The following is a 69850-nucleotide window of genomic DNA, read 5'->3' on the forward strand; positions in this document are numbered from 1 at the left end:
TACTGAACGTTTCCTCATTCGCGTGCACGGCGTATGGCAGGTGCCAATCAGGTCCCTAGAAGAAGAGGTCCTGTGGGCCCCGCTGTAACACATAACTGGTGATATTGTCTCCCATGCGTGGCAACCGAAGCGCTACAGTGCTTTAAAGGTTCTTTACTTTAGGGGGTTCTCCATTCACACCCCAAAACGGCCGGTCTCGGCGTATCGAGTCCAAGTGTCACTGCGAATTCCTCCGAGTGGGATGTGGCCAGGTGGCATCCCGGTGCCTCACCCTGAGGCCTTGGCTCACTCTCCCTTCCTGGGGACCTTGACCCGGGCACCCTGCCTTATCTGGGGAGTCACCTCTTTGCGGCTCCTGGGCTTAGGCACCCCGATTGGGGAGCCCGGGCAAGCCCAGCAAAGGACAAAGAGCCACTGTGCATCTCAAAGGGGACACGGGACGGGGGCACGTGGAGTGACTCAGCCTGAGCCCAACCTCAGACCAGCAGCCCTGGTGAGGCCGCGCGGGGCGAGGCTGCAGCTGTCACACCTGGAGCCTCGGTCACCTGGCCACGGGTCAGACCCGATCGGCAAGCACCTACGGAGCACCTGCTGCAGGTGCTGACACGGCACCGAGGGGAGTCGCGTCCAGGACTTTGCTCTCAGGGCTGTGCCTCGTCCGCGGGGCTGGGGACCGAGGGCCTGCTGTGCCCGTGCAAGGACAAGGGATCCCGGGCACCTCAGGGACTGGCTTCAGGGCATAATGTCTGTGGCACCGTGGGGACGAGGCTTTTCAAGGTCACCTCAAGCCCCCACCTCGTGCAAACCACCCAGAGACAGCGTGGTTTCCCCCGTGACCTGCGAGCGGGACCCGCGCCCTCCCGCGCACCTGCCGCACTTGTCCACCAGCCCGCCGACCATGAGCGAGCCCAGCAGGCCGCCCAGGGGGAACATGGCCACGGTGCCGGACCACAGGAGCAGCGTGCGCTTCTCGTCCATGGGCGTCCCGTGCCGCGCGAAGTAGGTGTCGTTATAAAATGACTTCAAGACCTGGAAGACATGGCCCCACTGTAGCCCCGAAGATTGGGCAGCTCGTGAGCGAACCCGGAGCGGGCGGCAGCCCCGGTGCCCGGCGCCCACCTCGTGCGGCGTGTTGACCACGGCGATGTTGTAGCCGTACTGGAAGGCCGAGCCGAAGGCCGCGCTCAGGGTGGCCAGCACCAGCGTGGGCTGCAGCCTCTGCGGAGAAGAGGCGGAGATGAGGCCCCTGCTCAGAGGCTCGGGGGTGGGTCCTTGGACCTCAAGAAGTGGGCTCCCACCAGCTGGGCCAGATGTCGGGGACCCCAGGACCCGCCCAGGGAAGGTGGGGCGGTGGCTGGCTGGGGGGAGGGTTCTCAGGGCTCTGAGACGTGGGGGGCACCGTGGAGGGCATGGTTTCCTGTTCCTGGCATGCAGTCATCCCTCCTTAAAGATATAACTGAGCCTCCACTGCGTGCTGGTGCGGGATGGAGTGGGGGAGGCTCCGGGAAAAGGGGCAGTGCCCGCTGGCCTCCTGGAGTTTGCATTCTAGGGAGGGGAGGCCAAATAGGAAAAGGACGCACAGACACCACATACCAATGATGCTATGAGGACCAACAGGGTAACAGGGGAGAAGCCGGGGGGCGGGGGAGGGGGGGGGCTGTGTTCTGCAGGGTGCAGGGCAGGCCTCTGAGGAGGGCCTCGGAGCTGAGCCTCGAGTGGCTGAGCCCTGGGCCTGGGGGAGGAGTGTCCAGGTGGAGGGAGCCAGGGACAGAGGGCTGGAGAGCCCTGAGGCTTGTCCCTCACTCCAGGCCACCACATCCCACTTCCCTGGCCACCTCAGAACCCAGGGCAGCTGCAGGGGGTGGGGGCGGGGAGAAGAGGGGGGGGGACGGGGAGACTGCCTCAGAGCCCAGGGGGCAGCAGACTTGGGGCAGGTCTGCGGCTGCCTGAGGCGGTGCTTCCCCGGACTCCAGAAACCAGCTGGTCCAGAGCCACCGCCCTGGGCCACGCTCCACCCTCTGCTTGCCTGCTAACTGCACCCCTAACTCCACCCCACCATCAGCTGTGTGACGCCCGCAGACCTCAGCCCTGCTGGCCTGGGATCCAGCCTGCAGAGAAGGGTGGGGTGCAGGGTTCCGGCACCTCCAGAGGCTGGGGAATGGGACTAGGACGGGGCCGGGGCTGCGAGAAGGGTGGCATCTCCAACGTCCTCCAGCCTCCATCACCTCGTTAGAGGGGGGGCTCAGCCTCCCTGTCTGCGTCTGAGATGGGATGTCGGAGGAAGCAGCTGTCCCCACACTGACTGATCCCCGGTGCTGTCCTCGTCCCTGTAGGCATTTCAGGAGCCGTCCCCTCCCTCCACGGGTCCCCTCTTCCGGTGGGAAAGGGACAGTGACAGGGGCCTTTCCTAGCCTGGCACTTACCCCCTCCCGGGGTGGGCTGGGCACCTCCATGCTGCTCAGGTGAGAAGCAGGTGCGCTCTGCCTTGGAGCGACACCCGGTCTGTTCTGCGCCCGCCGTTTCGCCCCGGGGCCTGGGTGGCCTGCTTGCCTTTGGCCTCTGGACCCTGCCCGCTTTCCCCAGAGCTCACGCTCCTTGGACGTCTGATAAGATAAGTTTCACACAAGCATGAATTTTGTCTTTGCCTCCACCAAGCCCCAGGCCAGACGCTCCCCAGTGTACCACGGAGGTGCCTGCCACTGGCCGGCCCCTGGCCGTGAGCGGGACTGGGAGTTCGCCTGGGTCTCAGCCGCTTCTGCCTGTCAGTTCTTGGTGCTTCCTCTCAGCAACGTGGACTAATTGTCCGTTTGGAGGGAAGAGCAAACAAAATACTTTTACAGGCAGACAACGTGATTATTCCTAAGGACACCTACCGGCATTCAACAAGTCAGTAGCACAGTCAGCAAAGGTGTTCATTCCACAATTACCTCTACTAAGAAAAAACGAAGTAGGGAACCACTGAATAACGATGACAGGCTAATTAGGAAATTATGATCAAAGGATATGAATAATGATCAAAGGATCATCATGAAAATCACGTAAGAACGTTACGCAAAGTCACCGACCAGGGCCCTGGGCGCAATGTGTTGGCATGTGGGTGGTAGCCCGAGGGCGCAGCACACGCGAAGAACACGAGGTCCTTATTGCTCCTACCCACCTGCTCCCGACAGTTAGGGATTCTCTAAAGCAGGGGCTTCCACCCTCCTCACTGCCTGGCACACAGAAACCAAGTACTCACGTTCGGCAGCACACCGTACATTTGCTCTGACGTCTTTTGGGGCGTAACCTTGATTCACCCCACTGGATGGCTCTTGTGGTGTTGGCTGTTGGCATTTTGCTATTTGACATCGAAGGGAGAAGAGGCCCGCGCCCCTGACTAAATGGTCAGCTACCGCACGTCTGAAGAGTTCTCGGGGCGCACGGGTTTACGTCGCTGCTCTAAAGTGCTGTGTGTCTCTGCGGTCCCCCTCGTTGCTTCTGGGGCCTGGCCAGCCGAGCGGTCAACTGTTAGGAAAGAAAGGCATGTGTCCCTCGCCCTGCTGGCTCTGTCCCATAAGAATGGGCCCTGGGCTGGGACAGTGTGTGCTCCTGGGCTCTGCTTAGAGCAAGTGAGGCAAGGGCCCTCAGGCGCACCCAGCCTTCTGCGTTTCAGACCCCCCGGGGAGGGGTCAGGGTCCTTTCACAGCGCGTGCAGCCACGCCGCCCACCCCAGCCGCACAGTGGGGGACCCACACACTGCAAGGGACTGGATCTGTGCAGGCCCTCTTTCCTTTTAAAAAATATGTTCTTATTGATTTCAGAGAGAGGAAGGGAGAGGGAGAGATAGAAACATCAATGAGGAGAGAGAATCACTCACCAGCTGCCTCCTGTACGCCTTCTACTGGGGATGGAGCCCGCAAATTGGGCATGTGCCCTGACTGGGGATCGAACCGGCAGCCTTTCAGTGCACAGGACACGGCTCCAACCAGCTGAGCCACAGGCCAGGGCCCTCGCTCCTCTTCTGCTGGAAGTCCATGCTGCACTAGAGCCAGGTGTGTGAACTGTCTGTTCTCGGTGACCTTGAATCATACACTGGTCTCTCCCCGAGGTGGCACTCTGCTGCCCTTTAACTTGGCAGCACAGCCTGGCCACCCAGTGAACAGTGAACTATCACATCTCTATTAATAGTCTGTTCAGGGCAATCTAGGCGTTTGCTGTCACGCTCCTCCAAATTCTCCCAGCCTCTTCCCCCGCGCCCAGTGCCACAGCCATTCCATATATTTAGGTATTTGTGCGCGCTCCCCCCCCTGCCCAGTACCAAGGTCTGTATGAGTTTCCTGTGGCTGCTGTAACAAACTACCACAAGCTTAGTGGCTTAGAACAACACACGCTTATTACCTTATAATTCTGGAGGTCGTGACTGTGACCCGGTCTCACGGGGCTACGATCGGGTGTCAGCAACGCCGCGGTCCCTCCTGGAGGCTGCTGGGAGAATCCGTTTGCTTGCCTTTGCAGCTCCGGGAGGCCGCCCGCCTTCCTTGCTCGCGGCCCCTTCCCCGTCTTCAAAGCCGGCACCGGAGACTGAGTCTTTCTTGTGCTGCTGTCTGCCTGCTCCTCCTTCTTCAACGAGGTTGCTCGGATAATCCAGCGTAATCCCCCGTCTCCGAGTTACGTGATTAGAACCTGAACACCATCTGCAATTTCCATCCCCCTTTGCCACGTGACATAACACAGTCGCAGGTTCTGGGGATTCCCCTTCCCTTGTCTCCTGCTCTTCACTGGTCCCTGAACAGGCCGCTGTCCTCACCTGGTCCAGCCCGTCATTTCCCAGACCTGGTGGCATTCACGGACTAGCACGTGTGACTACTCAACCCCAACCCCATCCTATCTAATAAAAGGGTAATATGCAAATTAACCATCACTCTGTAAGGCCTTGAAGACCCCCGGTGGGTCCTTTGGCAGAGCGACGACCCCAAATCAAACGCTGAACTCGAGTCTCGATGCAAAAGCAAGAGGTTTCTTTATTCAAGCGCGGCGCAGGGACTCACAGGCAACAATTCTCACAAGAGACTGCTGACTGGAGCCCTGAACCAGGGTTGGCTACAGGCTTTTAAAGGCAAAAAACCACACGCAGGTTGGGGGCAAGATAGAATGTTGACTTATTCTCACGGGAATGGTATGTTTTATCTCACAGAAAACTTTGTGAAAACAAAAACTTTAACAGAAACCAGAAGCTAGGACGTTTACTGATAAGCGCTGAGGGGGAGGTCAGCATGCTCTTCTCTGGGAACAGAGCTGTGCCTGCTTTATTTTAACTATTCCTGCGCCTGCTCTGAGAGTGCATTCTTTCAACTCCATCACAAAAGATGGCAGCACCCATAGCCACAAGATGGCAGTGCCCAGTCCTCTCAGCCCCTCCGGAGTCCCCCAGTCCTGGGGGCTGGGGGGGGGGGGGGACGGCTGCTGAGAGTGGGCAGCGTGAGCGACCTGGTGGAATGCTTGCTTCGTCGCCGTGGTGATGAGGCAAGCGTTCCATGCCCGGCTGCGGATAAGCCGCGGAGAGCCTCTGGGCAGTGGGCGTGGAGCAGCCAGGCCCCGCAGAGACCTACTGGTGCACGAATTCGTGCACAGGGCTACTAGTGACTATATAATTTGTCGGCATTTGCCAAGCAGCATGGGAAGTTATTTCATGTTGCAGCCACCCAGCACATGCCTCGGATGTGAGTTCCCCTTAATAGACCCTATTAATGACCAGACTGGAGTGGCCGGCTCCCGTCCTCCGCTTATGGGAGTGGCTTTTCAGTCTCAGGGCCTTACCATCATGGTACAAACATCCTCCCTGCAACCACCCTTTTTAAAGTAAACCCACTCTCACCTGACATTCTCTAACACTTTACCCCGAGTACTATCTGAAATGATCTTAAGTATTTGTTTAATTGTCTTTTTGACTGTTAGATCCATTGTATCCACTGCCAGGCACATAGTAGGTGCTCAAAAATATTGGTTGAATGAATGACATCTCACCTGTGCTGGCCTAGTGGTCACTACATCCTACTGAGTTTCTCTCTGAATCCCCCCTCCCTGCTGGGCCTGACCACTGCTGGCTTCACAGGGCCGTCATTATTTCTTATCAACCTGTCGCCCTACCCAAGTTCCACCCCGTCCTCATTACTGCCACACCACACTCTGCAACTCAGAGATCAGGAAAACACCAGCATTATCTAGAGGTCAAAGTTCTGACTCAATTTGGCTCCTAAGGACCCACAGATTCCAGGTCAGCTTCCCACATCTTTCTGGCTTTACTTTCAGACCAACCCAGAGTTCCCCTAAACACCTCCATGTCTCACCTGGAAGAGCCATCCTACACTTTTCAACTGCATCTTCTCCAGCTGGAGAAATCCTTTTTGCCTTTCCTAATTCCACATCTTCCTTCAGTGCAACCATAGCACCAGGCCCATCCCTTTCTCTTCTGGTTAGATTTTACGGGCCCGGGTAAATGCACCCATCTATAAATACTCCTATATGTAGCCACCTGAGTCTATAGGAAGCTGAACATGAGCTCATACCAATATCTCCAGCTCTACTCTAATACTACGTGGATCATTCTAGACTCCCTCTCATGGTTTATCTGTAACCTACCACTGCAACAATCCATTTACTTGATTGTTAGATCTCAGTATCCATGGATAGTACAGGTTTCTCACTGTATTTTACCTGTGAATTTATTTGCCCTCAAGATCCAAGCTCATTCCCAAGCACTTAAAAATAACTAAGTGCTTCATGATCTCACTCATATGTGGAATCTAATGAACAAGATAAACTGATAAACAAAAATAGATCCAAAGACATAGAAGCATAGAATAGACTGTGGCTCCTCAGAGGGAAGGTGGGGGAGGGTGGGTGGGTGAGAAGAGATCAAAGAACTTAAATGCGTATATGCATTACCCATAGACATAGACGATAGGGTGGTGAAGGCCTGGGGAGGGCAGTGGGGGTGGGCTAAAAGGGGTCAATGGAGGAAAAAGGAGGGCATATGTAATACTTTCAACAACAATTAAATTAAATTAATTAAAAAATAACTAAGTGTTTAATATACCCCAGGCACTGATCTAAACACTACAAACACATCATTGAATTCTCATAACCAGCCATGTGAGACATTTATTATTACTCCCATTTAACAGAAGAGGACACTGAGGTACAGAAAAGCCAGAAGGTACAGAAAAGTTCAAGCCAAGATATGCAGTTACTGAGTGGCAGAACCAAGGCTGACCTGAGGGAGTAGACCTCCAGAGTCACGGACTCCACAGCTTTACTGTGTGTGAGACGTTGCCGGTAACCTGAACTGAATTAATAACACCACAGTTCCTTGACTTTTCACATGCCAGCCTTACTGCTCCTCAGTTGAGAGCTTCCATCTTTGGCTGTTTTTGTGGCCCCTCCACACTGCAGATCCCTGCTGCAGAAGGTCAAGGATGGTTCAACCCCAGCATTTTGCTTTTTACTTTGTCTGTGTCTTCAACACTCTTATAAGTTATTTATCATTTTACCCCCACAAAAGCTGTTCCCAATCCCACTTCTGTCCCACCTGGTCCTGAGCTTTTGGCCTCCCCTCCCAATACCAGATTTTCTATTCAGTAGGTGTTCTCTCCACTTTCCTTTCCCATGAGACTCAAAGTTTTCTCCATCTTCTTGCACATGCCCTCTTTGAGCTCTGCTGCATCTGTGGAGGGCACACCCACTTCCCTCCTTCCTTTCCACCCTCCCTCCCTCTCTCCCTCCCTCCTTCCCCATCTCACCTTTAGGACCTCTTGGTGTTCCCTATGTACCTGAAGACATGCAGAGGCTTCCCCAATCTCAAATTTAAAAGCTCACAACGCTGCAACCACCTCATCTCTCATTGCTCCCCCTCTTTCAGGAGATATTGCCTGAGCGCCTCCTTCATGCCTGCTCCAGGCAGTGGGGATTCTGGGATAAGCAAAACAGGACAAACCCGTGTCCTCAATGGGCTTACACTCCAGTGCAGTCAAACTGCTTGAAGCAGCCGGGAATACCCGCCTCCTCCCACCTGCTCATAGAAAAGAAGCACATCTTGGTGAAAAATGATCACATTTGTTTTATTGCGTATACAGAGGCAATTCCATTGTCCTCTAACAATGTAATTTAGGATTAAGAATCCCTGACTTGGTTAAAGTCTCCATAGGGACCTGTCCTCCAACTTCCTGGACATCGTTACGTGTGATCTCACACTTTCCGAGAGTGGTGATTCTGGAGATGGATCCGACAAGAGGATGAATTCTGCTCTGAACACAGGCCCGGGGCCCCCAGAAGACCCATGGGACTGGAGAAAGGATTGCTTCTCTGGCCAAATTTGATTCCTTCGATCCCACCACCATACGAATGCGTGTTGTCCTAAAAGCTGGTGTTACAGCAGCCACACAATGGCTGACCCAGCCATGGCGGGAGGACGGCTGCTCACTGTGACCTGGGCCTGGGGATGGGTCAGTCTGGCTTTAATAACGGCACAGAAGCCCTTCGGGCATCCCAGCTGGACTGTCCTAGTTCGGGATATTTATAGACAACGACGACTCAGACAAAAGCCCAAGAAGGGGGCTCCACGCGGACCACTCAGCAGGCTCCCCCTCCCGGTTACAGCTTCACGGTGGAGGGCGGAAGCTGCTTGGGTTCCTCTGGCAGGCCCTCCGACACGGCCTTCAGCGCCTCTGAAACCGCCTTCAGCTCCTCCGACACGGACTTCAGCTTCTCCGGGAGCTCCTTCAGTCCCTCCGACACGGCCTTGAGTTCCTCTGACACGGACTTGAGTTTGTCCGGAAGCTCCTTTTGTTCCTCCGCAACCTTTGGTTCCCCCGGAAGTTCAGCCTCCTCCGGAAGTTCTATTTCCTCCGGAAGTTTCTTCCGTTCCTCCGGAATTTCCCTTAGTTCCTCATTTTCTGGGTACACCTCGGACACGTTGTTCATCTTGGCGAAGGTCTGGTTGATCTCCATGAATGTCTTGGACTTGGTCTCGGGGATCACCAGGAATATGAAGGTGGCGGTGAGGAAACACACCCCAGCGAAGATGATGAAGCTGTAGGGCCCGAGGCCCTCCTGTGGGAAGGGCAGCCAGGCTCACCTTCCGGAAAAGGCGTCCCCGTTCCCGCGGGGGGATTCCGTGGGCCCAGGGCCCCAGGCCGCCCTCACCTGAATGAAGGGGAAGAGCAAGCCCACGCTGAAGTTGCAGAGCCAGTGGACGCTGCCCCCCACCATGAAGGCGGAGGAGCGGGAGGACTGCAGGAAGATCTCGGTGATAATCAGCGCGGGGATGGGACCTGCGGGGGGGGGGGGGGGGGGGGAGGGAGAGCGGCACCCGCTGAAGGCAGAGCAAGCCCACCGAGGGTCCTGTGCCCCTGCTGGGTGCCAGGGGCCTTGGGGTGTGGTGCGGGGCGGGCGTGGCGAGCCCCCAGGACCCCAGGTGCAGCAGCAGGGGGAGAAGGCCAGAAGCCAGAATTCAGCACAACATCCTACGAAGTCCCTCAAGGGCTGACCATCTGTGAGGCTCTCAACCCCAACCCCACGGGGCGGCGTGTTTCAGCCTCCACGGCCGCTTTACCGTTTCCGCTCTCAGTAGGCTCTGCCCAACCCCCCCTGCAGCAGGAACAGGGGCCCCAGAGCCCCTCCCGGGAGCTCAAGCCGGGAGCTCCTACGGCCGATGGTGCGGGAGAGGGCAGTGGAGGCAGAACCAGCTCTGGGTACATACTGGGCCCCAGGGCATGTCCTATGACGTAGGAGAGGACACAGACGATGCTGAGGTAAGGCATCCAGGAGATGGTGGTCTGTGGGGGAAACAGAGCTGGGTCACACCGGGCCGTGCAGGGACAGCCTGGGACAGGGCGCGCCAGGAATCTCGGCTCCCAGAGGGCCGGCTGCTCTGCCCGGCCGAGCAAGGATGGCACCGGGCTCCTCCTTCAAGGAAGTGCCACCTCTTGCCACTGGAAAACGGGCAGGAAGTGGGCAGTGGGCTGCCGGGGGCGGGGCACGGGGGCCGCACCCCCTCACCTGCAGAACCAGAGCGGCCGTGAGCACGCAGCAGGCGGTGAAACAGATGGAGAAGCCCAGGAGCAGCAGGATTCTCCGCCCCAAAAGCTCCACCACGAACACCTGGAGGGGAGGGGCCAGGGAAAGTGGGGGCTCAGGAGCCGCGAGCCGTCCCCCCCCACACCCTGGCCCGGGAGCGGCCTTTGCAGGAAGCTCCTCGCCCGCCCATTGCGCACACCCCTTCTGTGCCCCCAGGGGTGCGCCCCTGAATGGCCAGTGGGCCCAGCGCTGTGCAGTCCCGGGGTCCCCTTTGCTCCTTCATGTTGGGGCCCTGGCATGGGCAGTGGCCTCCAGGAAGCGCCACTCGCACAGTGGGAGCTCTGGGGCTGGGGGCGGGGTTCTCTCCGTCTTTGAAGAGCCACAGGCCACCTCCCGTAAGAGACAGGCTGTCCCCTGAGCAGGGCCCAGAGGCGACACGGGAAGGGACTGAGGGCTCCTTCCTGGGCCAGGACCCCCACTCTCGAGGCGCCCTCCATCCTGGGCGGCCGAGGGCACTCAGCTCCCCAGGACACTCACGGCCAAAATGGTTATCACCACGTTGACAGCCCCCGTGCCCGCCGTCACATACTGGACGTTATCTTCTGCCACCCCCGCGTTCTTGTAGATCTCGTCCGCGTAGTAGTAGATCTGGAAGGCAACCGTGAGGCTGGTGGGCTGGCCAGGCCACGCCTGCCTGCAGCCCTGGCCCAGCCTGCCCCCCTCCCCCTCCCCCCCACTCCAGGCCGCCCCCAACCCAGGCCACTGCCACCCCAGGCCGCCCCACCCCAGGCCGCCCCCATCCCAGGCCGCCCCCATCCCAGGCCGCCCCACCCCAGGCCGCCTCCATCCCAGGCCGCCCCACCCCAGGCCGCCCCACCCCAGGCCTCCCCCACCCCAGGCCGCCCCCACCCCAGGCCGCCCCCACCCCAGGCCGCCCCACTCCAGGCCGCCCCCAACCCAGGCCACTGCCACCCCAGGCCGCCCCACCCCAGGCCGCCCCCATCCCAGGCCGCCCCCATCCCAGGCCGCCCCACCCCAGGCCGCCTCCATCCCAGGCCGCCCCACCCCAGGCCGCCCCACCCCAGGCCTCCCCCACCCCAGGCCGCCCCCACCCCAGGCCTCCCCCACCCCAGGCCGCCCCCACCCCAGGCCGCCCCCACCCCAGGCCGCCCCACCCCAGGCCGCCCCACCCCAGGCCGCCCCCACCCCAGGCCGCCCCCACCCCAGGCCGCCCCCCACCCCAGGCCGCCCCCATCCCAGGCCGCCCCACCCCAGGCCGCCCCACCCCAGGCCTCCCCAACCCCAGGCCGCCCCCACCCCAGGCCGCCCCACCCCAGGCCGCCCCCTACCGCGTTCACTCCCGACAGCTGCTGGCCGCCCATGAGGACGATGATGGAGATGAGCTGCCAGCGCAAGGACCTGATCCTGAACAGCTTCACCACGGAGATGAAGCCCGCGGCCTTCTCGGCCTCGTCCTCCAGCCGGATCTCCTCCATCTCGTCCTCCACGTCGTCCCAGCCGCGCACCCTCCTCAGGGCTGAGGGAGGGGACCAGGGGGGGCAGCGTCTGAGGGGGGCCCACAGCTTCCCCGGAGCAAGGACACTGCGGCCCTGTCCTCCCTTGCCCCCCGCCTCCCCCAGGAGAGCCTCACCTTTCCTGGCCGCTTCGTGGTTTTTCTTCTGGACCAGCAGGTACCTGGGGCTCTCCGGGAAGAAGGGCAGCAGCAGAAGCTGCAGAGCTGCGGGGATCCCAGTCACCCCGAGGAGGATGGGCCAGCCTGCAAGGGGGATGGACGCCACTCTCAGAGGCCCCAGCCAACGACCCTGCCTCTCGCCCCCTGGCCCCACAGCACCCAGCTGGCCACCCTGCCCCATCACCCGGATGGGTTCTCCCGGGAGCGGTTCTCATCCCCGTGACCCCAGCACCCAGGAGGGCGCTTAACAAACACCCTGCGGACGCGTACACAAGGCCGGTGATGACCCGCCAGTGCGCACCTACCAGGGGGACCAACACCGCCAAGAGCTGGCGAGAATGTGGGCGACTGGGAAGTCTCCACGGTCGTGTGGACACGTGGCGTCCCTGGAGGACAGGCCAGCAGGAGCTGGGGGTGCCGGGCCTTCAGCTCCGACCCCGCTGTCCTGCTCAGGGGGAGGCCCGGGCCACCCGGGCACGCAAACTAGAATGGTCAGAGCATCGCCGACTGGTGAACAAAACCCGGGAGCGGTGCCAGCCCGTGTGGCAGAACGGAAACACAGATCGTGGTGAGTTCACAACACGAATTCCACGCTGCACTGGCAAGGAAGCCAGACTCACAGGCGCCTGTCTCCCCAGTGCCACGCTGGGCGCCATCGCCTGCCCGGTGGGCCCCGCTGCAGACAGTCCAGAAACGGAACACTGACTCTGCCTTGGCCTGGTAGGGACACCACCATCAGGCCAGGAGACAGTCAGGCGGCTTCGTGCTCCCTCAAAGCCACCTCACCCGGGTCCTAAGAGGGACTAGAGCATGTCAGCTGGTCTGTCACCAGCACCTCGGGGGGCCAGGGCAGCGTGGGGGCCGGAGGGACAGCCAGCCGAGCAGGGAGAAGCAGCTCGCAGAACGGCCGTCCACCGAGCGGAGGGAGGGCTGAGGCCCGGAGGCGGCCGCGCTTACCTTTCTGGTTTGCGAGGACACTCCGAAGGCCCAGGATCTGGGCCACGAGGATGCCCACGGTGATGAAGAGCTGGGGCACCACCCCCAGGGCCCCCCTCAGGTTCTTGGGGGCCAGCTCCCCCAGGTACATAGGGACGACGTTGGAAGACAGACCTGGAGGAGGGTGAAACGGCACACGATCAGCAAGCCCCGGGGTGGCGGGGACGGGCCGCGGCCTCCAGCACACTTGTTCTTACTCAGCAGTCACGTAATTGGGCTGAAACTTTCAGAAAACTGCCCAAGTAAGCAAACACCCCTTTGAATTCCTGGTCCTCTGAACTCTGAGGAAGGAGAATGTAGTCTGACCAAAGAGGTGCCTTACTTTCTTTGACTGGTGTCACCTGGGGGCACGAGCCAGCCTGGCTTCAGGCCTCCCCCCTAACGGGCTTGGTCTCAGAGAAGAAAAGCCTCAAGTCTCCCCTGTGCTCAGTTAACTCCAGGGAAGGGGTTCGCTGACATCGGCCAAATTATCTGTCCCTGTCCCCGTGTTTGGAAGGAGAAACAGTTACTTGGCAATGCCAGGGCGGATGGAGCAGATAAGTGAGGTGCCTCCTAACTCCACCCCTCGCTCACCTTGAGCGGCCTGGCAAACACTGTCTAGGGGAGAGCATGGGCTCGAGGGAGGCCCCCGCAGGCTCTCCCCACCCCTCTTCAGTCGGAAGCCACTGTAGGGAGTTTCCCATAGCCGCCAGCAGGACAGCCTGGGCGGCCCAGCTCTGCGGGGTTTGCAGAGCAGCTCCAGGGTTGCCAAGGGGGGAGGCCGCAGGCAGGCCCTTCCCCTGCCCAGCAGGTGGGCGTTGAGGGAGGGAGTGAGATAGAAGCCACGATCAGCCCTTGGCAAACTCTCAATTCTTTATAAAAGTGGAGAGGTTGCTACCGTTATCTCCTTCCGTTAGAGGGACCCAGGCATTCGGTTGTTCCTCAAGCTTTTTTGGCCACAACCCACAGTAAAAGCTACAGAAATACATTTTACATGGCAACCCGGGTCTCCCATGCGGACGCAGATAGATAACTGGAACCAAAGTTTCAAAAGACAGTGGCTCAGTGGACTCTAGTTAAAAAACAAAACGTTGCTCACTTCCCGAGCTGGTGTGGCTCAGTGGATAGAGCGTTGACCCTCAGACTGAAGGGTCCTGGGTTTGATTCTGGTCAAGGGCACACACCTGGGTTGCAGGCTCTATCCTCTGGTCGGGGCACATGTGGGAGGCAACCAATCGATGTGTCTCTCACACTGATGTTTTGCTCCATCTCTCCCCCTCCCTTCCACTCTCTCTAAAAATCAATGGAAAAATATCCTTGGGTGAGGATTAACAATCACACACACACACAGAAACATTGCTCTCTAAACAGATGTCATCACCCACTCGCTGGTCCCGACCTGCTGCTGAGAACACACCGGGATAAAGGATTGGGGTGGAAGGACCCTCTGGAAGCTAAGATTCTGTGCCTCAGTCTTTCAAAGAACAGCTTGCTTCACAGGAAACATCACAGGGGAGATCTGCCCACTGTCGGCACTGGAGCCGGACGTAAGCGCCAGACGGAGGGGTTCGAGCCTGGCTCGCTCAGCACAGAGGGACAGCGTGAGTCTGGCCTTAGAGACCCCAGATTGGCGCCCGTCCTCCCTCCTCGTGACGGTTGTCAATCACTGCCCGGCGGTGCAGTGCCACCTGGCTTACCCGCACATATGCCCACCAGCAGCCTGGAGAAAATGATAATCTCAAAGGAGTGGGCAGCTTCGCTGGATCCCATCAAGACGGCGGGCACGATGGAGAAGAAGTTGTTCAGTAGCAAGGTCCCTTTCCTGCAGAGGACAGCGCGTCAGCCGGGCCGGGCCCTGGCCAGGCAGCTCAGTTGGTGAGAGCATGGTCCTGATACACCAAGGGCTGTGGGCACAACTCCAGTCAAGGCACATGCAAGAAGCAACCAGTGAATACATCGATGAGTGGAACAACAAATCAGTGTTTCTCTCTCTCTCCCCTCCTTCCTCTCTCTTTCTAAAAATCAATACATTAACAACAAAACAAAAGTAAGAACCAGTTTGGCCTGAGGCTCACCAAGTGTGTGCCTGGTGACAGCAGTATCCAGTATCCAGGAATACAGTACAAGGCTTTGCAGTCATAGACTGACATGATTTGGGTATAATCTGAAAACCCAACTGGGTAAGAACATTAGAAGAAAAGTATGAGCCAACCTCACTTACCAACATAGATGCCAAAGTCCTCGATGGAATTCTTGGGCATATATAAACACCATATTAAAGATTATACTGGAGCCCTAGCTGCTTTGGCTCAGTGGGTAGAGTGTCAGCCTGCGGACTTAAGGGACCTGGGTTGAATTCTGGTCAAGGGCACATGTCTGGGTTTCGGGCTCAATTCCCAGTAAGGGGCGTGCAGGAGGCAGCCGATCAATGTTTCTCATCATTAGTGTTTCTCTCCTCCCTTCCTCTCTGAAATCAATAAAAAATATATTTAAAAAAAGGTTATACTGGGGGCCCTGACCGGTTTGGCTCAGTGGATAGAGCGTCAGCCTGCGGACTGAAGGGTCCCAGGTTCGATTCCCGTCAAGGGCATGTACCTTGGTTGCGGGCACATCCCCAGTGGGGGGTGTGCAAGAGGCAGCTGATCGATGTTTCTAACTCTCTGTCCCTCTCCCTTCCTCTCTGTAAAAAAAAAATCAATAAAATATATATATATTTTTGCCGAAACCGGTTTGGCTCAGTGGATAGAGCGTCGGCCTGCGGACTCAAGGGTCCCAGGTTCGATTCCCGTCAAGGGCATGTACCTTGGTTGCGGGCACATCCCCAGTAGGGGGCGTGCAGGAGGCAGCTGATCGATGTTTCTCTCTCATCGATGTTTCTAACTCTCTATCCCTCTCCCTTCCTCTCTGTATAAAAATCAATAAAATATATTTAAAAAAAAATATATATATATATTTTTAAAAAAGGTTATACTGGGGAAAATATAAGATTATCAATTGAAGCTGCAAAAGAAGACCATAAAATTTGATATTATAATTTAAAAAAAACAGCATTAGCCCTAACCGGTTTGGCTCAGTGGATAGAGCGTCGGCCTTCGGACTCAAGGGTCCCAGATTCGATTCCGGTCAAGGGCATGTACCTTGGTTGTGGGCACATCCCCAGTAGGGGGTGTGCAGGAGGCAGTTGGTTGATTTTTCTCTCTCATCAATGTTTCTAACTATCCCTCTCCCTCCCTCTCTGTAAAAAATCAATATAATATATATTTTTAAAAAAACAGCATTAACAAACTATAAATAGAACTTATGTAAGCTGATAAAGGTGAAGTCTCCTAAAATCCTACGACAAACATGAAATCTTTTTCAGGGATTTTGATAAAATGGTTTAAAAATTAACACAGAAGAGTAAAGGAACACGAATAAGAAATTTAAGAACAATGGACTTTTCACATGGAAAAAAATTAGTGTTTTTTTTTTCTTTCCTATCAGTAGTCACTGTGTTTAATTTTATTTTTTTTCCTTTTTATTGAATTTACTAGAGGCCTGGTGCACGAAATTCGTGCATGGGGGGGTGGGGGCATGTCCCTCAGCCCAGCCTGCACCCTCTCCAATCTGGGACCCCTTGAAGGATGTCCAACTGCCTGTTTAGGCCCAATAGTAGGATTGGGCCTAAACGGGCAATCCAGGACTGCTGGCTCCCAACTGCTTGCCTGCCTGCCTTCCTGATTGCCCCTAACCGCTTCTGCCTGCCAGCCTGATCACCCCCTAACCACTCCCCTGACAGCCTGATTGATGCCTAACTGCTCCCCTGCCAGCCTGATTGCCCCTAACTGCCCTCCCCTGTAGGCCTGGTCACACCTAACTGCCCTCCCCTGTAGGCCTGGTCCCCCCCAACTGCCCTCCCCTGCAGGCCTGGTCCCCCCAACTGCCCTCCCCTGCAGGCCTGGTCCCCCCCAACTGCTCTCCCCTGCAGGCCTGGTCCCTCCCAATTGCCCTCCCCTGCTGGCCATCTTGTGGTGGCCATCTTGTGTCCACATGGGGGCAGCCATCTTGTGTGTTGGAGTGACGGTTAATCTGCATATTACTTTTTTATTAGATAGGAGGATAGAGGCCTGGTGCACGGGTGGGGGCTGGCTGGTTTGCCCTGAAGGGTGTCCCAGATCAGGGTGGGGGTTCCTTTGGGGCGTGGGGCAGCCTGGGAGAGGGGCCTGTGGTGGTTTGCAGGCTGGCCACGCCCCCCCAGTGACCCAGGAGGCCCTGGTATCTGGGATTTATTTATCTTCTATAATTGAAACTTTGTAGCCTTGAGTGGAGGCCAGGGCTGCGGGAGCTTGGCTTCCCCCATTGCCAGGGAAACCCAAGACTCCTGCTTGTTCCGTGGCCGCAGCCATCTTGGTTGGGTTAATTTGCATACTCGCTCCTGATTGGCTGGTGGGCATGGCTTGTGGGCGTAGCAGAGGTACAGCCAATTTGCATATTACTCTTTTATTAGATAGGATTGGGGTGACACTGGTAACAAAATTATACAGATTTTAGGTGCAAAAAAAATTAGCTTTCTCTCAGCACTCACCATATACAAAATAAAATTCCAGGTCTATCTAGGAAAAACAAAACTGTTGAATTATTTTTTAAATTATAGAATACTATCCTATGTCTCTAGGAAGGTAAAAGGCTGTCTTAAGACATAAAAAACAAAAACTGTAAACTAAAGTTGACCACTTGAACAATGAAAATTTTTATGTTAAAAAATATACTACTGTATGTATGAATAAAAAGTAAAACAATGAATTGAGAAGCTGTTTGCCTGATATAACAGAGGACAGGGTGGTGGTGACTCGCTCGGGCTCAGAAGCGAAATTGCCCCCCAGCGGTGTCATCTTGCATTGCTACAGCATCTCTCTGTGCCTCGACTTCCCGTCTTTGAAAAGGGGGTGGAGCTTTTCTAAGGATTGCAGGGGTTCTCAAACTACAGCCCGCGGGCCACATGCGGCCCGCCGAGGACATTTATCCGGCCCGCCGGGTGCTGCTGCCTGTCCTTCTTAGCAGCCGACGCGTCCCGGGCCCGCAGTGCACATAGGAATTTGTTCATAGTTTTTTTTTTAAAACTATAGTCCGGCCCTCCAGCGGTCTGAGGGACAGTGAACTGGCTCCCTGTTTAAAAAGTTTGAGGACCCCTGGATTAGAGGAATTAACAACCCTAAAAGCACTCAAGCTAAAGGCCGGCACAGAAAATGCTAGTTGCTGCTGTTATTTCAGGAACACCTGTGAATCGTTAAGAAAACCACACGCAGTTAAACAGCATTCATCACATTCCCAAGCAGACAGCTGACCCAGCCGAGGTCGGCTCCCGTGTGGATGGGACCGTAAGTCCCTCACTCAAGGAGGAGGGTCCTGCAGGTCCCACTGTGACTTGACCGGTGCCCTGTTCCCCGGGGACCTGCAGGGAACACTGTGAGTTCAATGCCAAGCTCCCGGGAAGACCCCAGGACCTGAGACCCCAGAGCAGCGGCCGTGAGTTCGTATTCGCAGACTCCTTTTGAAAAGACCGGAGAAAGAACCGAAGTCCGGGTTCCGGCCTGGCCTTGACTCCTGAGCTGTTAGATCTGTGGCCAAGAACGGGGACTTGATCCCGCTTAGCCTCCCTGCGCTCACCCGTGAAGAGGGGTTGAGGGGAGGAGCTTTCAATGCTGTTTATCACAGGCTGGTCTCTCGGGTCTGCACAATTTACACGGGGCAGTGGGACGACCTAAGGACCTTTCTTAGAATCAAATTACAGAATTTCCAACGCTTCCAGAATTAGGGGCAAAGATACAAGCTCCCCCTTGACAGCCACCACACGGACAGTGAAAGGGGCCCTGGGAAGTGCCTGATAATGCCAGCCATTTCGGAGTTTCACAGGAACTGAATTTGGGCTAAATTCTGCATATTCCTTGGTCTGAAGGGGGCAGAGTTCAAGAACCCCGTGCTGTGACCTACATGGGGACTGACCTCTTGGCCATGTCATCTGAGGTTTGCCTCTTCCAAAGGCAAAAAAAAAAAAAGAGAGAACTCAGTTTGGGTTTTGGTGCAAAACAACATAAAAACAGACGAACAAGCAAACACCAAAACCTTCCAGTCTGGGGAGCAGAGATAGCGGGAGCAGGCCTGGCCCTGAAGCACTGTGCTCGCTCTGTGTCCGCCCCGAGCCCGAGACCTGCCACTTCCTCCTCAGCCCCCAGACCTTGCCCACGACCCCAACGTTTGGCCCATGTCTGGTCCTAAGACCACAGCAGAAAACGGAAGTCACCTCCGTGGCTTCGCCTCACCTTACAGTAAGGGTGTCTGCGTGAGGCTGGCTAGGCCTTAAGCTCCGATAGGGTGTATGCGTTTTGCGGGGTTGAAAGGTCACCTCTCCTTACCTCCCAAATTTATTCACCAAGAAGCCGACCATGAGGGACCCGACGAGGCCTCCGAAGGGGAACATGGACACAGAGAGAGACCACAGAAGCGTCAAGGAAAAGTCGCTCAGGTAGTTGCTGGTCCTATCATAGTAGGTCTCGTTGTAAAATTCTTTCATGAGCTGCAGAGCGAAGCAAAACAGAAGGCCCGCAGAGTTTGACCCGGTTTTGCAGAAAGAGCAACGTAAGCTGTTGGGCCCGCAAGGGGACAGCCCGGGCACACAGACATGGACATAGTTAGGTGCAGGAAAGGGGGGAGGATGACATTGTATTAACAGCAAGGAGCAGGGGCCCCCTGGGGAGGGCTCGAGGTCTCTGGGAGGCAAACTGCCCGGATGTTTCTAACACCAGAGACGAGGGACTCTGGTCTTCCAGTTCAGTGGGTGATCCCTGCTGCTCCGGACTCCTCCTTGGATGGCAAGGCTGCGGGAGATCAAGGCCTGGGCCCTGGCTCGTCCCTGGTCCTGTGCCTGCCAGTCCCCTGGGGCCTGTGCCGTGTCCCTTTCCTCCAGGACCCATTGCGTTTCCTCCACGTGTGTGCAGTCCCACCCTGCCCATCACCCACCCCCCCTGGGACCCGGGCTGCTCCAACCCACCTCCCTGGGTCGTGGGGGCCGGGTCTCGCTCCCCGCAGAGACCTACCTGGGAAGGGGAGTTGATAGCGGCCACATTGTACCCGTACTGGAAGGAGGACCCGAAGGCCGAGATCAGTGTGGCCAGGGCAAGCACCAGCGTCAGCCTCTGCGGGAGGAGAGGTCACGGTGAGGTCAGGGGGCCGAGGGGGTCCCAATTTGGTTCCACGTCTTGTAGGACGACGGGATGGACCCCGAAGATCTACATCTTTCATCGGCTCCCTGGTCCTGAAACCCGCCCTCTGCTCACCTGGGGTTAGGACAGGCTTCCGCCACGGGAGCACTCGGGGCTGGATAATCCCCTGTTATGGGGGGGTGTCCTGTGTGCATTGTAGGAGCACCCCTCCCCCATCTGTGACAACCCTAATGTCTCCAGACATTGCTAAATGCCCCCCAACCCGGGGGAGGGGGATTGCCCCCGGTTGAGATGCATTGGGTCAGAAGGACCCACTCAAACACCCCATCTAGTGTCTGAATGGCTTCCATGCATTCCTGCTGTGTGGCTGCATTTGCCAACAGCCCTAGAACTCAGAGAGGAAAAATGCAAGCGATTTGAACTATTTAGGGCCACTGAGTCCGTCCCTGAGCCCCTGCACTTTCGCTGAAACAGGCAGAGGGCGCAGTGAGAAGCTGGCACCCTGACACACACAACCCCTGACAGGCGAGGAAACGGAGTCTTCACCTAAGGCCGTCCTCCGCGCCGAGCGGGAGAAAAGCGAAGCGGCAAGAACTCTGCTCTTAGACTCTGCAGATCTCACTTGGAATTTGCCCACTGCCACCTTCTAGCTTAATTTCCACCATCTTCAGTTTAATCTTTATTTTATTTTTTTAATATATTTTATTGATTTTTTACAGAGAGGAAGGGAGAGGGATAGAGAGTCAGAAACACTGATGAGAGAGAAACATCGATCAGCTGCCTCCTGCACACTCCCTACTGGGGATGTGCTCGCAACCAAGGTACGTGCCCTTGACCGGAACCGAACCCGGGACCCCTCGGTCCGCATGCCGACGCTCTATCCACTGAGCCAAACCGGTTTTGGCTAATCTTTATTTTTTTAAAAATGTATTGATTTGAGAGAGAGAGAGAGAGAGAGAAACATCAATCAGGGCACCCCCCACATGAGCCCCAATTGGGGACTGAACCTGCTACCGGGGCATGTGCCCCAACCAGGAATCAAACCCGCCACCCAGGATGATGCCCGGGATGGTGCTCCAACCAATGCGCCACACCAGCCAGGGCAGTTTCCTCATCTTTAAAGTCATGAGGGTGGTAACACTCCCAGAGTTATTGCAGGGATGAGTCAGAAAAGCACCCAGCCGCAGAGAGAACTGCTGACTGGGCTGGGCCCGGACACGACTGTCGGGAGCCTCCATTCAAGACCTTCATTCACGCACACCCTGCCACGTGGGCACAGGCCCCTCGGGGGCAAGCCGGGTGCTCCTGTGAGCAGTGTCCCGTCTGACCTAAAGAGGACCTCCTGTGAGGAGGGAGGAGCAGGACGGATGGAGGACAGAGGGTGCCCCGAGGACAGAGGAGTCAGCCCCCCAGAGCAGGAGCGGACCTGCCAGGAGCCCTGGTCAGAGCAAAGCCGCGAGTGAAACTCCGCCTTCCCCTCCTCCGTCTGCCAAATGGATGCGCAGCGCCTGATCCCTCAGGAGCTCTGGCCAGGGAGGTCAGAGCCGCAGACAAGCAGCCTGTCAAGGAGCGGTGGGCTCCAGTTTCCGGTCCTCAGCCCTCACCGTCCTCTGGGGCCAGCGGGGGGTGAGGGTGACAAAAGGGGGGGGGCAGGGGATGGTGCCCAGGAGGCAAGGCGGGTTCCAGGGCTGTCACCACCTTACCCTGTATTTTCTAAGGGCAGGGGGCACACCCCCACACATACCCACATGCACCCCCCTGAGATGTAGGACATTCAGGGCCCTTCTCACTCACTGGGATGGCCAAAATCAATAAGACAGAGAATAATACGTGTTGACAGAGGTGCGGAGAAGCCCCCCACCATTTCTGGTAGGAATGTAAAACGGCGCAGCCACTTGGGAAAAGCTGGCCAGTTCCTCGCAAAATTAAACCTAGTGTCACCAAGTGACTCAGCAATTCCACTCCTAGACATGGACCCCAGAGAAATGAAAACATGCTCCTATAAATTTGAACATGAATGTTCACAGCAGCATTATTCATAACCGCCCAAAGTGGGAACAACCCAGATGTCCATCCGCTGATGAACGGATAAACAAAATGCGGTCTATCCGTACAATGGAGTATTATTGGGCCGTAAAAAGGGATGACGCACCGATACACGCTACAATACGGACGAACCTTAAATACATGATAAATGGAAGAGGCCAGTGACAGAAGCGACCTGGTTCTAACTCTGTGAACTGTCCGGGACAGGCAAATCCATAGACACCAGAGATAAATTAGTGGTTGCGGAGGGTTGGCGAGAGGAGGAAGGGATGGTGGGGAATATGGAGTGGCTAAAAATGAGGATAGGTGTTTTAGGGTTGATAAAAAAATGTTCTAGCCCTAACTGGTTTGGCTCAGTGGATAGAGCGTCGGCCTGCGGACTGAAAGGTCCCAGGTTCGATTCCGGTCAAGGGCATGTACCTTGGTTGCGGGCACATCCCCAGTAGGAGGCGTGCAGGAGGCAGCTGATCGATGTTTCTCTCTCATCGATGTTTCTAACTCTCTATCCCTCCTCTCCCTTCCACTCTGTAAAAAATCAATAAAATATATTAAAAAAAAATAAAATAAAATATATTTAAAAAAATGTTCTAAAGCTGCTTGCGGTGGTGGTTGCACAGTTCTGTGCGTCTACGCGGAGCTGTATACTTTAAACGATGAATTGTGTGTTATAGTCTCACTAAAGGGACTGTATAAAAAAAGCATGTAAAAGAAAGCCAGGGCTGACACTTCTTTTTTCTCTTCTCGTTCTTTTCTTTCCCTTTGGGATTTGGGAGAAACTAGGAACCACCTCCCTCATGCCCAGGCTCCAGCGTTTGCCTCACGCTGAGAACGCTGAGACTCAGTAAACACCCACCTTCAGGGCTGGCCCTGCGGCAGGTGTGACTGCGGAGGCCGGGAAGGAAGCCTGCCCAAGTCAGCTCCCTTAGGCCCGTGGTCGGCAAACTGCGGCTCGCGAGCCACATGCGGCTCTTTGGCCCCTTGAGTGTGGCTCTCCCACAAAATACCACGGCCTGGGCGAGTCTATTTTGAAAAAGTGGCGTTAGAAAAAGTTTACGTTTAAGACATTTGGCTCTCCAAAGAAACTTCAATCGTTGTCCTGTTGATATTTGGCTCTGTGGACGGATGAGTTTGCCGACCACTGCAGGCTTGGGCATTTGCATCCACACTCCCTTCCCACCGTCAGACACGCTCCGCATAAGACTCTCCTCCCCGGGACTCTCCAGGCAGAAGGCAAATATCCCTGGAAAAGTGAGTGTCATTTTGCCACATTGTGGAATCCCAAGTTTTACAAAGAGACGGTGAGGTCCACATCTGGGGGCGGTGGGGGTGGGGGGGAGGCTGGCGGTCCTTGTCTTGTCACTGGGTTTCAGAGCACAGCGGCTGCAGCCCAAGAGCATGGGGTCGAATCCCCGCTCTCCTGCTGCTGGCTGTGTGGCCTTGGGCCAGTTGCTGAGCTTCTCTGTGTCCCGGTTCCTTCACCTCTAAAATGGGGACAACGAGTCCTAGCCAGTTTGGCTCAGTGGATAGAGCACTGGCCTGTGGACTGAAGGGCCCCAGATTGGATTCCAGTCAAGGGCACACCCAGTGTGGGCGTGCAGGAGGCAGCCCATCAATGATTCTCTCTCATCACTGATGTTTCTCTCTCTCTCTCCCTCTCCCTTCCTCTCTGAAATCAATAAAAAAAATATTAAAAAAAAATGGGAACAATGACACTACCTTCCTCACAGGATTGATGTGAAGAATAAATGAGTTCAAACCTGGCCGGTTAGCTCAGTGGTTAGAGCGTCAGCCTGTGGACCTCAGGGTCTTGGGTTAGGTTCCCTGTCACGGGCATGTACATCGATCACAGGTTCCCCACGTCAATGTTTCTCCCTTTCTCTTCCTCCTCCTCCTCCTCCTCCTCCTCCTCCTCCTCCTCCTCCTCTTCCTCCTCCTCCTCTTCCTCCTCCTCCTCCTCCCTCCTCCTCCTCCTCCTCCTCCTCTTCCTCCTCCTCTTCCTCCTCCTACTCCTCCTCCCTCCTCCTCCTACTCCTCTTCCTCTTCCTCCTCCTCCTCCTCCTTCTCCTCCCTCCTCCTCCTACTCCTCCTCCTCCTCCTCCTCCTCCCTCCTCCTCCTATTCCTCCTCCTCCTCCTCCTCCCTCCTCCTCCTATTCCTCCTCCTCCTCCTCCTCCCTCCTCCTCCTCCTCTTCCTCTTCCTCCTCCTCCTCTTCCTCCTCCTCCTCCTCCTCCTCCTCCTCCTCCCTCCTCCTCCTCCTCCTCCCCCCTTCATTCCACTCTCTCTAGAAATCAATGGAGGAAATGTCCTCAGGTGAGGATTAAAAAGAAAAAGAATAAAGGCGGTCAGATACAGGGATGGGCGAAAGGAGATGGATGGAAAGCGACCTGCCGGGTGTGAGGACAAGAGCTTCGTTAGCCCAGAAGACGGCGCAGTGGCACGGGGCACTCAGGCACCATCTCCGAAGTGCTCCCGTGGCCGGCCCTACTTGCTGCCCCCAGCACGCTTGGCACAGAGTTCTTTATTGTCAGCAATAACCCACTGCTGCCGCCCCTGTGTATCAAACGCTCAGAGCCACACCTACCGCCGCTAATTATTAACAGTGAGGACCCAGAGGGAAAGTTGCTTGCTCAATGCCACTGAACTACTGTAGTTGGTGGGGGGAGGTGGGGGGAGGTGGAGGGGGGGCACTCCACACACAAAAATATGCATTCTCATTTCCAAAGCACTTTGGCATTTTTTTTCCAATCCATTTTATTGTTTTCTTTTGACTAAAAGTCTCTTTCCCGGCAGAAAGTCCTTGAGCAAAGCAGAGGGATGCTTTTCTCGTTACATATGAGGACCCAAAGGCCAGGAGGCCGGGGTCACACAGCCACCAGGGACCGAGGGCCGGCTGGGCCAGCCCGGGCAGCCCGGCCCCGCTCCCCGCAGCCTCTGCTGGGCCCTCCCCTGCTCCTCGGCTCCCAACCCTCCCCTCCGCTGGGCTTAATGATTTGCAGACTCTTACAATTAGTCACCAGTGGAAGAGTTTTGCTTTGATTTCTCCCAGGAAGCTCAGCACGTGCCCAAAGGGGCAGGTCCACCCTCAGGCGGCCCCGGGGGGAAGCTGCATTGCCCTGGGGACTGGAGGCTTCCTTCCCCGGAGAATCGAGGGGGCAGGAAGCTGTGATCGGCCAATGCCTTTTGCACGTGAACATTTTAATTATTTCTTCAAATGTACTGTTCACTTTCAGGCACCACCATGTGGGGGCGTTTCCACCTTCTGCACTCACCTGGGGACACCCCTGGGCGGTGCATTTCTCTTGGAAGAGGGGACATAGGCCAGACCAGGGCCTCCTGTGACCTCCCCAGGCCCCTCAATTCTCGTGACCTCCCAGTCCCTTTCCAATAGAGTAGAGGGGCTCACACTCGACCAGCACTGTCTTAGTTGTGAAAATCAAACAAGATAATCCAGGTGCCGGTGCTCAGCGATCTCGGAAGCAGTGATTCTCCTTGGGACGGGAGTGCCACTGGCAGCTGGGGAGGGAGACCAGGGATGCTCCCCCCCCCCCCCCCGCCGTCCCCCAGCACCCAGGGCAGCCCCCACAGCGGAGAATCACCCGGCCCAGATGTCAACAGTGCCCTGCTCTAAACGATGATCAAAAAGTCAGAACATTTATGGGGAATTCATTGTGTGGCAGGTAATTTACATGCACTCTGCCATTTAATTGTTCCAGCAGCCCTAGGAGATGGCATGGTTATTATACCCACTTTATAGATGAGAAAACTGGGGCGCAGAGCAGTTACATAACTTGCCCAGGTCCCCACATGGAGCAGGAATGAATTCCAGGTACCTCCACCTCCCCGGACAGAGCATGCTCCAAACCTGCCTGTGGCCAGGGTCTCACAATCATAACTGAATAAACAATAATTTGCCCAGATATGGACTTCTCCTCCCGTAAATATAAGCATATGCTGTTGTGATGAACAAATTACAAGTCCTGAAAAGCATTCATAAATTTATATTATCTTTCTGTCTGTGCATTTTCCTCGAGCAAGAGACTCTAAAGGTCTAACAGCAGGTCCAGAAAAACCTTTGTCTCTAAAAAAAAAGCGGGGGGGTCCTCATCATCTAAAAGGTAGGGAATCTCCGCTGCAGAAGTGAATTACATTCAACTCTTGCAGCATCTTTTCTGCGTCTAAATTCATGTTGGCTTCGTTATGTTACCTGCTGAAAAGGTTAACTGTAAAAGCCTGACGCCAAAATCAGGAGGAAAACCCCTCACCAGCCATGTCTAAGGAGTTTGTGGCTGGTTTGGGGGTCCCTTCACCTGAGGTTCTTTTGGTGAAGGAAGGTGGGACAAATGAACCCCCCACCCCGAGTCCCTTCAATTTGGCTGCAGGTACTTGTCAAGGCTGCTCCAGCAGCACGATTCCCAAAGGATCTCCGATCCAAACGCCCCCGATGCCTCCTCTCTCTAGTCCCCGCAAAAGCCCAGCTGCTGGGCGAACGGGGAGGGCAGGTCACCCGAAACAGGGCTCCCCCGGCCCGAGCTCCCAGGAGGCCCCCCTGCAAGGCTGCCCGGCCCGGGGGCTGCTCCCCGGAAGCCCACTTACCCCTTCCCTCTTGACCGGGCCCGCCTCCTCCATCCTCGCTCTGGGAAGACGTGCCGCTTACTTGCTCTCAGCCAGAAGATGGGAGGCACTGCTTGGAGACAGAAGACACCCGGGCTGCACTTTGGTCAGTCAAGTCCTGGCCGATCCAATCGCGTTTTTATAGCCTAAGGCCGAGTAACCCTTTCAGGAACCCCAGGGCTGCCTCCTCTCACTTCTCCTTTCCAATGCCTGGGGTTGAGCTCAGCAAGTGGGCACATGGCCACACACACCCACCCGGGCTGCAGGCCCAGCGCCTTCCTGGTGGGCACACAGTCTGCGGGCCCCGCTGCGAGGGCCTCGCCCGCCAGGCCCGTGGTGAGTGACTGGAAGGGTTATTTTTGTCACAAACACGTGGGAAGAAACAAGAGCTGCCATCCCCTCAGTCCTGGGTCAAGGGAGCCAGGGTGGCTCCAGGAAGTGGTCCCTGCCAGGCAGCCGTATCTGCCCCCTCCCCGCCTCCCCCCGCCCCCCCTCCCCCCCGTCTCTACCCGAGGCTCAGCTTGTGCCCTTCTGACCACGCAGCACTTCTCGGAGGGTTTATTTTCCTTCAGAAGTGGCCCAGAGCTGTCATTCTCTGTGGAATGATCACTATTGAAAACAACCCATCTTTCCAACCCCTTTATCAGCAGGGCAAGGAGGGTGAGTCACAGATGCTGGTCTGGGTCCTCCAGCGTGGCCAGGCCACCGCCAGACCCCCTGCGGGCACGTGCTCAGCGGCCCCGGGCCAAAATCCAGAGCAAAGTCCCAGGAGGCCTGCACACTTGCATCTGTGCAAGGACACGTGCCGGCTGTGTGTGCTGAGGCACAAAGCCAATTCCTTTGGCCGTTTCTTCGCCTCCTTCACCTTCAAGTGAAATTACCTGGGAGTCAGGTGCAGCTCCGGCCTCAGCAGCCAACGTGGGGATTGTGGTCGGGCTCCGCCGTGTGGGGGACTGCGAAGAGGGTGACGGTGTAATAACTCCTGTGCCTGTGTGTGCCTGTGTGTGCACGTGCGTGTGCGTGTGTGTGTGTGTGTTGCAGGGGTGGGTGGTCCCTATGTCCCTATTTGAAAGGGAGGACTGGCCTGGCCTGCGTGGCTCAGCGGTTGAACATCGACCTACAAACCAGGAGGTCATAGTTCAATTCCCCATCAGGGCGCATGCCGGGGTTGCGGGACCCATCCCCAGTGTGGGGCGTGCAGGAGGCAGCGATCAATGATTCTCTCTCATCATTGATGTTTCTATCTCTCTCCCTCTCCCTTCCTCTCTGAAATCAATAAAAACATATTTAATAAATAAATAAATAAATAAATGGGGGGACGGACCAGCCCGAAGACAATGATTTCCCCTAAAGCTTGGGAAGGCCTGAGGCTTCCAATTGTTTCGAAGAGTTATAAAAACTTCTCCAAGGAAAATGCACTTTAGGTGGGAGGAGTGGGTGTCAACGATTGGGGAGGGAAGGGGAAGCTACAGGGGGTGCGAACAAAAATAAATGTCACAAGTTTGCAGAAGTCAGGCCGGGGTGGGGAAACCGGAACACCTGCCTCCGCCCAAGGCTTCCTCCCGCCTTCCCCGCGCCTGGGGCCAGTGCGGAGCTGCGCCCAGGGGTGATGGGGATGCAGGCACTCCCCACCTGCCTCCACTTCCCCGACGGGAGACTAGGCCCACGGGTGTCCCTCTGGGCAGGTGGGGCGGCGGTACCTAGCTTCTGCCCGTCCCAGGGAACCCCATGCAGGCGTGTCGTCACCAACGCCTGCGGGCAGGAGCGCAGCGCGAGGATCCAGGGCGGGCGGTGCGGCGTGATGCGGTCATCGCCGCGGGGCGTGGGCTGCGAGCGGCTCAGGCGCCGTCCATCAGTCCGCGGGTCCTTCTGGCCCAGGACCCTCGAGGGGAGCCCAGCAGCGTCCAGCCCCCTGCCCCGGGCAGCATGAGGTCTGGCGGAGGCCAGAAGGCTCCGGGGTGGGGGTGGGGTGGGGTGGGGGTGGAGTGGGGGCGGGAGTGGATGTGGGGTGGGGGTACGCGAGGATGGGGGGAGGGGGTGGCCCCTGATCAGAGGCCGGGATTGTCCGCACCCGGGGTCCTTCCAGGCTCCTGCCTCCGGCTGACCTGGGGTGTGTGGTCCGGTTCGCCCCCTGCAAGTGGTCTTTTTCATTTCCGGAACTTTCATGTTTGTTTATTATCCACCGGAGCCGAAACCCGGGGTGGTTTCCGAGTCCCACCCGCGGCGTGGCCTCCCCCTCCCGCCAGCCCCTGCCTCTGTCCAGCGTGGCCAGAAGGGACGCGGCCAATGGAAGGCGATTCTTGCCTCGCGGTTTCCCATGACTAATACACAGCAGTGATTAGCCGGGGACCTTGTGTCTGATGGCAGATAGCAGGCCCAGGTGTGTCCCAGGAACACGTATTAATATTTCCAGGGAACTGACTTGTGTTTTGAAACGACCTCTGATGAGAGCCAAAGAATCATTTTTAAAGTTCAGGGGAAAGTGGGTAGTTGCAGGGGCCACACCCGGTTCCAGCAAGGCCTTCCGGACTTTTTCTTCCCCGCCCCCCACAGTGTGATCCATCCCAGGGACATCATATTAGGGTTCCATCATCTTAGGGTTCCTCTTTCCCAGAGGGCCCTGCGGTTAGGTCCTCTCGCTGAAAGCCTGGCCAAGCATCCTTGCTCACCAAGGATTCTGACATGAGGATGCGGGTCTCAGATCTCCATTCCCAAATCGCTTTTACTATTTATTACTAGCATCTACTATGTTATGAAATGTAAATGTGTCAGCACACAGTTTGAGAGGACTTACCAGAATCTGGAAACAGTGGTTCCGCTGGGATGTGGGGTTCCAGATGACTTCGAGTCCTCGCATAGGCTTACATTTATTTTACGGAGCCTGCTACTGTGGCAGAGGGGGTGCGACGGGGCGCAAAGGATACACAGGGCCCTGGCCTCCTGCGACTTAACTCTGGGTGAGGAAACATGACTTGGTCAAATAAACACATTGATGAATTTATAACTACAAACGGGCTCTTAAAGACCGGGGAGCGGGTGGGGGTGGTCAAGAAAGGTTTCCTTAAAAAAGCGAGCTTGAGCTGAGATGGGAAGGAAGGATGGAGAGAGAGAGCTTACCCAGGCAAAGCGGGTAGGGAATGGGGCGCTAGAGAGAGCCTCCAGACAGGGAACAGTTGGTGCCAAGGCCCTGTGGTAGAAGAGAGTGTGATGCCGTCAAGAGATTGTAAGGTCAGCCCGGCCGGTGTGGCTCAGTGGTTGAGCTTCCGCCTATGAACCAGGAGGTCATGGTTCGATTCCCAGTCAGGGCACATGCCCAGGTTGCGCACTCGATCCCCAGTAGGAGGCAGCTGGTCAATGATTCTCTCTCATCGTTGATGTTTCTCTCCCTCTCTCTTCCTCTCTGAAATCAATAAAAACATATTAAAGAAATTATAAGGTCAGTGTGGTTCAAGAACACAGAACAGAGAGGAAGAGTGGAGGGAGAAGGAAGCTGGTGAGATGGGCGGGCCAGACTATAGTTAGCCCTTGTGGGCCTTGTTAAGGAGCTTGATTTTTGTTCTAGGAGCAGACAGAAGGCGTTAAGAGTTCTGGAGAGTGCTCAGGTTTGTGTTTTTAAAGGTTAACTAACCCTTGAGGGGGACAAGAGGCTGATGGGTTTGGGGAAGAGGAATGGGGGCAGTTCTTTGCTGTAGAATAGCTGAAAGATGATGGCGCAAGAGATTGGCGGATACATTTGAGAGATAGTTAGGATGTAAAGTTGATGAAACTTGGTGACTGATAGTATGATGCAGAGGGGAAATAAGAGAATTTCTAGATTAGTGCTGGCATAAAATGAAAAAAGAAAAAAGTGATCTTTTTGAAAATGAAGCTTTTCAGAATTGAAAAAAAAAAGTTTCCATAGGAAAATTTAACCAGAACGTAACATGTTGAATTACACCTCAAAGCAGACTGGCAATCCCTGGGTTGTTTTGAGACCAGACAATGGTACCAGAACGTCAGGTCACTGGCGGTCTCACCTCTACTTAGGAATGTTCTGGAATTTTAAAGTTTTGCCATGGGCTTCAATTGTACACTGCTGTGGCTCCCCAAATCCATTTGCTCAGTCCCTCTCCAATAGTAATGGAATTATCTGGGGCAGAACCTGCGGCTGCCCAAAATAAAGACTGCCTCTCCCCATCATCCTGGTACTTGGGCGGGCACATGACTTGGTTCTGTCTAATGCCACATATGCAAAGGTGTCATGTGGTAGCTTCCAGGAACCTTGCTCTCTTCTCTGTCCCTTTCTCCACCCCTGCTGCCTAAAATGAGGGTGCCCCCGGCATTGACCACACGGTTGAGGCCACACAGAACAGAGCAACAAGATGGTAGGAGCCTGGGTCCCTTGCCCTGTGGGGCACTATGTCAGCCCCGGACCACTGCCTGAACTTAACATGAAATACTCCTCCATTTTGCTTCCTGTCGCTTGCAGCTGAGCCTGATTCTCACGGATAGAACCATCAAACATTTGCCTGAAAACCTGTTAGGACAGAAAACGGGGAGGGAGCCTAACCCTTGAAGAAGCTGTGAAGACATTTTCATTGACTATGGCCTGGGTCATGTTTAACTTTTTGATGGAAGTGCCAGGAGCCAATTCCAGCATGTCCTAATTACAAGAGTTTTATCAAAAGGTTGATGAAACTCGGGGGCTCAACAAGGGCTGAGTCACATACATAATTACCTGTTGGAACGGCTGGAGAGGCACTTCCCCCAAACCTGAATAGGATGATAGTCTGCTGCCAGACAGCTCAGGGCATCTTAATCTACATGTTATTGCCTCCTGTTGGCCAAACACCTGAAGAGCTGTAGGCTATTCCCCGATCTGACAATGCTTCTGTACCCTACCCTTTGAAGTATATTATCTCCATCTTGCCTTAGGACAAATTGTGTTAATAAAAAAGCAAGGGTCCTGAGTCAAGGGAAATCTTTAGCTCCTTTAGCTGAAGCTCCTCTGATCCCCAATGCCTTTCAAAACTATCTTTTGTCTTTGGACTCCTACTTCATCTACGCACAGCCTTTCTCCAGATTGTTGAACCCTTCTTAATGCTGGGACAAGAACCCCGGCATGAAAGGGCTCTCCCTTGGGAATGAACAGCCTAAAGACCCTCATCTTAAAGGAGAAAGTGTGGACCTCTGAGCTGCTGGGTGTGAACGTCAGCGGAGATTTCCCCAGGCTGCTGACTTCATTAAACGGCACTTGTTTTTGTTTGCGTTCTGGTTAAGAACTTGCACGGATCTGAGTGGCCTGCCTCTACCCCAGTTTCGCCTTCATCCCTGTTGTTTCTATGCGCCACATGGGAGGATGCGGGGTTCTCCAGGGACACGTGTAGCACATCAGAGCAGAGGCCTGCGTGTGCCTCAGAGGGCACAGGAGGAGGCTGCTCCCCGGGCACCCTCTTGTGGAGATGCACTGCTGTGTCTTTTGCAAATATTGTCTCCGTTGGTGGCCTGTCTTCTCCTTCTCTTGACAGTTAGTGTATTTTTAACTTCACAAAACCCGGAAAGTAGAACAAATAATCAAGCAGCATTTTGGAGGAGCAAAGTTCCCAGGATATAGCAGTTAAGGAAGAAGAAAAAAGAGGCTCGAAGGCGGGGCTGCGTGGGCTGGGCAGACCCGCTCAGAACCAGGCCGCTGCCCTCAGGGAAGAGCCATGTGGCCTGCTGTCCCTGATCCCGAAGCCTGGAGCTGCTGCTGCAGTGGGCAGAGGTGTGCTGGGAGGACTCAACACTGGGGTGTCCCCCTCATGAGAGTTTGGCCCCAAGCCGTGGGTCCTTGGAACTCGGACCTGTTGGTACCATATGGGTCAGGGCCTGGGACTCTGTGTTCTAAAGCCATGGTCCCGCGCCTACTTGACTCCACGTCCCCACAGAGAAGGGTCCAGACGTCATCTCCAGATCCCCACGTGGAAGGCTCTGGGGCGGCCCCCATAGCACAGGTCCGTCCGAGCCACCCTGCCCCACCTCCGCCCATCACAGGCAATCGGTTTACCAAACACGCAAAGGGAACATAATTATTTTATTTCATTTAAAATAGCAGGACTTTGGCCTCAACCTAAAAGGTCAGGGTTTTCATTACAGTTTTGCGTGTGCCAAGAAACCTCACGCTATGTTGTTATGCCATAAAAGGGACGTTTGTAAAAATATTTCTTCTTGTCGTGGACATGTGGGGAGCTCTGTTTGTAACCTCAGCCCGGGCCAACTAATAATCTTTTTTTTTTTTTTTAAATATATTTCTTTATTGATTTCAGAGAGGAAGGGAGAAGGAGAGAGAGATAGAAACATCAATGATGAAAGAGAGTCATTGATTGGCTGCCTCCTGCACGCCCCCCACTGGGGATCAAGCCCGCAACCCAGGCATGTGCCCTTGGCCGGAATCGAACCTGGGACTCCTCGGTCCGCAGACTTACGCTCTATCCACTGAGCCAAGCCGGCTAGGGCCCAAGTAATAATCTTGATTAAAAAGTCAAACCAAACAAACAAAAACAGCTCTGAAGCAAAAAGCGGCAGAAAGTGCCTGGTAAACCTGATTAAAAGACCAGGGGTCAGCCCTGGCCGGTGCGGCTCAGTGGGTGGGAGCATCCTCCCGTGTACCTAAGGGTCTCGGGTCAGAGCACATACCCGTTTTGCGGGTTCAGTCCCCAATCGGGGCGTGTGCGGAGGGCAGTCAGTTCATGTTCCTCTCTCCCTCCCGCTCTAAAAACTAATAAAAAACATACCGTTGGGCGAGGATTAAAATAATGATAAAGACCAAGGTTCAGAGACTGTCTGAGTCCACAGCACCTGTCCCAGCTGAGGACACATCTGTCACTGGGGGTGAAGGTGGATCAACATTAGGGACACTGACGAGGAGCGAGTGTAAAAGGAACACACGCTGTGTGCTCCTGCCTCCAGCCCGGGGCTCTCCCCTGCCCCGTGTGACTTCATTCCCGCAGCCTCACCCGCTCTAGTTCCCAGCACCCACCCAGCTGTTGTTTTCCAGGTGGGCCTCAGGCCCAGGCCCTGGGACAAGCCCCTCGCCTGCCCACAGCCCCCACCACTCACAGCAACACCTTCACCAGCTGCAGCGACAGGTGACAGGTGGGCAGCAGGGATGGTGCGGCTGCTGGGGGGTGTTTACGGAAGCAGCAGCACAGCAGGGCTCCAAACGCTGGGATGAGAACTTGAGGGGCGCAGGGCACCCAGCCATGTCTCCTGTGAGCCCCCGGCTCCCCCTGCCGGCCGTTTCTGACTGCAGCCTGTCTGGGTAAACTCCCCGGCTGAGCCTGGGACTGGGGCCGGGTGGGGGGTGGTGAGGGGGTTCTGAGCAGGACTTGTTCCAGCAACTTTCCTCGGTGACCCATCCTCAGCCTCAGCTGCGAACCACTTCTCTTTTGCAGCAAGCAGCTCCCTGACCTGCTCCATCCTAGAAGCTAACGTGAGGGTCTGGACGGGCTCTGTGGCGTGACCCGCTGTAACATCTTCAGGGGACCCCCGAACGCCCCTGACACAGGCCGTCTCTGTAAGGGGATTGCCCAGCGCTTCCTCGGATCCCACGGGGATGTGTACCTCTTGCTGATTTTCATAAAGGAACTTTAAAGGAGACCGAAAAGGAGCACTTTGGACTAGTTCTGCAGACGACCTGCCTTTCAGGTTCTCTTCCTGTTACAGACGCTGCTTTTCGGAGTGAAACAGGAACCCACAGTGTGGCGTGGCTTTGGTTTTAATCCAGAACCGTTTTATAGGCTCCAAAATCATTTTCATGTAGCGGAGTCCTCACGGAACCCCAGGGAGTAACACCTGTCGGGTAACTGGCCCCACCAAGGCTCCGCCCCCACCAAGGCTCCGCCCCCACCAAGGCTCCGCCCCCGCTAAGGCTCCGCCCCCACCAAGGCTCCGCCCCCACCGGCTCTGGCCCCGCATTAAGGCTCCGCCCCCCACCAAGGCTCCGCCCCTACAAGCTCCGCCCCCCCCACCAAGGCTCCCTTAGCCAAAGGCTTCTGTGACTTCCCAGAAAGTTAAAGGGCTGGCGGGAGAGCGGCAGAACATAGAGATACAGGTGCTTATTTTAAGTCCTTTTTCTATTAAACGTAAGTTATCACCTGTGACCCATGTGTCACTTTCCCCAACCAACTCCCCAACCTGCGCCTTCAGGGAGGAATCAGTATTGGGGACATTCGTGGTCACCTTTCCTGTAAAGACTGAACTAGGAAGTGAGGAGACCCCTCCCGACACGGCCCGGCCGGTGCTCACAGCACAGACCTGCGAGCCTGGGCATCCCCAGGGCGTCCCCGCCACGGCCTTTCTTACTCCTGCCCCGGCCGGCCGGTGCCCTGGAGGAGGGAACCTGCGTTTGATGTGACTGGTGGAGGCAGGAGTCTGGGTCCCGGCCTGTGCTGGATGCAATCTACACCACAGGCTGGCAACCCGAGAGGCTGGGGGGTTCCCAGGAGGCCGGCTGCGGGCTGCGCTCAGGGCATCACCAGGGAACCTGGTTCAAGGTACCCGGCTCTTGTTGGCTGGCAAAGCTCCCCAAGAACAGCCACGCTCCAGGGGCAGGTCCACACCCTGACCCACCGGAATCTGCTCCATGATATGCAGGTGGGGCCACCTCTCCGGCGCCCCCTGGCGTTCTACTTGGGAGGGTAAATAGTGTACGTAGCTCTTCATGCTTTTCCCACGGGTGTGGGTCCTCAAACTGTAAACAGTGCTGTGTGGTCCAGAGGCCGCTGACCTGGCAGTGATCGCGTCCCACTGGTGTCCCTGAATCTCACTGCCACCCTCACGCGGACAGACGCCGAGCACAGCGGACATGTGTGCGGACACCTGCTGCCTCAGGGCCCAGGAGGTAGAAGCTGAGTTGCGGCCGCCCCTCCACAGGCCTCAAGAGCTCGGACAGCAGAGGGCAGGCTTCCGGCTGCAAAGTCCCCCGCTCCCTGCAGCGGGTCAGAGCCATGGTCCCCGGAGGCAGCACCCGCACAGACCCGCAAGGGAGGGCTCAGGTGTGCGGAAGTTGGTCGGAGTCCACCTGGGTCCCCGAGTCCCCCGTCCTGGAGGACGCAGAGGCCTTGGGCGGGCCGGCCGGGCTCTCGGCGGGAGGCGGGGACGGGCAGCAGCAGCAGAGGGAGAAGAGCCGAGTGCGGACGGCTTGGGTGCAGAGGACGAACATGATGCAGTTGGCACCTCCCTGAAACGTGTTCCCGATTCCCTGCAGGGGCGAGAGGAGGGGCAGGAGTGCCAGGGCTGCAGGGGGGCTTCAGCACATAGGCCGGCGGGGCGCTGGCAAGTGCTGTGGACCCCAGACCCTGCCCTGCACCCTGGGGCCGGCTGCCATGACCCTGTATGTGGGCCGACGGCAGGCAGCGCCCTGGGCGGGTCTGAGCGTGTGAACTCGGCCCAGCCCGTCTCCAGGTCTCCTGGGCTGGGAAGGACCCAGGAGCATCCACTCTCCTGGGGCTCCTTCGAGGCCACCCGGACGCACGTGTGGGGGCCGCACTAGAGCCACGCTGACCTTCCACCTTCTCTCACCCAGGCTCTCCGTCTCGGGCCGGCAGGAAGGCACCGTGGAGCCGAGCCCCTGGCAGCCCTGCATTGGCTGATGCATTGGGACATGCCCACTCTGCAGGGGGAGCGATCTGACATTGCCGCTGGGAGCAGCAGGGCGGGGGGGGGGGCAGTGGGGGGGGCGCGGGCAGAGCTACCTACGTGCAGAACGACCAGCACCGGGGCCCGCACGGCCGGGGAGCCACAGAGGGTCAGCACGAATCGCACGGTGCTCCAGACCCGAAGGCAAATGAAGATGAGCGGGATGAGGACCAGCTTCTTATCCGCCATGGAGCTGTGGTGCTGCAGCCGGTGCGCCTCGGACAGGATGGGCCGGTACTCGGAGAGCGCCTGGTGCTGTGAGGGAACACCCGGAGCGGACGTGAGCAGACTGCCCAGGGGCTGCCGTCCTCCCAGGTCTCAGACTCGCAGGAGAGGGAGCAGTGGGGCGTGGAGCGCCTTCCCCTGCACGCTGGAGCCCAGGCTCACATGGCTAGCTCCCGCCTGCATGAGCCCCACATTCCCATCACTAGCTCCCACCTGCATGAACCCCACATTCCCATCACCAGCTCCCGCCTGCATGAACCCCACATTCCCATCACCAGCTCCCGCCTGCCTGAGCCCCACATTCCCATCACTAGCTCCCGCCTGCATGAACCCCACATTCCCATCACTAGCTCCCGCCTGCCTGAACCCCACATTCCCATCACCAGCTCCCGCCTGCATGAGCCCCACATTCCCATCACCAGCTCCCGCCTGCAGGAGCCCCAGATTCCCATCACTAGCTCCCGCCTGCATGAACCCCACATTCCCATCACTAGCTCCCGCCTGCCTGAACCCCACATTCCCATCACTAGCTCCCGCCTGCCTGACCCCCACATTCCCATCACCAGCTCCCGCCTGCCTGAGCCCCACATTCCCATCACCAGCTCCCGCCTGCCTGAGCCCCAGATTCCCATCACCAGCTCCCGCCTGCCTGAGCCCCACATTCCCATCACCAGCTCCCGCCTGCCTGAGCCCCACATTCCCACCACTAGCTCCCGCCTGCCTGAGCCCCACATTCCCATCACCAGCTCCCGCCTGCCTGAGCCCCAGGCTCCCCTCACAAGCCCAGATTCTTCTCCTGAACTCCATTCTCCTCGATCCACGGCCTGAGCCACCTCTCCGTGTGGATGTCTCACACACGGGGACCGGCCCAGCGGTCCCAGACTTCCTGCCATCACAGGAAGGGCAGGGAGGAAGGGAGACACAGAAGGCCAGCTCCGGAGGGGCGCCCTGGGCAGAGCCTGGTGGAGCCCTGGGAACCTTCATCCCGGAGCCTGGAGCCCTCCTAGGGCAGTGGGAACAAGGAGGAAGGGGGGAGGGCACCCCCGGCCCAGGCAAGAACCCAAAGAGGGCTTCAGGCCAGTGGGTAAGGCCTGCGAGCATCTCTCCAGCTGAGCCAGAAGCGGGGGGACAGGAGGGACGAGAATCCGGTCAGTTCAGAGTAAAATGAGAACCAGGAGTCTCCGTGCAGGTGGGAATCCGGGGTGAGGATCAGGTGTCACACAGCTGCCGGGAGCACCCCACAAACCCAGAAATGGCTGCTGGGGCAACAGTCTACCCTGAGCAACAGGGAGGCACCAGCCTGCACGTCCAGCTATGAACACTCAGACACCTGCAGGGGGATCCGGGAAGGAGGCCATATTCGAAGTTTCACGGGCACCTGCCTTCCTGCTTTGGCCACTGGTCACTGTACATCTTTAATCACAATGACTCAAACTCCTGCCTCTCCCTCGGACAGGATCCCCGCCTGGGTCCTCAGGATGAACTCCCACCGCACGCAGCGGTTTGGAAAGCAGATGCTCAGTGAGAGTGCACTGAGCGCGGGGCCGAGCCGCTCGGCGGGCGAGTCACTGAGGCCTTTCCTGGCGGCAGTTTGCCCGGGGCCAGGAGGAAGCCCATCCTCACACTTGCGGAACTAGCAGCTAAGCACAAGGAGCAGCTTGGCCAGCCCGTCAGAGGAAAACCATTCTTCCCTGGAATGTGCGGCCAGCCCGCGGGGTCAGCAGTCTCCGAGATGCCTGGCCAGCTGGCCCGGCGTGTTGATTTATGGACGCCTGCATGCCTGGAAAGTTGACCAGCTGTGATGTAACCCGAATCCTCAAGGATAACGAGGTGAGTTATCGGTTCACTATGGGGAGACCCATGTCCTCCCTTCCAGTTCACTTACTTGGGTATACCACTCACTTTCATCTCAAGTCCTCTCACCGCTGAGCCACCCCGAGGGCTGTCCAGGAGGGGGCAGTAGAGGGCTGTGGCTGGGCACACAGGCTGGCGCTCTCTCCTTGGGAGCTGAGTGGGTTTGGGGAGCCCTTCACCTCTGTAAGCCCCCCCTTTCCTCATCCACAAACGAGGAGTCACAGGACCCGCTCCTGACAGGACTGTGTGGTCAGCAAACCAGACAACTCATGATGTGTGTAATTCACAGGGACTGATGCCTCACAAGCTCTCCATTACTAGTCTTTTTGTTGTTGTTCATCCTCATCCGAGGATATTTTTCCATTGATTTTTAGAGAGTGGAAGGGAGAGGGAGAGACAGAGAGAAATACCGATGTGAGAGAGACACATCGATTGGTTGCCTCCTGCACGCACCCCGCCCAGGGCCAGGGAACCTGCAACCAGGTACGTGCCCTGGACTGGAATCGAACCCGGGACCCTTCAGTCCAGGAGCCAGTGCTCTATCCATTGAGCCAAACCGGCTAGGGCTCTCCATTACTAGTTCTGTCCCCTAAGGTGGCCGAGCCCAATACCAGAACTCAGGGGCAAGCCCGGAGCGGGCACAGTGGCCACACGGAGCTCTGGGCGGGGCCGCGGGGGAGTGGGCGCGGGCGCGGGCACCTACCGCCCTGTTGATGTGCTTCCGGATGAGGAGGTAGAGCACGGGCAGCATGACGTAGGCCAGCAGCTCCCACAGCTTCCCGGTCAGCAGCATCCACAGGACACGGTCCTTTGCCTCCAGGTCGATCCAGCACCAGCCCACGGACACGTCCGAGGCGTCATAGCCGATCTTCTTTAGGGTGACAGCTGCCACGGTGATGGCCAGTGGGACCCCCCAGCTGAGGAATAAGGAGCAAATGGACACGGAATCGGGCCCCGGCTCCCAGCACAGCCAGCCAGGGGGGAATGACTGGATGCTCTCAGACAAGGACAAGCACGCTCGCCGAGTGTCCCGGGAGAAAAGAGGGGCGAGAGTCCTCAAAACCCCAGTCCAGCCCCGCTCTGCCCACCCCAACGCCTAACAGCCAGCCCCTGACCAGCCCGGGTCTAGGGTGCACACACTGATGGCTTGGGGTTGCCTGGGCAGGGCGGATCTGGAAGGGGATCTGGGCTTTGGGGGACACATCTCCCAGGTCCTGGGGGCTCTGTGGGGAGGGGGAGTGCCTAGCGAGGGTTGAAGGGGCCCCTAAGGAGCCAGGGCAGCGCCAGGCTCCCTTTTCTGGAGCTGAATTACTATCCCCACAGCAACGCAGCAGGGGTGACCCCGAGCCTGAGGCCCTTCCCAGCAGTCCCCATGCCAGGGCCCCCAGTGTCCACGCCCCCAAGAGGGGAGGCAGGAAGGAACGTGTCCTCCTAGCAGTCACAAAGGCACAGAAGGGGCAAAGCCCCACCACAGTTAAAGGGTATGACGAAGGTAGCAAGGAGATTGCCCATTTTAAATGCTTATTCTATGTGAAGTTATTGATCTGGTAAGTTAATATACGCAGGGGTCCTCAAACTTTTTACACAGGGGGCCAGTTCACTGTCCCTCAGACCATTGGAGGGCCGGACTATAGTTTAAAAAAAGAAACTATGAACAAATTCCTATGCGCACTGCGGGCCCGGGATGAATCGGCTGCTAAGCAGGACAGGCAGCGGCACCCGGCGGGCCGGATAAATGTCGCCCGCGGGCCGTAGTTTGAGGACGCCTGAACAGGGTGGGGCAAAAGTAGGCTTACAGTTATTCTTATGGAAAATAAAACAATAATTAATAAATAATACAAGAATAAACTGTTTCGCATACTTACAACTGTAAGCCTACTTTTGCCCCCCCCCCCCAATATATTAGTGTCAAATTGTTTTGTCGTAATAAAGGGTTACCTTTTAAAAACTCATGCCACCCTGGGGTTTTAGGACATGTCACCGCTAAGAGCCCATGAGGGCGAGGGCTGTGTTGGTTCACTATTCTGTCACTGGATAAGGGCAAAAGAATGGCCTGCTGAATGAATGAATGAATGAATGAATGAATGAACTTTGAGCCAAGTGACCAAGAGCTTTCCCCAATCCACTGCTTCAATGTTCACGGCACGCACATTACTGGAAAGGAAGTGAAAGGCTTTTAAAGTTGCTAAAACCACAACCCTGCAGTTATATGTGTGGTTTCTCATCCCGTTATGGGTGACAGGGCTTCTCCAAGGAATTCTGGGAAAGGAAAAGCACCGTGTGTGTGTGTGTGTGTGTGTGTGTGTGTGTGTGTGTGTGTGTAGGGACGGTCACCAGGAAGAAGGCTGGGCTGGAGCAGAGGATCCCCCAGTCCGGCTGGAAGGAGGAGCGAGGAGGGACAGGCCGAGGGTGCTCCCCCACAGGCAGCGTGGGGATCCTTTCCCCTTGCTCCAGGTCCTGCGGGCCCTTACCGGAGACTTGGGGACCACGCGGTGACAGACCACATTCTGAGACTGTAGGTGTGTCCTACCAGAGCTCCAAAGGGGTGCATTTCCTCTAGGTTACTGGGGTGTGCCGGAGCCGAATATGCGCTGGGAATGGCCAGCGAGAAGACCAAAGAGGCAGAGGGAAGGCTTTGAAAGGGTCGAGGAGGGCTGATCAGTCAGGTGCTGTTTGAACTAAGCCCAGATGGCAGCTCCGTGGGGTCAGAAGTTTTGGGGGGAGGTATTTAAAGGGCAGGCGGTAAGAAGAGGCAAGACCAGGGAGCCGGTGGGAATGGAGTGGGAGGGACTGTCTCCTAATCCGAGGAGACAGGCTCCACCAGTCTCAGCGTCAGGCTCTCCAGGAAAATGCATTTGCGTGCATGCGTGCATGTGTGTAAACGGGCACATATAAAGTTAAAGTAAACTGTGCTGGTATAAAACATGTGAAGCATGATTTATAAGAAACAATACACAAAACTCCCCGTGGTAAATTCCATGCGTGGCCAACGGAATCTCACAGAGTGCTTCTGTTGGTTCTCACCCAACGCTGGTGCCCGCAGCCACTCCCTCCATGGCTGCCGTCAGCAAAGACAGTGGCTCTGGGATGCGAGGCCGGTCCATACTGTCCTTTTCCTTAACAAGGGAGGGGAAGGCGGAAGCAGGAAGCCATACGGGAAGACGGAGGCCAGAACGTGACTTCAAGTTCTCGGTGGGAACAGATAACAGCTTTCCAGCACTGGAGGAAAGTGAATCCCCCCTCCCACCTCCAGAGGAGAAGGGATTTCTTCTTTTCTTCCTGCTCGCGACACTTCTCATCCTCTCCCCCTGAAAGGACCGGCTTCCTGCCTGCCCCCCCCCCCCCCAACCCCCGTGGCTGCCATCTCTGCTTAAGTTCAGAGACAAGGAACACTTTTAAGCCTAATCTTTACTTATTAACGGATTCTCGACCACTTTCTTAAGTCCAGATCAGGGGTCCAGCAAACGATGGCCCTCAGACCGAATCCGGCCCAAGGTCTGTTTTTTTTTTTTTTTTAAATAAAGTTTTATTGTAACACAGCCACACTCATGTGTTTGCATATTATCCACAGCAACAGCATTGCTGAGCTGCTGCCACTGAGATCACATGGCCCGTGAAGCTGAATGTACTTACTACCTGGTCCTTTACAGGACAAGTCTGCTGACCTGTGCCCTACACAACCAACAAAACAATAAATCAAGCCCTGACTTGTACTGTTTACCAATTCCCAAGGTGTAAATATTCCCTCCAGGGGCCAAGTTCAAGCCAGCACGCCATCAGCTGGGATTTCCATTGCACAGATACAACAATGCCAACAACCTCAAGTGCACAGGCCAGAGCGAAATGCAGTGAAATAATCAGGACGTCATCAATGTTGAGTTATTTTTATGACTTCTGTTTTTAATACCTTAATTTTACTTTTGTGTAGTCACTTAATTTTAGGTTGGTATGATCTAATTTTTAATAATGGCTGTATGTAACCATCAGCTCACAAAATGCCCTCAAATGTAACCCCTGGGTCTCAGCAGCTGACTGCAGGACACACGTGTGGACGGAGAAGCAGGTGACAGGGAGCTGAAGAGGCCCCGTCCTCCCGGAGGTCACGCGAACTGAACTGGAAGGCACTCCACAGAGACGTGTGTGTATGACACATTCCTGCTTTCCGGCAACGTGCACTTGCGATTTCTGACATGCACCACCTAACGGTTCTTCATTCCTCCACAAAAAGGCAGTCATCCTCGGAACAATACACCAGAACAAGGGAGGCATCGCTTCAGACCAGCACCAGAAAGGACCCCTGGCGGGAGGCTGCCCTGATGCTCAGAGGCCTCCGGGGGAAGAGGGGGGTCAGAACGGCCAGCGAACGGTCCTGCCTCCGCGCGACACCTGCGACCCACATTTTGACCCTGAGGTTGTGAAGCTGGCACCAGAGCTGGGCACGTGAGCAGAAGGCTCAGAAGCCACAGGGCCGTGTGCAGGGGATGCAGGGAAAGGCGCTGGGGGTGGGGGACGTGGCTAAAGCCGTGCCGAGGGGAAGCAGCCTGGGTCCCCTGGATGGAAGGAGCCTGAAGAACACCCTGAGCAGAATCCCCACGTGGAGGGGCACCGACAGCCCCCCTCGAGGTGCCTGGGTCCCAGCTCTCACTTGTGTTTGCCTCACAACTGAGGTCCAAGTCCAAGTCAGCAGTACCCCCCATCCCTGCCCCAGGCTGTTAGGGACTAAGCCAGGGGTGGGCAAACTTTTTGACTCGAGGGCCACAATGCGTTCTTAAACTGGACCGGAGGGCCAGAACAAAAGCATGGATGGAGTGTTTGTGTGAACTAATATAAATTCAAAGTAAAGGAGCGGAGGGGAGAGCAAGAGAACCCTCCGCTCTTTTGGCTCCGTGGGCCGGATAGAACAGCCGAACGGGCCGGATCCGGCCCGCGGGCCATAGTTTGCCCACGGCTGGAGCTGTGTCACCCCAGAACTCCTATGTTGAAGAGCTGAGCGCCAGGACCTCAGAGGTGGCTGTGGTTGGAGAGAAGGTCTTTAAAGAGGTGAGTGAGGTAAAAGCAGGTCACCAGGGTGACCCTAAGCCAATCTGACTGGTGTCCTTACAAGAAAACGAGAGAGGACCCAGACACGCAGAAGGACAGCACACGCAGACAGCCATCTGCGAGGCGAGGACAGAGGCCTCGAGGCAAACCCCGCTGCACCTCATCACACTTCCAGCCGCCAGGACTGTGGGACATTTTTGTTGTTTAAGATGCCCTGCTGGGACACTGTATTAGGTAAGACCCAGGACACTAATACAGAGGTTTCCTGAGAGTCATATCCTGGGGACCCCACCTCCCACCTCCAGAGGGGAAGGGATGGATGGGAAACACCCTCCCTCCCTCCCTCCACACCCCCCCCCCACACCCTGACTGCCAGAGCTGCAGGGGAGGGTGGTGGTGAACTGGCCAAAGGCATTCAGATCTGTCGGGAGGAGCTTAGCTCTTCTTAGAACTGGTGTCCTTTTTGTTTTCGAATCTCCAGGGGAAGTGGAACTAGAGGAGCCAGGTGGGGATCAGCCGTCCCCCAGTCCCTGGCATCTGTCAGCCGACCTCCAGGCGCCAGTCCCAGAACAGCGAGTGCTCTGGGCTTCCCTCCGAGTTCCCAGCTCTGCCCAGGGGGGACCTTCCCAAACCTCTGCCACCAGCGTCAGGGTGGGGACACCTGGGGCGACAGAGAGCCACTTCCACTTTCCTTCACAGGCGATGGGATACCCCGGCCCCTGCTCTAAGGGTCAGCCTGCAGGGGCTCAAGGTCATAGCTGGCCCCACTATTGAGCTGGCCCCACTATTGAGCTCCTGCGCTGCTCCCTCCACCCAGGCCTCCCCCTCCTACAGACCCTGCGGGGCAGGAGGTGGCTGGGAGGGAAACAAAGGAGCCTTCTCCCCTTCCCTGCCTCGTGCTGCCGGGCTGTGGGAGCCTTGAATGTTGACATCACTCAAAAAGCGCTTTGAGAGCGAAACCGTGAGGCCACAATGTGCTGATTTAGAAGGCTCTTGGGAGCAGGACGAGGGGCCCCAGAGGTAAACGCAGCTGCAGTGGGAGGCCTGTGGAGAGGGATCACGGCCCCGCGGCCTCGAGGTCTCTTTCGGGAACAATGGGCACTAATTGTTCGTGGAGCGGAGGGGTGGGATGTGGGAGAGGGTCAGGGAGTCAGCCAAGGCCAGGCCACCATGAGGTCACTCGGCAGCTCTGGCCGAAGAAGGGGGGAGGGGCGCCCAAAGGAAGTTTTCAACACCCGCCCTGGCACCACCTGCAGCCCTGGTTCTGGTGGGCACCCCGGATCTGTCCTGCACTCGGGTAAGGATGGGCCGGTCTGACCTTGCCCGGGCGGGACGGCGGTGCCTCCGCTGTCAGCCTGCAGAGGGTCCCGCGGACACGGTCGCGCGGTGCAAGAACTACCTGTCACTGCAGCGCCCTCGGAAACCGTCCGGGGGCAACAAAAAAGCCAGGTCCGCGCCAGGAGCACCCCCATTCACAGGCCGCCCGCCTGGCCCCCGCGCTGGGCCCCACCGCAGCCAGCTTCCAGTTAGAGAACTTAGAGAACCTTCCCTTTCCGGGTCACGTTTCCCCTTTTCTCTGATTAGAACGTCCCACTCCCCATACAGGAGTTTTGATGGTGAACTCGGGGTGCCCCAGACCCCTTCTTCCTCCAGAACGGCCAAGCAAACTCCAGAGGGTGGCGAGCACGTGGGCCAGAGGTACAGGTGGCCTGTCCCTGCCAGGGGTCATGCCCACACCCATGCCCGCCTCCGTGGAGCCAGAAGAAATCCTAGGGGCGCTCGAGGCGGCAGCCTGGCCAGGACCCTTCCACTCCTGCCATGGTGAGACGAGGCACCCCGCCCGCCTTTCCCACAGGCTCACAGGACAGGCGTGCTGAGGCCTGGCACAGTGGTGGCCCGGGGCTTGCAGGTGGGGGGCCGGCTCCCCGCCCCAGCCGGACCCATTCTCACTTCCCTCGGGAGCAGCCCGCCTGGCGGGGTGGAGGGGCTGACAACTGCTTTCGAAAGGCAGGTCACCTCCGGCGGGGCCACAGGGATGGGTCAGGCCAATGGGGCTGATCTTATGGGAAGGGAACTGACCCCACACACAGCAGCTGTGGCCCGAGCTTCTAGCACTTCCTTTCTTTAAATATATATTTTATTGATTTCAGAGAGGAAGGGAGAGGGAGAGAGAGATAGAAACATCAATGATGAGAGAGAATCATTGATTGGCTGCCTCCTGCATGCCCCCTACTTGGGACCAAGCCCACAACCCAGGCATGTGCCCTAGACCGGAATCGAACCCGGGACCCATTAGTCCGCAGGCCGACGCTCTATCCGCTGAGCCACACCGGCCAGAACCCAGCACTTTCCTAGGTGAGGATTGCACCCGGTGGCCAGAGATGCACATGCACATGACCGTGCAATACAGGGCGTCTGTATCAGGCTCCCTCAACAGAGCACAGAAGGACTGACCACGGGGCTTCCTTGGACCCTGAATCTTCTCACCCGACAACCAGGAAGGGCCCTTCACGGGACTGTCCGTGACGCGGAGTCTGAGAGCAACAGGACATTTCTTCCTGACAAAGGGGAACAGTAACTGCAGCGGAGGCCTGGCCGGTAACACCTAGGCCAAGCGATCACAGGAGCGAGGCCCGGAGGCACCAACCCAAGCCGCCGGGAGGAAGGAAGCAGAGAGAGCGCTCCTGCCAACAGTGCAGCCTCGGACCCGCCAGGCGGCCCGGGCAGAGGGCCCTGCCACAGGAGGACGGCCAGGCAGAGGGTCCTGCCACAGGAGGACGGCCAGGCAGAGGGTCCTGCCACAGGAGGACGGCCAGGCAGAGGGTCCTGCCACAGGAGGACGGCCAGGCAGAGGGTCCTGCCACAGGAGGACGGCCAGGCAGAGGGCCCTGCCACAGGAGGATGGCGCGCTCCTCCGAAAGCCAGCGCAGGAGACACCAAGAAACGGAGGAAAAGCCGAAACCGGTGTGCTCAGTGGATAGAGCATCGGCCTGCGGACTGAAAGGTCCCAGGTTCGGTTCCGGTCAAGGGCATGTACCTTGGTTGCGGGCACATCCCCAGTAGGGGCTGTGCAGGAGGCAGCTGATCGATGTTCCTCTCTCATCGATGTTTTTAACTCTCTATCCCTCTCCCTTCCTCTCTGTAAAAAATCAGTAAAATATATTTAAAAAACAAAAAACAAACAAACAAAAAGAAACGGAGGAACTGTCCCGACGTCTAAGTCCGCACACAGGCCAGATTCCCTTTGCTACGGGCGACAGTGTGACAGGACCGGAGTCTCAGTGAGGTCCACAACCCAACAGCACACCGCCGGCTGCCCTCCTGCCCCGGAGGCCTATGTGGTCCTTTTTATTTAAAAAAAAAAAAAAAAAAAAAGTATACTTTTTATGGATTTCAGAGAGGAAGGAGAGAGATTGAAACATCAATGATGAGAGAGACTCCCTGATGGGCTGCCTCCTGCACGCCCCACACTGGGGATCAAGTCCACAACCCAGGCACGTGCCCTGACCGGGAATCGAACCCTGACCTCCTGGCTCATACCACTGAGCCACACCAGCCCAGCCCTATGTGGTCCTTAGAGACTGTCCTTGTCTTCCAGAAACACACACTCGGGGGCATCAGGGCTGCGACTTACTTACTCTTAAATGTTTCCAGAAAAAAAAGAAGAAATAACTGGAGAGGATAAAGGCAACATGCTAAAATGTTAATAATAGGGGAAATCTGGAAAGTTAAAAATATCTCATTGTCACATTATACCTCAATTTAAAAAATCAGTGTCAAGGCCAAGAGACAAGATGGAACTGTAACAGGAGGACTGACCTTGGTGATCGAGCCTGCACCCTGGCCATGTGCCCTTGACCAGAATCGAACCTGGGATCCTTCAGTCCACAGGCTGATGCTCTATCCACTGAGCCAAACCGACTAGGGCTATCATACCATTTAAGAAAAAAAGATGTACAGAGTTCACAGCCAGTATTGGCTGTATAACACTTCCCGTGGGGCTGTTGTCTGTAACTCACTGTTCCCTCTTTTGCGGACATTGAGGTGGCTTTTGAATTCTGCCCGTGATAACAGCGTCTCACAAGCTCCTTTGAACATACAGCTTTGCATGCATTTGGAATTATCTCCTTAGACTAGGTCTCTATAAATAGGATTACCGGATCAAGAGGTATGAACCAAGTGCTTTCTACATAGATTACTCCAAATTACATCGCCAAGAACAATGTAGGGAAATACCAGTTTCATCGGCATTTAATTCGTCCCTATTCTGCCTTAGTATATCTTTCTTAATTCAATGAGAAAATGATACCGCAAATGTTATAACTTGCATTGTTTTGAGTACTAACTAATGGGGCTAACTTTTTCCCCATATATTTACCAACCTTTATATTTTGTCTGAATGTGGCTTTTGTCCACTTAACAGGATATTTGTCAGTTTAAAAATAATCAATTCATAAAAACTCTTTTACGGAATATAGTTAACAACCTTGTGTGTTGTCATATTTTAGTTTTCAAGGCCAGAGGTTTGAAGTGGACTGACTGTGTTATCTGAAATGGTAACATGTGGTGACAGTCGCGGCTAGCCGATGTCCGAAGATGGCATTTCTCTTTTTCTTTTTTATAAGTTGATCAGTCTTTTATTTATTTATTTTTTTAAATATATTTTATTGATATTTTACAGAGAGGAAGGGAGAGGGATAGAGAGCTAGAAACATTGATGAGAGAGAAACATCGATCAGCTGCCTCCTGCACACCTCCCACTGGGGATGTGCCCGCCACCAAGGTACATGCCCTTGACCAGAATCGAACCTGGGACCCTTCAGTCCGCAGGCTGACGCTCTATCCACTGAGCCAAACCGGTCAGGGCCGAAGATGGCATTTCTCACACCAACAGGCACTTAAGCAACAATCCACTGATGCTCCGAAGAAGGACCAAGGAGGGTGCTTAGGCAGCTCGTTACTCCAGTCTGGGAGGATCTGGGTCAACAGATGAACCTGTTCGACGGGTTTTACCGCTTCTCTCAGCCTAGTAACCGCGAGTGCTCCCGCCTCTGAGGGGGGAAATGCCCCCATCCCTTTCTAGCTTGGACCCAGGTATTTTCTCCCCTCTTTTTCCTTTAAGAAGCAGGTGGATCCCATTCAACAAACCTGATGAACAGGGTGCACCTTTTTCATGGCCAGAAGGGGACACACTGGCCTCCTCAGGAAGCTTTGCCTAAACATCACAGGAAACCCCCTAGAAGTGAACAGAAAGAACTCCCGACTCCGGTTTCTCAGGAACCGCTGCACCCGGTTTATCTTTATCACTTTTAAAAGAAATATATATATACGGTTCAATATTTTCAAAGGGAGTGGGGGGAGAGAAGAGACTCTTGCACAGAAAGCCTGGGTGCCTTCTCAGTCCATGTGAACTCTGGCGTAGCGTATCCACTGCCCCCACCCAAGCAGCGGGCCAAGGCCTAGGTCTGTGAATGGACACAGAGGCCAGGCCTAGGTCTGTGAATGGACACAGAGGCCGGGCGGGATGCTGCGAGGGGCGGAAAGACCCCCGTCTGTGGTCCCTGCAGCATCCGGGCACCGTCTGAATGGCTTGCTGCAGCTGGGACTGGAACAGCTGAGCAGCAGGACATTTCGCTTCCCGGGAACCAGCTGGCCTCCAGCCAGCAGCTCTGAGAAGAGGTCAAGTGACTCTTGCAGTCTTGTGACCTCACTGCTGTGACCCCCAGGTGTCTCTGCTAAAGTGATGACTCTCCTCCGGGCGTTGGAAAGCACCCAAGCATTTAGCAGAGAGGGCCTATAATTAGGGCAGTAGTTGGGGCTCTTATCTGGGGAGGGAGGAGAGGAAGTGCCCTGTAAGAGCCGTGTGTCGGTTTAGGCAGGACAGCCCCAGGTGTCTGAAGCTGGGAATTACACCAGGAGGGAGAGGGGAGAGGCGACTCTCTTCCTCAGGCGAGGGGTACGTGAGGAGCCGCTTCCATGCCAGGGCAGGGCAAGGTTCTCCTTTTCCCTAATCTCAGATACGCTGGCAGCCTGTGGCCCTCTTCCAGGCCAGCCACTGCCACTGACCTCAACCTTTAGAGTTGCTCAACTCAGCCAGTCAAGACCATCCAGGACAGAGATAACAAGACAGGGGCCTGAGGTCCAGCGATGAGCCAAGAGGAAAGAAAGATGCGTCTTTTGTAAATGTTACAGCGGAGGCAGCGCATTGGGCAGAGGGCTAGCTGGACCCGCAGCCTAGGAGCAGCCGAATGCACCGTTCCTGAGGGTCAGGGTGCAGAGTGGCGGCATGGGGTTGGGAGGGAGCTGGCAGGCTCTGCAACCTGCGGCAGCCACCAGCCCATCTCCCAGCCTGGGATCCAGGGCTTCGCCCCAAGGGCAGCACAGGTGGTCAGACCACAGGGAAGCAGGAGCCAAGGACCCAGAGTGGCCTCGGCTCTCCAGGTGCATCTCAGTTCCCAGGGCGAGCTCTAAGGGCGAGCGCCGGCCCTCCTCCCTCCAGGTGCTGAGCCCAGGGGCTCACCTGATGGGGCCTCAGGCGGAGGCAAGCAGAAAGGGGATGCTCACACAGGTGCACCTCTCAGACAAGCCTGACCCGTCCCGCTCGCCGCGGGCTGCCCTGGGGAGGAGCGCACACTGCCTGCTGGGCGCCCAGCCGGGATCTGACCAAGACGAGGGCGCCAGAAGGGCGCGAGGGGCATGGGGCGGCCACCCACCTGACGACGTGGAAAGCCAGGAGCAGGCGGCCGGCGCGGGGACCGCGCGTGGTGCGGACGATGCTGAGGTACAGGTAGAGGGCGATGGCCACGGTCCAGAAGAAGGAGCTGGTGTTGGCGAAGGTGGAGAGCGCGCCCTGCAGCACGCAGTCCCACGAGGGGCCCGAGAAGTCCTGCAGCACCCCGTAGAAGTAGGAGGCGGCCGACAGCAGGTCAGCTAGCGACAGGAAGAGCAGCAGGCGCCGCGCTCGGCTGCGCAGGTCGGGCCACAAGGCGTGAGTGGCCACCAGCAGGCCCGAGCCGAGCGCGGACAGCACGCACGACAGCAGCACCACGGCCCGCTCCGACGGCACCAGCACGGTGGGCGGCGCGGGCGGCGGCATGGCCGGGCGGGCGGGGAGGGGGCCGAATGCGAGGGCGCCACGAGGACAGAGGCCGCGCCGCCAGTGCGGCCACCGCCGCCGCCGCCAACTCCGCACCGACCCGCCAGCGGCTCCAGTCCCGGCCCCTCGCCCCGCCCGGGCTGCTGGGCCCCGCCCCTAGCCCCGCCCATGCCCTCAAGCCACGCCCCCGCGTCCTTCGCAGACCGCCCCCACGCCCTGCCCGCGGCTCCGGGCTCCGCCCTCTGCGCCCCGCCCCTGATGCCAGCCACGCCCCTGCGCCCCGCCCACGTGCCCCACGAACAATTTCACACCACGCCCCTGCTGCGCCCAAGTCGGGTGGGTGGTCGGGCTTCCAGACCTTGAGCCCCGCCCTCCTGAAAGGCTACCCCTGCACTCACCAGATGGCTAGCACGTCTGTCCTGGGAGCCAAGGACTTGCATTTTTAGGGCTAATATTACCTTCCTTCCTTCCAGCCAGCGTGTGTGTGTGTGTGTGTGTGTGTGTGTGTGTTGGGCGGGGGATGGAGGCATTCCTTCCACTGGTAACAAAAATACACTTATGATCCTCCTTCCCTAAGCAGGGTACAGAGTGTCCACAGGGTGTGGTGGCTACTCCCGGAAGGGGGTGTGACAATTTTTCTTACAATGAGCACACTATCTTAAAAAAATTAGTCGTAGCCCTAACCAGTTTGGCTCTGGATAGAGCGTCGGCCTGCGGACTGAAGGGTCCCAAGTTCGATTCCGGTCAAGGGCATGTGCCTTGGTTGTGGGCACGTCCTCAGTAGGAGGTGTGCAGGAGGCAGCTGATCGATGTTTCTCTCTCATTGATGTTTCTAGCTCTCTATCCCTCTCCCTTCCTCTCTGTAAAAAATCAATAAAATATATCTAAAAAAAAATTAGTCGTATTAGGTGTAATTTTTAAAACAAAGGAGCCATTCCAATTTATTGGTTTTTTTCATAATTTCATATTTTTAATTGAGATATACCTTATCATAAAATTGGCACTTTTAAGAGTACAATTCAGTAGCTTTTCGCATATTCACAAGTTTGTGTGACCATCATCATTGTCTCAGTCCACAACATATTCATCACCCCAAGTAGAAACCCAGTTAGTGGTCACTGCCCATCTTTCTCCCCTTCTCCCCCCCAGCTGTTGGCAACCGCTAATCTACCTTCCGTGTCTACGGGTTCGCCTATTCCAGACAGCTCACAGAGATGGAATCAGACTTCCGTCATGGGCCTCTTTCACGTAGCATGTTTTCACGGTTCACCCATGTTGTAGCATGTCTCAGTGCTTTATTCCTTTTTATGGCCCGACAATATTCCCTCGTGTGGATAGACCACATTTGTTTTCCCATTCATCAGCTGATGGACATTTGGACACTTTTTAGCTGTTATAAATAATGCTGCTATGAACATTTATGAATAAGTTTTTGTGTGGACATGTTTTCACTTCTCTAGGAGTGAAATTGCTGGGTCATATGGTTATTCAATGTTGAACTTTGTGTGGCTGCACCAATTATATTACTACAGCAATGTATGAGGATTCCAATTTCTTCACATTCTCCTAACACTTGACTATCTGCTTTTTCATTCCCGCCACCCTAGTGGGTATGAAGTGGTGTTACAGTGTGGTTTTGATTTGCATTTCTCTAATAATGAAATAGGACATCTTTTCATATGCGTATTGGTCATTTGCATATCCTCTTTGGAGAAATGCCCATTCAATTTCCTTCCCTATTTTTATTTTTAAAATTTTTAAAAAAATATATTTTATTGATTTTTTTACAGAGAGGAAGGGAGAGGGATAGAGAGTTAGAAACATCGATGAGAAACACTGATTAGCTGCCTCCTGCACAGCCCCTACTGGGGATGTGCCTGCAACCAAGGTACATGCCCTTGACCAGAATCGAACCTGGGACCCTTCAGTCCGCAGGCCGACGCTCTATTCACTGAGCCAAACTGGTCAGGGCTTTAAAATTTTTTAAATATATTTTTATTGATTTCAGAGAGGAAGGGAGAGGGAGAGAGAGAGAAACATCAATGATGAGAGAGAATCATTGATTGGCTGCCTCCTACACGCCCCCCACTGGGGATCGAGCCTCAACCCAGGCATGTGCCCTGACCGGGGAATCTAACCGTGACCTCCGGGTTCAAAGGTCGAAGCTCAACCACTGAGCCACGCCGGCTGGGCTCCCTTGCCTATTTTTAAATTGAGTTTGTCTTTTTGTTATCGAGTCGGGTTGTAACAGTACTTTAGATATTCTGGATGCTAGAAACTTATCAGGTTAATTTACAAAATCTTTCTCCCATTCTGTGGGCCATCTTATCACTTGCTTGGGAGTGCACTTTGAAGTACAGAAGTTTTTATTTTGAAGTTGTCCACATGACCTACTTCTTTTCTTTTGTTGCTGGGCTGCTGGTGTTATTTCTAAGAAACCATTGCTTCATCCGAACTCGTGAAGATGTACGGCCAAGTTTTCTTTCTCGCCAGGACCACATGGTTTGGGTCCCTGTAGCGCTGTCGTACGTTTTGAAATCGGGAACCAACATTGCTTCTCTTTCTCAGTCTTGTCCTGGCTGTTTGGAGTCCCTGGCAATTCCGTGTCAGTTTCAGGAGCAGCATTTCCATTTCTTCGAATAGAGCCTGCCGGGCTTCTGACAGGGGTTGTGCTGCATCTGCGGAAAAATGGGGGAATAATGCTGTCTTAATGGAGTTAAATCTTCTTATCCATGTACACGGGATGTCTTCCCCTTCCATTAGGTCATCTTTAATTTTATTTATTTTTTTAAAAACATATTTTATTGGTTTTTTACAGAGAGGAAGGGAGAGGGATAGAGAGTCAGAAACATCGATGAGAGAGAAACATCGATCAGCTGCCTCCTGCACACCTCCTACTGGGGATGTGCCCGCAACCAAGGTACATGCCCTTGACTGGAATCGAACCTGGGACCCTTGAGTCCACAGGCCAATGCTCTATCCACTGAGCCAAACCGGTTAGGGCCAATTAGGTCATCTTTAATTTCTTTCAATGATGTTTGTAGTTTTCCGTGAACACTAGATTTGATTTTGCATTTGAGTCAGAAAAGGCAGATGATCAGGGGCATAGGTTATCTTTGTGTAGCTAACTTTTAAAATCATTGATTATGAAATATGCCTTCTGCAAAGTGCCTACCATACAACCGTATGATTTAATGAATAATTATAAAGCAAATATCCATCCAGCGCAAGAAATATTAATATTACCAGAAGCCTTTCCCCAAACCTCTTTCTTCCTCCTCTGTCATTCTCTTGCTTTTTTTTTAACCATTCATGTATGCATCCCTCAACAAAACAGTAGTTTGCCTGTCACTGAACTTCACATCAATGGAATCACACTCTATGTTACCTTTTGAATATTCTGATTTTTGCTCCACATTATTATTGTGAGATTCATCCACGTTCTTGCATGAAGCTGCAGTTCACTCATTTTCCTTGCTGTAACTATTGTGTGGTTTTCCATGAAATAACTAATATATTTATCCATTGTACTGTTTTTAGACATTTGGGTTGTTTCCAGGTTTGGGCTATTACAAGCCATGCTGGAATGAGCATATATTCTTTCTCAATCAGGAAAATAGTTACTAACAACAGTTCCCAGCGGTTGGGGCAAGTATTCGGGGACATGGCCCGCAGAGAGCTGAGGAGCAGCTGCTTTCTTTCCAGTCACTTCAGAAGCTGCTGGCCTCCTCCCGAGAGGACCCCCGGCCACAAACAGGCCCTGGCTGTCAGTGAGGCCTCCCAGCTTCTACTGGTGTGAACAGGTTCAAGCGTGGATTGTGCAACCAGCCCCGGGCTCTGGAACGTGGCTGGGCAAGAGCAGGGAGTGGACTTTCTCCCCAGATCATGGTCATTTGGTCCTTCGGGTACTGGAGGCAGAAAGGACAGGAGAGGTCTCCTGGCAAGCTGCTCTGCAGCAGACCAGCCTGACAGACCTTCCCTGCTTTTTTGCGATGAAAGCACTTCAGCCACCTCTCTAGGTCAGAGGCCGGCTATGTGGCAGGCAGGTGTGGTCAGGAGCTCGCCTGGTTTTCTGGGCCCTGGAAAACAACATTCCAAGAACATCCCACCGGGGGACAAAGGGAAAGACGTGTGATGGTACAGCTTCAGGTCACTCAGCTCTAAGCTTGAAGCGGACTTTCCGAGGTCTGAGCTCCCTGGTGTTGCCCTGATGGGTCTCGGCACTGCTAGTGAGCAGGAGGCAAAAAAATCATGACTCCTACGTCGCCAGGGGATCTAAAGCCACCCGGTGTGGCCTCCGCCCCAGGGAGCCAGCGGCTTTGGCTCCCAGCTCGTCACAGAGTCCTGGGCTCTGCTTCTCCCCTCCAAGGGCTGCTGGTCCTCCAGGAGGCCGGGCCAACAGCAGCAGCCCCGGAGAACCCAGGCTTCAAGCTGCCTGCGGACGGGGCCCACCCCACGTGGGATGCTATGTCCTCCTAGTCCCCTGTCTCCTCCCCTCCCCTCTCCTCCCCTCCCCTCCCCTCCCCTCCCCTCCCCTCCCCTCCCCTCCCCTCCCCTCCAGGGAACTAGTAAGGAACTCAGGTGGCGTCTTATTTTGACCCCGAGGTGTTTCTCTAGCATCCATGCCAAGCCAGCTGGTGGTTGTCTTGCTGCTCCATGACCGACGTCCAAAGGGGCCAGGTCCCAGGTCCTGACACACAGCGACAGCCTCCCTGTCTCCCCCACCCTGTCTCCCCCCCGCCCTTCCCCCCCCCCCCATTATCTGGCCGCTGATCAAGGGTGCAGACCCAGAGAGGCCCCACAGCCCGGGCTGGTGGCCCCGGGAGCAGGTGGGCTTGTTGCTCTCTCCTCCCCTCCCCCCCACCCCCCGCCCGGCCCCAGAAACTGGCCCAGAGCCCCTTCCTCTGACAGTGGCAACAGGGAGCCTCTCAGGCGTCCGGCCCGCGGGCCACACGCAACCCGCCGAGGACATTTATCCGGCCCGCCGGGTGCCGCTGCCTGTCCTGCTTAGCAGCCGACTCGTCCCGGGCCCGCAGTGCGCATAGGAATTTGTTCATAGTTTTTTTTTAAACTATAGTCCGGCCCTCCAACGGTCTGAGGGACAGTGAACTGGCCCCCTGTTTAAAAAGTTTGAGGACCTCTGCAAAGGCGCCCTAAATCATCTCCTGAGCTCAACTCCAACCTGAGTAACAGGCCACGTCTGTGATTCCTAAACCCCGAGCAGAAGAGGGCCCTTTCTTGTGCGGTTGGCAGGAATGTGGGCTCTCTCATTTCCTAGTTAAAGGGGTGTATTGCTTGTCTTGCCCCTTCCTACCCAGGTACCGCGAGGTGACGAGCAGTCGAGCAGTGGCCGTGGGAGAGGAGCCCAGCCCACGGGAGCCCCTCTCCATCCTCCCCACCCCCACTTCCAGCAACCCCTGGGCATGCTCACGTGACCTGGGGCCGTGCAGGGGAAAGGCCAGGACAGGCCGGACCAGCCACATTTCGGAGGTCAGGGGCCTCCCCTTCATGGCCACCTGGTGGGTCTATTTCCCTCAGGTGCTGGTGGGGGATGTGCTTAAACTCTCCTCCCTCACCTTGAGCCTTGCCCCTCCCCACCCCAAACCCCGAAGGCTTTGCCCCAGCTCGCTGTGCACCTGGGCCTGCTGCCTGCGGAAACCCTGAACTCGCCCTTCCGATGGGCATTGCACCAGCTCGGGGGGGGGCAGCCACGGCACCATCGTTCCCAGCCACCCGGGTCAACGAAGGCAGAGCTAAGGCATTGAAGGGAAGGCCATTTTCCTCGGGGCCTCTCCTCCGCGCCCCTCTGCAGGTGGGCCGGTTTAGGGGCGCTGCAGCCAGCAGGGCAGGTGCTGTAGTCCAGGGGAGGGCCAGGCCCCACTGCACCTCTGTCCCGACCATGTCTGTCTGGTGGGCGGAATTCTATAGACCCCCCCAACTCAATCCCGTCCGGGGCTCATTCAGTCAGACACTGAGCCAGGCGCTGCGTGAGGGGATTTGACGATGCGATGAAAGGCCCGCTATAGACAGAATGTTTGTGGATCCCCTTCCCCAAACCTGCTTGTCGAAGCCCTAACCCTCTGCGTGATGGTATTAGGAGGCGGGGCCTTTGGATAGTGCTTCGGGCTAGAAGAGGTCATGCGCTGGGGCCCTGTGATGGGAGTGGGGCCTGAGTAAGAAGAGGAGGAAACACCAGCGCTCCCTTGCCCTCTGCCAGGGAGCGGACAGCGAGCAGGTGGCTGTCTGCAAGCCAGGGAGTGGGATCCAGGAACCCTGAGCTTGGACTTGTGGTGATGCTGGTGTAAACAAACCTATAAAGTCTCATAAAAGTACAGCACATATAATTATGTGCAGCATGTAACACTTGGTAATGATAATGAAGGACTAGGTTGCTGCTTTCTATATTGGCTCCACCATACTTTTTGTTGTTATTTTAGAGTATACTCTTTACTCACAAAAAACTGTGTGTCATGTGGCGTGGCAGCAGACTCACACATCTCATTTTTACCGTGTCTCTCAATCGCATCATTTTCTCTTGTGCTTGATTGAATCACGTGTGGGGGGCAGAGGGGGCGGGAGGTCACAGAAGGCCCCCTGTCGCCAGGAGGACTTGAGCTTTTACACAGTGACATACAAGGTTTATAAAGCCCCAGTGGTGGACTGCCGGAAGCCAGTTCATAATTGCAAGAGTTTCATCAAAAGGTTGATGGAACTTGGGGACTCAACAAGGGCTGAGTCACATATGTTATCACCTGTTGGGAATGGCTAAAGGCATTTCCCCAAACCTGTAAGGGATGCATTAAATTGATTGTTTACTGCCAGACAGCTCAGGGCATCTTAATCTACATGTTATTGCCTCCTACTGGCCAAACACCTGAACAGCTGTAGGCTATTCCCCAATCTGACAATGGACTCTGTAGACGGAAACCCTACCCTTTGAAGTGTATGTCTCCACCTTACCTTAGGACAAATTGTGTTAATAAAAAGCAAGGGGTCCTGAGAGAAGGAGAACTTAGCTCCTTTAGCTGAAGCTCCTCTGACCCCCAATGCCTTTCAAAATTATCTTTCGTCTCTGGACTCCTGTTTAATCTGCGCACAGCCACTCTCCAGATGGTTGAACCCTTCTTAATGCTGGAACAAGTCTGCTGGACTCTGCAGACATGCCCCACTCACTCACTGACTCACCCAGAGCAACGTCCTGCCAACTCAATTCACGCTCAGCGCCCTGCACACGTGTTCCATTTTTCATCCCTTATATCATATTTTTTTAACTATATTTTTATTGATTTCAGAGAGGAAGGGAGAGGAAGAGAGAGATAAGAAACATCAATGATGAGAGAGAATCATTGATCAGCTACCTCCTGCATGCCCGTTACTGGGGATCAAGCCCACAACCCAGGCATGTGCCTTTGACTGGAATCAAACCTGGAACCCTTCAGCCCATAGGCCGATGCTCTATCCACTGAGCCAAACCAGTTAGGGCCCTTATATCATACTAGTGGCCCGGTGCACGAAATCCATGCACATTAAAAGGGAATTAATAGAGGAAATGTTTTAATATTGCTATTTGCCCTTTCCCTATAATAGAAGTGTCAGAGATGAAAGAAAATTAGTAAAATGTGTATGAAAATCTCCCTCCTGTCAGAGTCCGGGGTGCGCCACAGGACCTGGAGTCAAGTCCCTGCCCACCCGCACGCACTGTGAAATCACTCGAGACCCAGACCTGGCTGGCCCCACCCGTCAAGCCTCGAAGGGTGGGGGGCGTGGCCTCAGGTCCCCCGGCCCCGGCACGAGGGTGTGACGACCATTTGCATATTAGCTCTTTATTATATAGGATTTTTACAGCATGTGCCAAGGCCCTGAGGGGAAGGATGGCCAGTGTGTTCAGCAAACAGCAAGAGCCACTGTGGCTGGAGCCGTGAGGGAGAGGTGGGCAGAGGGGCGGCAGGTCCCACGAGGCCCCCTGTCACCAGGAGGACTTGAGCTTTTACACAGTGACATGGGAACCCTTGAGGGCTGGGCAGAGGCGGCCATGAAAGAACACAGCTGGCTCAGAGGCGTCTGTCACTAGGTGAGGGGTCATGGCCGTGTTCCCGAGGCAGCGATGACTGACGGATTCACGGAAAGGTCAGGTGTCAGTGTGAGCAAACGAAGAGTCGAGGGAGCGTCTAGATTTCTAAGCTGGAGGGGCAGAGCGGCTCTTGGTGGGGGAGGTTCATGGGGAGGCAGCCGCCGGAGCTCAGCTCTGGGCCTGTGGTCAGATTCCTATTGGACAAGCCCCGTGGGGCAGCTTGGACTTCTGGGGAGATCCTATCTGGAGACAGAAATTCAGAGGCAATCAGCTTACAGATCGCGTCTAAGCCACGGGCCTGAGAGCTCTCAGAGCCCAGCGTGGGGAGGTACGTCAGCAAAGGGAGCCCCAGGCATTGCGGTGACCAGGGCTGGGGCTGAGTCAGTGTCTCCAGCCAGAAAGATGTTTCGAAAAAGTGACCCTCGTTTGTAAATGGTGGTAAAATGTCTATACTATAACCAATGGTCATTTCGGCCATTTCAAAGTATATAATGCAGTGGTATTCACAAGGTTGTGTAACCATCACCACTAATTTCCAAAACCTTTTCATCACCCTAAACAGAAACTCTGTACCCCTTACGCAATAACTCCCATCGCCTCTCCCCCCCAGCCTCTGGCAACCGCTCACCTGCTTTCTCTCTCGGCGGATTTGCCTGTTCTCGGCATTTCACGTTCGTGGAATCAGACAACAGGTGGTAGTTTGTGTCTGGCTTCTTCCACTTCCCACAGTGTCTTGAGGTTCATGCACGTGGCAGCAATGGGCTCTTCGTTCCCTGATATGGCCAATGACATTCCATGGCACGGGCATGTGTGTATCCACTCACCTGTCGATGGGCACCTGGGCTGTTCCCACCTTTGACTCTGGTGAATAACACTGTTATGAATAACAGTGATTCTTAATAGGGATTGGCAAGGCATGAGCACCCTGCCTTCCTTCCCAGAAGCCCTTGGGAACTTGCCAGAGGAGGTGAGATCTCTCTTGCCTTATAAAAAGGGACCATGGGCTAGACTAGGTGGCAAACCCTGACTTTAAAGCAAATGGGATTGGAACTTCCACTGAGAAGAATTATGTATCAGTTATACAGGAATCATTATCCTATATAATAAAAGCCTAATATGCTAAGTGTCCAGTTGTCCAGTCAGCTGTTCAACCAATCAAAGCGTAATATGCTAATGATATGCTAAGGCCGCTCAACCACTTGCTATGATGTGCACTGACCACTAGGGGGGCGATGCTCCAACCAGGAGGTTAGCTTGCTGCTGGGGTCCGGCTGATTGGGACTGAGTGGGACAGGCTGGAGCCCTCCCGTGGTCCCTCTCTAGCTGGCCAACCTCCCATATCCCTCCCCGGTCCCGATCATGCATCGGTGGAGTTCCTCAGCCTAGCCTGCATCCTCTCGCAATCCAGGACCCTTCGGGGGATGTCAGAGAGCCAGTTTCAGCCTGATCCCGCAGGCCAGGCTGAGGGACCCCACTGGTGCATAAATTCGTGCACTGGGCCTCTAGTATATTATATATTATGTTATATAACATATTCCATAGGGACATGTGACTGAAATTCTAAGCATGTTGAATCTGTTTTATGTATTGTGTTTTTTAAAAATATATATTTTCATTGATTTCAGAGAGGTAGAGAGAGAGAGAGAGAAACATCAATGATGAGAGAGAATCATTGATTGGCTGCCTCCTGCACTGGGGATCGAGCCTGCAACCTGGGCATATGCCCTGACCGGGAATCAAACTGTGACCTCCTGGTTCATAGATTGAAGCTCAACCACTGAGCCACGCCGGAGGGGCTGTTCTATGTAGTTTATCATCTGTCTCTCTGTGGGATGCACCGCTGGGAAGGACAAAGACCTGGTCTACGTTGTGCAGTGTCTGCCACACAGTAGGCCCTCGATCAATGTGTGTGGGACCAATGATGGGAATATGGAGACAACAGCCACCTGGCCTTAGTGAGGGGAGCACCGTGGCCCCTGGCTCCTCTCTGAGGCAGGTTCTTACCTGCGGGCCACGCACCCAGAGGGCAGCTAGGTGCATCTGTTCTCACCGACTCCCCACAGGAATCCGGCATCTCCTCGAGCCAGGAAGGTGAGCAACGGGCCCTGGAGAGCTTTCAGCAGTATACCTAATTCTGTCAACAAGAGAAATCACAGGTATTTTCATAACATGGTTCAGAGTTCTCAAAATGCCATTCAAGCTCATCACTACTTTTATAGTCGTTGTAAGACCAGCTGCCACGGCATCTTCCATAACGAGCTCGTAAGGGGCACGTGTACCACTCTAAAACGAATGTGCTTTTATCAACTATTTTGATCATTACCTTATACTATAATTATGCCGCTTGGTAAATCTGCCTTATCCTTTGGGTCACAGGCATGGCTAGATGGCAGAGGGGCCCGTGGCATAACCAAGGCGAAGAGCCTGCCCCCAGGGCTTGCCTCGCTTACACCTCTACGGCCATCCCAGGGGTCCTGGCCATCCCAGGGGTCCCGGCCATCCCAGGGGCACACGCTGCCCTGGTCTCAGGTTCACACCCGGACCCCGGGTCACGCACAGTGCATGTGCAGTGCCCACTGTTCACCACCAGGAGGCACTGCTCCTCCCAGGTCAGAGGAAGCCCAGGGGCAGGTTCTGGCCTCCTCCCTCCCATCTGTGTCCTAACCAGGGTTGACCTCAGAACCTCCCGGGAGCTTTTCCCCCTTTTCTCCATCTCTCTCTTCTTAAACTTTATGTACTGAAAAAGCACTCGAACCCCCAGGGAGCCATCAGCCAGCTTCAATAATTACGGCACACGACCAATCTTGTGTCATCACGCCCTGCCTGGGGAACTCTCTAAGAACACGGTTGCCTGGGCACCGCCCCCGATGGGGGGATTGAGTGTTAAGGCTTATTATGAACCTGGCACGGACTCCTGGACACCCCAGGTGACTGAGTACAGGTCTCCCGACATTACTACTCCTGGCTCTCAGGACCTTGACCCTGCCTACCCCTGCCGACCTGAAGGTCTTTTGCCAACTCCAACCTCAATCTTCTGTTCATACTCATTTCCTCTCGCCCCGGCTCCGCAGGACTTGGGGAGCAGCTGGCTCCTGTCCTCGGCACAGTCACTCTTCCTGTGTGGCCCTGAAAGCCGGTATGAAGTAACCCGCGCCTCACGCTCTTGAGCAACCACCCACAGCCACATTCTGCTGGGGGCCCAGTCTCACGGTGCCTCTTCCTGTGGACGGAGAACAGAACTGGAGTCGAGGATTTCTCGGCTTTTCAGACTGGGGAGATATTGTTAAGCATTAACCCTCGATTTTGAAACCCAGAAAAATCCCTGTGAAAGGCTGAATTGTGTCCATGCCATCCCCTCCGTCCCCCCAATTCATATGTTGAAGCAGTAACACCGCAGTGACTCAAAATGTGACTGTATTTGGAAATAGGGGCTTTAAGGAGATTAAGCTGAGGTCACTGGGGTGGGCCTCTGGACTGCATCTGGTGGGGTGAGGGGTTCCCCCAAGGTCCAGGCAGGTGCTCCGAGGAGCAAAACCACCTGGCGCCCACCAGTCCTCGCGCATTCTGGAAGCACCCTCGCTGCAAGGCACGGACCAGGTGCTGACTCCGTATTTTCATTTTGACTGGATTCCCCACCAAATTTAGCCACTGGTCCTGGGGACAGCCCAGAAGAGTAGCAAAGGTCATTTCCTTACTCCCCCACCCCCAATGTATAACAGCTATGAGAAACATCAATGATGAGAGAGAATCATCATGAGAGTTTATAGATTATTTTGTATGTTTGCAAGCACAAGCTTAGAAAACAGAAAAGAATTTGAGTTTAAATATTCCAGGAAATCACAATCTGATTACCTCAGTTCTTGTCTGTACCTCAGTTTCTGGTCTGGAAAATGGGATTGTATCACAGTGAGCTCTCCCTAACATTGGAGGAGAGGATTCAGGGCTCCTATTGGGTTTTAAGGAACCCTCTGCAGGGTTCCTTCTGGCCATACAGCCAAACAAGGGAGCAAAATTATATATATACTAGAGGCCCGGTGCACAAATTCGTGTACCAGTGGGTCCCTTGGCCTGGCCTGTGGGGACCAGGCCGAAGCTCTCTGACATCCCCATGGGGTCCTAGATTGCGAGAGGATGGTCCTCAGGTGACGCACCCTGGAATCGGGCTTCTTTCTCTCTGGTTCTGGGTGCATCACACGAGAACCGCAGCTGCCAAGTCACCGCAGCTCGGCAGCTCCTGCATTGAGCATCTGCCTCCTGGTGGTCAGTGCACGTCATAGCTACCGGTCGGGCAGTCAAACGGTCACTTAGCCTTTTATATATATAGATACTGTGACCCCCGAGGGGAAAAAAAGGACAAAAGGACACCTACTAAGAAGGTCTCCTTGTGGCTAAATGGGTTCAGAAAAGAAAAACAAACAAAAACAGCCTCGGAGCCATTTCTGCACAGGGGCCTCCCAGGCAAACTGCACTTCATGGGGGAACTGGGGAGCTCTCCGCTACCCTACCTGCACTATGTTTCTGCCATCTGAGCCAGTGCTTATAAGGGGTCCCTGGAGTCCTATTTCAACCAATAGGACTGAGGCGTTCTCCACCCAATCAGAGCTATGCAGCTCTGACCAATCAGAGCAGCTCTACTCTGGCCAATCAGGAACCAGGGGTCGGGATTTCTGTCTATATAAGCCAGCTGCCCCCACCCCCCCAATAGGTCCCAGAGTGCATTTCCCCCATGTCTCATTGCCAGCATCACAGGCCAAGGGCAGGGCAGAGCAGACCGCTGGGGAGCTGCGTAGCTGAGGGGGGCTGGTCCCGGCAGCCCCGTGGTGGTGCCATTCCCACGGCAGCGCGCTGTAGCCCTGTGGAGTGTTCCACGGCAGTGTCTTCACCGCCAGGCTGTGCTCCTTCCAGCTGTTTGCGCTAAGTCGGGTTTCCTTCCTTACCACACCCCAAATTGGGCATTCCCGTTGGCATTTGAATTTGGCAATACATATACACGCAGACACACACAGACTTTGTTTTTCTAACCTTTTTATTTTGGAATAATTTTAGGTTTACAGAAAAGTTGTAAAGGATAGTACAGACTCCCTCACATCCTTCCCCCAGTTTTCTTTTAATGGTGACATCTGACACGGCCATGGAATATTTGTGAATACTAAGACATTAACACTGACATATTACCTTTAACTAAAGACCTCTTTTGGATTCTACCTTTTTTTTTCTACTCATGTCCTTTTTCTGTTCCAGGATACCACAGAGCATCTAATCAAATAGAAATACATATGCTCTAATTTTTTATTTTGAAATAATAGATTTACAGGAAATTAAAAAAAAAAAAGATGTACAGGGAGATCCCGTGTACTCTTCACCCAGTTTCCCCTGGTGGTTACATGTTGTGAAACTACAGAACAATAACGAAACCAGGAAATTGATAGAGTAATCCACAAAGCTTATTAAATATATATGCACATATACACTGAGTGGCCAGATTTTTATGATCTCTGAACGCACAATAATCTGGCCACTCAGTGTATATTTAATCAAATACTTTAAAACCCCACTTTGCCTCTCAATCAAGATCAAATACTTTTCCTCAGAACATAAAAGGTGCCTCTCACTCAAGTCACTCTATGAAATTCTTGATCCCTCTGTCTATCTAGCCCATCAGCTACTGACCACAGTCGGCCCTACAGTCCTGAAAGCAAATGTGCACTCTGCCTGGCGTGTGGACAACCTCAATGTCCTGAACCCTGACCTTCCGAAGTCATGGCCCGTGTGTGGGGGTGGAGGAGTGGAGTGAGGGTTGGGGATGAGGGGCGTAGCCCCTCTTTGTCTTAATCTCTTCTCTAAACGCACTCCCATGCGGCCAAGACGGCTTTTGGTGCCTCCTAGACCTAGAAAGATAAAGCGCTAGATGGATGCCCAAGCACATTTCTCCTGCCAGGCAGACACAGAGCACATACCCTACACATCTGCTCTGAGGGCGGCAGCAGTAAATTCAATTGTCGCCAAGCCACCCGCTTCATCAGAGCCCTGGACGGACGCCAAGGCTGCTGCTCCCGTGGCCTCACTCACTACCAGGGGCACCTGCGGTGAACTCCCCCCGGGGAGGACCCTTTCTCTTGTTGCTGTGGCACAACCATGGGAGAGGACAGAGGCTGCTTGCCAACGGTTTTGCCTGAACTCAGAGTAGTAGGCTATTGAGTCAGAACCCTTTCATTTAAAAGTTCAGGACCCTGAATCAATCGGTGGTTGGGAGGAGGCAGACATGCTTTACTTCTGCCTGGAGCTGGGGAAAAAGCGAAGACTTTGGCTCAGAAACCATCTCAAACGCCGCCCTGGTCAGAGCTCCCGCGAGGGATCCAGGATCCGAGGAGCCTCTGTCACTGCAGCCGGCATTCCAGGCATTCCACGGCCCCACTTCAGCCCACACCCGCCGGCTCCGCTCTGAGGCTGGGGAGCCCAGAGGAATGGGTGGCCAAGTGGGCCTGGGCGTGGCCAGTCCACTGTGAGAGGCAGGCCCTCTGAGCGTTGAGGAGAAGTAGAATAATTCCCACAGGAAGGCCTATCATCGGAGTGTGTCAAGGACAAGGTTAGACTCTGAATCCCAGAAAACCTCTCTCAGGGGCCTCTGACTTTCATAGGGTGGTCAGAATAGAAACAGGCCTCTCCTCCTCAGCCATCGGAGGCAGTGAGACAGACAAGGCAGAGCAAAAGGTGGGGTCCATCAGGTGGGCAGGGGCGGGGCAGGCGCCCGGGCAGGGGCTGGGAGGGACTCAGCAGGGAACATGTGGAAGCTGGGGGTCACGGCAGGTGCTGTCCCTGGCCGGTGTCAAAGGCACAGGCGGTCCATCATCTTCCAGACCCTGCAGGTTTGACTTAGTCAACGGGCTGGAGAAGCCACTGACACCCAGCCTCACGTCCCAGGCCTGGGTGAATTTCTGTACGCGCCAGATTGGAGACGCGTGGGAAATATCAAAGGACGGAGGCCGGGAGTACTCAGGGCTCGGGCCACAGAGCACAGGGCCACCAGCGGGAGAGAGGCAGGGACCAAGGCGGGTCGGGGAGCTGTTGAAGCACAGGGCTGCCCCTGGCTCGCTGGAGGCCCTGGGTGTGCCTGGTGCTCCAAGGCCTGGAGGGGCCATCACGGCCTTCATTCTCCAAACCCTGGTGGCTGGGTCCAGTGCCCATGGCCATGGCCTCAGCCCACTGGAGCGGGAGCTTGCCTCTGGCGGGACCCTGAGAACTGAACTGTCCTCGGCCGGCCGTGCTGCCTCGGAGGAGCCACTCTCATCAGCGGACGGAGACAACACACCACCCCCTTCCCACCCCTGGCCATCCTGGGCAGGCCATCCTGGGCAGTGCCTACAGGCACATTCTCCACAAAGACTGCTTTCGGAATGTGTGTGTCTCCCGGAGGCAGAATGGGTGCGAAGGGGTGCGTGTTCACTGTTCAGCGGGTCCACAAGGGAATGCCGCTGCCCTCGGCCCATCCCCGAGGACACGAACCGGTGGTCAAAGTGCAGAGCCTCAAGCCTGGCTGCTTGGGTTCAAATCCTGGCCCCCCTTCCTACCAACACATCCTTAGCTAGTGTTGCCTACTGCACGGCTTTCTTCCGTGTGAGATGGAATAGCAGACTCGCTCACGAGGCAATGCGCTCAGAATGCTGAGAACAAGGTTCCCTACATACTAATTGCTCCATAAACGCTGGCTACTGTTATCCCCAGATGCCAACCTCCCCCAGCCAGGAGCCCTCCCCAGCATGCTGCCTTCTTCCTTCAGCACCCTGAGCCGGCTGCTCCAGGGCCCCCAGAGCTGGTCCCCCAGCGCCCTTCACCAACCGACATGACGAGCCACGTTTCCAACATCCTGGCGCCTCGCGCTGGCTCGGGCGTCTCGCACTGGTTTCTCCTCTCGAGCCCAACAACGTGCAGCATTTCTAGGGCAGTATACTTGCTGATTGCTTCCCTCATTATTACTCACAACAACCAGCTAAGACACTGCCAAAGAAACACCCACAGCTGGCCCTGGCGGCGCGGGGGCAGCCCGTACTGCCTCCCCCAGGACCTGTGGAGAAGAAGGAAATCTGGGGAGGAAGAGAGGACGGAGGAGAGAGCTGAGCCTGGCGATGGACCCCAACAGGGCTGGCCCACCACTAGCCGACGAGGAGAAATCCAAGCCTGCACTTCCCTGGAAGAGAAAAGGGGAGAGAATGTCCACGTGTCTACATGGAGTCAGCAGCAGCATAAAGCAGCCCCCCACCCCCACCCCATGCCGAGCACCATGTAGAGAGTGTGTATCCGTCAGAGAGTTCTGCTGGAGAAACGCCACCTCGGAAGGAGGGGGAGATGAAGATTCATTTCAAGGAAATGTTGGACGTGACCTGGGGCTGGAGGTCAGCCGGGCAGGTGGGCGCCTCTCAGGCAGCCACACTGAGTCCATTGGTGGAGTTCCTTCTTCCCCAGAGAAACCCCAGCTCTGGTCCTAAAGGCCTTCAGCTGACCAGGCGAGGCCCACCCACTTTATCGCGGCCCACCCACAAAACACACCAAGTCAGACTTCCCTAGGAAGTCACAACCCGAGGTGCGAGTGAAGGTTACATTGACACGAACACTCCTTCTGACTGAGGGGCCCCTGGTCCATCCCTAACCGGGGAGCGCCTGCTGCAGGGACACCGGCCATTCAAGGCCCGCGCTCAGGGCGCAGCCTGACTTGGCCTTCACTTCTCACGGGCCCCACACGCTTGCTTGCTGCGGGGGTCGGCGCTGCTGGTCTAGGGAACTAGGGGGAATGCAAGGAAACCAGAAGCCATCTTTACCAGCGGAGTTCTCAGTTCCTGGCGCTTAAGCTTTACTAGCCCGGCCGGCGTGGCTGAGCGGTTGAGCGTCGACCTATGAACCAGGAGGTCACGGTTCAATTCCCCGGTCCAGGGCATGTGCCCCGGTTGCAGACTTGATGACTTGATACCCAGTGGGGAGTGTGCAGGAGGCAGCTGATGAATGATTCTCTCTCATCACTGATGTTTCTCTCTCTCTCCCTCTCCCTTCCTCTCTAAAGTCAATAAAAATATATTTTTTAAAAAAAAAAGAGCGAAAGAAAAAGCGATTCTGGTAACAAGGCCCTCGGACGTCCCGCCTCCTGGGGGCGCAGGCGCCCTCTCCTCCGGGATGTGGAGGTGCACTCAGGAGCCCGTCCCACAGCGCGTCCTTCAGAGAGAGCCGCGGACCTCACCCACCGCCACCTACCGTATGGCGACCCTGTGCTGGGTGTTGAGGACTCCTCGGGGGACAGCGATGTCCTGGCCTTGGGGGAGCCACGGAGAAGGGGAGCCGGGCAGGGAGGGCGCACAGACCTGCCAGTGAACTGCGCCCCGTTCGGAGCCGCGAGAACAGTGTTTCTCCGGGGCCACCTGGAGGAAGAGGCTGGGTCCTTGGCATCACACACGCCCCGCGCACCCACAGGAGCCCGTGTATGTGTGGTACCGGCCAGCGGTGTCCTCTCGCATTCCACAGGGACACCGAAAGCTGGACAGAATGTTCTGGCCCTCGCATTGCTCTCATCCGGTAACCCTGACCTGGCGGCGGGAGGTGAGAGGTTCGGCGCAGCCTCAGAGGCTGCCCCATCCGCGGGCCGCCCCATCTGCAGGCCGGAGCCGGGCCGAGAGAAACCTGCCCTAAGAGTGGAGGTCTCGTCCTGACCGGTTTGGCTCAGTGGATAGAGCATCGGCCTGCGGACTGAAGGGTCCCGGGTTCGATTCAGGTCAAGGGCATGGACCTTGCTTGCGGGCGCATCCCCAGGAGGGGGTGGGCAGGAAACAGCTGATCAATGTTTCTCTCTCATTGATGTTTCTAACTCTCTATCCCTCTCCCTTCCTCTTTGTAAAAAAAAATCAATAAAATATTAAAAAAAAAAAAAGAGTGGAGGTCTCAGGGACCATAAAAGGACCGACTTGGATGTTTTCAGTCTCAACAATGACATCAGGCCTGTGCCTACCGGAACCAGCTTCCCCCCGCGGGGCAGCCAGCACCTTTGTTGCCTCCGAGTTTCAGGAGAAAAGAGAGAACTCAGCGCGTTCCTGGCAGGTGAGCTTGGTGGCGCCTGTCCCCCTGCTGGGCCTGCAGGTCAGCATCCCTGGGTGAATGGCAGGCATGCTCACTGGCTCTTGCGGAGGGAGGTGGAGGATGGGAGGGGAGTCCGGGGGGGGGGGTCTGCCCTTTAAAGAACCAGAAGACTTGTTCTGTTCATCTACCACCTCTTAATAGTCGGAACCCTTATTCCCCCTATTCTAGCTCTTAGGGCTGGAGCCTTAGCAGCCAGCCCTGGGAGGCAGCGGGTCACCAGGAGGGAGTAAAGCTCAAACGCTTGAAAACCGCCGGCCTTGATGCTTGAGGAAGGAGCCTTCTGGGAGTGAAAGGCTAAGGTGGACACTGTGACCGCCTGAAGCTGCCCTTGCGTTAAGAACTGAATATGGCCCGGCGTGGCTCAGTGGTTGGGCGTCAACCTGTGAACCCGGAGGCCAGGGCTCCATTCCTGGTCAGGGCACATGCTCAGGTTGTGGGCTCAAACCCCAGTGGGGGGCGTGCAGGAGGCAGCCTGTGGATGAGTCTCTCTCATCATTCATGTTTCTCTCTCTCTCTCCCTCTCCCTTCCTCTGAAACCAATAAAATAATATTTTTTAAATAAAGAGTTGAGTATAACATACATGTGTTTTAGGAGCAAGAGCCACTGCATTTCCCCAAATCGGTTAGAAATCGGAGTAGGTTTACATTTTCTGATGCAGCGGACACTGTTGGTCGCCTGTCCTGAATCCACGCCCTCTTCTCCTCACAGGCCCTGACTGGGTTCAGGTAAGGCTTCCCCGGCTCCCTAGTCAGGCGTCTCACGAATTCCACCACAACAATCCCATCTCTGGCCACTGATGTTGGGCCGGGCACGAGGCATAATTCTGGCCAATGAGATGTGTGGGAAAGCCAGCAGGGGGTGGGGAGGTTTCCTCACTCATCAGCAGAGAGCCCAGGAGGGGAGCCGGCCGGGCTGAAGCCAGTACTTGCCAGTACTCGGAGGGTGCAGAGCAGATGTGAGAGAACCTGACCCCACGTGGCAGGAGCCGCCTGGGCTGGTGTTTTACAAATTAGTTTTTGTTTTTGTTAATCCTCAGCCGAGGATATCTTTTCCCATTGGATTTTTTTTTTTTTTTAAGAGAGAATGGAAGGGAGTGGGAGAGACAGATAGAGAGAAACATCAATGTAAGAGACACATGGACTGGTTGCCTCCCGCACGTGCCCCTAGACTGGAATCGAACCCAAGACCCTTCAGTCTGCAGGACCTTTCAGTC

At 55.6% G+C, this 69850-nt stretch overlaps 2 protein-coding genes across 5 annotated transcripts in view; both read right to left on the reverse strand.

Moving 5' to 3' along the window:
• Window positions 1-2453, reverse strand: part of SLC2A7 (solute carrier family 2 member 7) — a gene marked incomplete at both ends in the record, with an annotated part of 13973 nt that extends 11520 nt beyond the window's left edge. Inside the window, 2 exons of the mRNA XM_080657078.1 lie at window positions 869-1218; window positions 2424-2453. Of these exons, the coding sequence (XP_080513204.1) occupies window positions 869-1218; window positions 2424-2453 (380 nt within the window). The remainder of the gene's footprint in view (window positions 1-868; window positions 1219-2423) is intronic.
• Window positions 2454-8073: 5620 nt separating this feature from the next.
• LOC308242034 (G-protein coupled receptor 157-like) lies at window positions 8074-50582 on the reverse strand. 4 transcript variants are annotated; one of them, XM_080655838.1, is made up of 13 exons: window positions 50067-50582; window positions 39017-39230; window positions 19795-19893; window positions 19114-19274; window positions 14419-14543; window positions 12704-12856; window positions 11705-11830; window positions 11403-11590; window positions 10591-10701; window positions 10036-10137; window positions 9737-9812; window positions 9181-9308; window positions 8074-9087 (listed from the first exon to the last, which is right to left on the reverse strand). In XM_080655838.1, the coding sequence occupies exons 1-13, from the start codon at window positions 50447-50449 to the stop codon at window positions 8629-8631; spliced, it is 2325 nt and encodes a 774-aa protein (XP_080511964.1). In that variant the 5' UTR covers window positions 50450-50582; the 3' UTR covers window positions 8074-8628. The 4 variants fall into 4 exon arrangements, 3 of the variants coding, with proteins under 3 accessions (XP_080511964.1, XP_080511962.1, XP_080511963.1); XM_080655836.1 differs by lacking the exons at window positions 39017-39230; window positions 50067-50582 and adding an exon at window positions 26560-26910; XR_013959918.1 differs by lacking the exons at window positions 8074-9087; window positions 9181-9308; window positions 9737-9812; ... (6 more) ...; window positions 19114-19274; window positions 19795-19893 and adding exons at window positions 33052-34460; window positions 34531-35797; window positions 36295-36489.
• Between the last annotated feature and the right edge of the window lie 19268 nt (window positions 50583-69850).

The sequence above is a fragment of the Plecotus auritus genome (genome assembly GCF_963455305.1).
Source record: "Plecotus auritus genome assembly, chromosome: 2".
NCBI classification, from domain to species: Eukaryota; Metazoa; Chordata; class Mammalia; order Chiroptera; family Vespertilionidae; genus Plecotus; species Plecotus auritus.

Coding starts and splice junctions, on each gene's coding strand:
- LOC308242034 (XM_080655838.1), bottom strand. CDS start 50,449: ATGCCGCCGCCCGCGCCGCCCACCGTGCTGGTGCCGTCGGAGCGGGCC. Junction 10,702..11,402: donor AGCTGTCGGGAGTGAACGCG/GTAGGGGGCGGC, acceptor GTTGCCTTCCAG/ATCTACTACTACGCGGACGA. Junction 9,813..10,035: donor CGGCCGCTCTGGTTCTGCAG/GTGAGGGGGTGC, acceptor TTTCCCCCACAG/ACCACCATCTCCTGGATGCC.